The 69,623-nt window shown below is 51.7% G+C and overlaps 2 protein-coding genes across 6 annotated transcripts in view; one reads left to right on the plus strand and one right to left on the minus strand.

The window, feature by feature from the left end:
* The first annotated feature begins 14,266 nt into the window (after positions 1–14,266).
* Positions 14,267–56,629, plus strand: SOX13 (SRY-box transcription factor 13). 5 transcript variants are annotated; one of them, XM_084794774.1, is made up of 14 exons: positions 14,267–14,807; positions 46,717–46,918; positions 48,146–48,257; positions 48,349–48,435; positions 49,210–49,382; positions 49,825–49,893; positions 50,262–50,376; positions 51,639–51,721; positions 51,875–52,037; positions 52,638–52,747; positions 52,892–52,988; positions 53,327–53,470; positions 54,240–54,456; positions 55,015–56,629. In XM_084794774.1, the coding sequence occupies exons 2-14, from the start codon at positions 46,718–46,720 to the stop codon at positions 55,289–55,291; spliced, it is 1,848 nt and encodes a 615-aa protein (XP_084650900.1). In that variant the 5' UTR covers positions 14,267–14,807; position 46,717; the 3' UTR covers positions 55,292–56,629. The 5 variants fall into 5 exon arrangements, 4 of the variants coding, with proteins under 4 accessions (XP_084650900.1, XP_084650901.1, XP_084650898.1 ...); XM_084794775.1 differs by lacking the exon at positions 14,267–14,807 and adding an exon at positions 15,008–15,026; XR_014781619.1 differs by lacking the exon at positions 14,267–14,807 and adding an exon at positions 26,886–27,241 and having other exon boundaries at positions 54,240–54,511; positions 55,015–55,140.
* Positions 56,630–58,866: 2,237 nt separating this feature from the next.
* The window catches only part of ETNK2 (ethanolamine kinase 2), a 19,607-nt gene continuing 8,850 nt past the window's right edge, over positions 58,867–69,623 (minus strand). Inside the window, exons 4-8 of the mRNA XM_084794798.1 lie at positions 67,907–68,049; positions 66,448–66,531; positions 63,527–63,672; positions 61,964–62,037; positions 58,867–59,881 (exon numbers count right to left, since the gene is read on the minus strand). Of these exons, the coding sequence (XP_084650924.1) occupies positions 59,809–59,881; positions 61,964–62,037; positions 63,527–63,672; positions 66,448–66,531; positions 67,907–68,049 (520 nt within the window). The 3' untranslated portion in view covers positions 58,867–59,808. The remainder of the gene's footprint in view (positions 59,882–61,963; positions 62,038–63,526; positions 63,673–66,447; positions 66,532–67,906; positions 68,050–69,623) is intronic.

Below are 69,623 nucleotides of genomic sequence, written 5' to 3' on the forward strand. Positions count from 1 at the left end.
TTAGCTAACTGAAGCTGGTCTTGAACTCCTAATCCTTCTTCCTCTACTTCCCAAGGAGATTATAGGCATGTGTTACGCCCAGAATCCGTGTAGCAGTTCTATTGTGTTGCACTACAAACACGCCTCGTATCATCCTGAGGGAATCTTACCCTTTAGTGTCCTGTATCACAGTCCGGGGCTCACAGGCAGGAGAGGCCTGCTTTGAGGCCAGAGAAGCACTGAGAGTCTCTGCAGAGCCAGCTGGGAAAGCAGAGGGCAGGCAGCCTCTGCATCTTCCCCCTGTGGCAAGTGGGCTAGCCTTGAAGCTTCTCCCAAGGGCTGTGTTTCCATCTTCCACATTTAATAAGCTGAGAGAATTGAAAACAGTTAAAAAAAATGGAAGATAATACAATGGACAATAAAAAGATAAACTAAAATGAAATTTTTAAAAAGATGGTTAAAAACAGTTAAAGGAGAGAGGGGACAGCAGGCAATAAAGTAGGGACTAAAAATAAGCCAAATAGACTCAAAAGAAATTAAAAGATAGAACAAAGGCACGATAAGGCAAGGGTTAGAAATAAGAGACAGTGATAAAAGAGATAATATAATAACAATAAATCTAGAAGATAAGATGAGATAAAAGGAAATAATATGAAACGGCCAGAAGAAAGACAAAACAGATTAAAAATGACAGAGATAAGTAAAATCATTAAAGCCCGAATAATAAAAGGCTAAAGAGAAGAAAACAATAAAATGCATTCAAAGGCTAGCCAAGGCAGCCAAAGCTCCAGCTGGTATGGGTGGACACATCTATTACCTGAGTACTTGGGAGACAGAAGCAGGAAGATTAGGAGTTCATGGTCATCCTCAGTAACACATCGAGTCCCTGGCTAAACTGGCCACTGGAGATGCTGTCTCCAAAAAAATAAAGAAAAAAATGTATATGTATTCATGTATGTGTGTGTGTGTGTGTGCATATATGTATTAAAAGCCTGGGCTACAGGAGAGAGGAACAGGGTAATAGACTAATTTCCTTTCAAGTTAACATAATTCAGCATTGCAAGTACATAGCCCAGGCTCCCATCCACAAAGCCTGAGTCAAGGCAGCCCACTTACACACACACCCTAGCCCCTGAGCATCTGTAGCAATTGCCAAGGCTCCCAATTGCCAAGGCTCCCTGAACAAGACACCACGGAGCAAGCGAGAAGCTTGTGCATCAGAAATTAGTCGACCTCCCACCTCTGGAGTGGAAATCATGGCCAAGGGGAGTGTGGGGCTGTTTCCTTCCAAGGCTCTGAAGGAGGGTCTGTCACTGACCTCTATCACTCGCAGACAGTCCTATGACTTTGCATGTTATCAGCCCCCTACATGGCTCTTGGTTACATAAAGACACCAGTCAAACTGATGTTGGGCTTGCTCTAATGGCCACATTTTAACTAAATTGCTCCTGTAAAAACCCTGTTTCTGCTTGGCACAGTGGTATAATCTCAGTACTGGAGGCAGAGGCAGGCGGAATCTCTGTGAGTTCAAGGCCAACCAAGGCTACATAGTGAGACTCTGTGTCAAAAAACTATCCCCAAATATAGCAGCACCATCCCAAAGAGACCTGGGAGGTTGTCATTCAGAGTGGTGAAGCAGAAAGCTTGCGTCTCCTTAGACTCAAGAGGTCTTTTTTTCCTACCTTTATTATGATTTTTTTTTCTTTTGGTTTTTCAAGACTGGGTCTCTCTATGTAGCCTTGGCTGTCCTGGACTCACTTTGTAGACCAGGCTAGCCTCGAACTCACAGCGATCCATCTGCCTCTGCCTCCCAAGTGCTGGGATTAAAGGCATGTGCCACCACGCTCAGCTCTTTTTTTAAATTATTTTTATTTTTTATCTTTTTGAGTCAGTGTCTCACTGGTTAGCTCTGGCTGTCCTGGAACTTTCTATGTAGTCCAGGCTGGCCTTGAACTCACAGAGATCAGTCTACCCCTGCTTCCTGAATTCTGAGATTAAAGGTATGTGCCATGGTACATGGCACAATCTTAAGTTTCTAAGGCAACTGACTTTCAGTCCTGATTTTAGCTTTTGACACATATTCATCATGTTACCTGGGCCCACATGGCAGAGAAGCTGCCTCAGAAGCACAGGCAGGTATGGCATCCCACCCCATCTCCCTGATGCTAAAACTGCAGAGAGCAGCAAAGGTGCTGGCCACAGTCTTCCTACTGTGTGTGTCCATGAGGCCAGGGCTGGTGGACCTGGGTTGTTAAGAAACTTCTCCTCTGAACAGAAACACTTCACAAAACCCAACGTGCCTTCTGAGGAGATAGAATCTCCATGGTTTGAGGGATCACATTTCAGTCTCCTCTGCCAGTGTGGCCTGATCACCATGGGTCATTAGATCACATCACTCTTAAGAATGGGTTTTCTTAGCTGGGCATGGTGGCGCACGCCTGTAATCCCAGCATTCTGGGAGGTAGAAGCAGGCGAATCTCTGTGAGTTCAAGGCCAGCCTGGTCCACAGAGCAAGTTCAGGACAGCCAAGGCTTTATTTGTTAGTTAATTAGTTTGTTTCTCTTGCAGGTGTGTCGGTCTGTCTGGGATTCTGGAACAAAGTTTCCAGACTATATAATTTATAAACAACAAAAATTCTTGAGTTTGAGGCCAGCCTGGTTTACAGAGCAAGTTCCAGGATAACCAAGGCTACACAGAGAAACCCTGTCTCAAAAGGATGGGAAGGAAGTCCAACACCCAGGTGGCAGCAAAGTAAGAATCAAGTAAGAGTTTGTTCCTGAAAGATAGCATCTTCTGGGGGGCTGGAGAGATGGCTCAGAGGTTAAGAACACTGACTGCGATCCAGGCATGGTGGTGCATACCTTTAATCCCAGCACTCGGGAGGCAGAGGCAGGCAGATCACTGTGAGTTCGAGGCCAGCCTGGTCTACAAAGCAAGTCCAGGATAGCCAAGGCTACACAGAGAAACCCTGGTTTGAAAAACAAAAACAAAACAAAACAAAAAGAACACTGACTGCTCTTCCAGAGGTCCTGAGTTCAATTCCCAGCAACCACACGGTGGCTCACAACCATCTGTAACATGATCTGATGCCCTCTTCTGGCCTGCAGGTGAACATGCAGACAGAGCACTGTATACATAAAAATAAATAAATCTTAAAAAAAAAAAAAAAAAGGCTTAGCCCTCACAATACAGCTCCCAAAGTCCCTCCTTGGCATTCGGCTGGGGGTAGGGTGAAGGGGGGTGGGGGTGGGGTGGCAGAAACATTCACGCTAGAGCACATCAACATGTAAGCAGAAGTGAAAATTCTTTTTGTCTTGGAGAGGAAGCACAGGATCATGAAAGAGGTCAGGCAAATATGGTACGGTTCAATCACCTCAGGAGCTGAGGAAACAAATTTCCTGGGGGCCAACTTGGGAGTGGGTGGCTCACAGCAGTATGCCTGGCACTCTAGAAGTGGAAGCAGGAAGATCACAAGTTTGAGATCAGGCTGGACTCCATATTGAGTCAATCAACGGAGGAAAAGACTTGCCCCAAAGTAGGGTCCCAGTTGAACCCCTCACTCAGACTAAGTAGGCCAACAGAAGTCAGGCCCCAGGCTGCTCCCTGCAGAGTTGGCTTTGCCACTGGGAATCCTTAGCCTGCGACTTAACACTCTGCTGTCACCATTTAAAGTTCCTCATTCTTTTTATTTATTTTTATTTTTATTTTATATGCATTGGTGTTATGCCTGCATGTATGTCTGTATGTCTGTCAGCTCTTGAGAGTTACAGACAGTTGTGAGCTGCCATGTGGTTGCTGGGAATTGAACCTGGGTCCTTTGGAAGAGGAGTCAGTGCTCTTAAACCGCTGAACCATCTTTCCAGCCCCTTCATAATTCTTGATCCAGGGACTCTACAGTGGTCCCCTCTACTGACTGCCTCATCCTAGGACCAAGTCTACCACCAGCCAGGGCCATCAAGCTGGCTTTGATCAGGCACTATCTATCCAGGGCAGATTTGGCTACAGCTATTAGGAGAAAGTAAGCCCTTCCGAGGGAGGGCTGGAATGCCTTTGATTTGGCCTTCCTTAATGCCCCAGGGGACTCTTAGGGACACAGCCTTGGAATGACTCCTCAAACCTTTCCTCTTGAGACTTGCCAGTCCTAGGCCTGTTCCAGTCAGGATCTCCCTGGTCGCCCTGGCAGGAACCCAACGTGGTGTGAGAAGGGAGGGAAGAAAGGAAAGTGAAAGGACCAGCCTCTCTGGATGGCCCCTACTCCTCCTCCTCCTCCTCCTCCCTTGCCAGCCTGCCCCCCCCCGCGTTGTCATGGAGACCAGAACAAAGCCTCCCTTTCGCCTCTTTTCTGGATTGTTAATTGTCTTTACTCCATGGTGCCTTTGTTAATTGTTGCCAGTCCCTCCCAGGATGGGGATCTAGGTTTCCTCCAGACAGGAAAGAGGCTTTTAAAAAAAGTTAGGTGATGGGGGTGGGGCACTCTGAGCTTAGCTGGGGTGGAAGTGAAGGGCCCCTGAGGCCGGCCTGAGGGGGCATTTCCTACACTGCTCAGGCTGCTGGGAGTCTGGGAAGGCTTTCTTCACCTTCTCCCCTCCTCTTTCAGCCAGCTGCCTTTTTCAGGTGGGTAGGAAGAGATGGGAAGGAATAAAGGAGAAAGGCAGTTCCAGCATCATGTGTGTGCAATAGGTGTTTGTGGGTGTCCTCTCAGGGGCAGATGGCCCTCCCGAGTGGGGCAGTAAGACACATACAGCTTGCTTATTACCTGGGCAAGAAACTCAGGCACAGGGGCTGGAGAGATGGCCCAGCGGTGAAGAGCATTTGCTGCTCCTAGGGAGGACCTAAGTTCAATTCCCAGCACCCATGCTCACAAACATTGTAAGTCCAGTCCCAGCGAATCTGCACCCCCTTTTCTGACCTCTGTGGGCACCAGGCATACCTGCGGTACACATTCATGCAGGCAAAACACTCACTGAAAGAAAACACAGATGACACATGCCTTTAATCCCAGCATTTGGGAGGCAGGGGCAGGTGGATCGCTGTGAGTTCCAGGCCAGCCAGGTGTACAAAATGAGTCCAAGGCTACACAGAGAAACCTAGTCTCAAAAAATAAAATAAAATAAAATAAAAAGGAAAGAAGAAAATTGTACAGAGTTGGGGAAGGGGTGGATAATAAGTAAAAGAAAACACATATACACAGGCCAGGCCCTAGAGTAAGGATGAGCAGCCCTCAGTTCCTCATGGCAGCTAAGGTGTGAGGGATAGATTTTAGGAGAGAGTGAGAGTGACTGAGAGAGAGAGAGAAAGGAGAGGGAGGGAGGGAGGGAGAGAGAAGAGAGGGAGAGAGAGAGAGAGAGAAGAAAAAGGGAGAGAGGGAGAAGGAGAGAGGGTGAGAGGGAGAGAGAGAGAGAAAATCCCAAGCATGTTGTGTGTATTTGTGTATTTGTTGGGTCTTCCTCTTGGAAGACAGAGCTGTCTGCCACATGGAAAGCAGTGAACTGCTTGCTTTCCTAGTGTCTGGGGTACCAGCAACACTCAGCTGGTTTATGTGGCTCAAACCCTAAGTGTTACCCAATGCAGCCCATTTTGCCCACCATACATGTGCCAATCACGGAGACACTAAGCTTTGCAAAAGGAGTTTATTTGTGAGGAGGGAGGAGCTTCCGAGTGTCAACTACGCTCCCTGGGAATAGGGTTTGGGGCATGTATGGGGTCTGAGATATGGAGACACGACTGAAGTGGTATTCTTAGCATGGCCTCCTGAGGTCAAAAGGTCAACTCTTTGTCACCAATATACAGGCTCAAGTGAAGGGTAGTGGCAGCCCATCCTTGGAGAGTACCTTCGACTTCCATCTCCAGTATTCGTTGGGTCAGAATTAAGAAGACCTGACTGATATCATCAGATAAACCCCACTAGGTGGGCCTGCCCAGTCTAACCCAACCTGCGTGATGGCTCCATCTAAGCCTCACACAGAAGAGGACCAGACAGGGGCTGGAAGCTGGCAGGGCAAAACCAGACAAAACCCCATCCTTCCTCCCTTTTCTGTTTCAGCACTTTCTCAGGAAACAGCCCCTGACTGAGGAAAGCAATTCAGGCCACCTCCTGAAAGGTTTAACCCTTTCATGGCTTCCAGCAGAAGCATTTGCTTGTGATATCACATAAGGTAAAGAGAACATCGGTAGGGAACCTTGCATACCTGGGTGGTCCAGCTCCCCCAGCATTTAGCAGCTAGCTGCATGGAAAGCTCATTGGAAATTGGAGTGGTCATCCACGCCTGTAATCCTAGAATTTGGGAGGCAGAGGCTGGGGTGTTAACAGTGGTTGGTAGGGTCTGAATCGAATGTTTCCAGTACCTTGTCATCTTATTCAAATAACTGAAATAAAGGTGAATGCTTGCTTCAACAGCACATACGGTAAAATTGGAGTAGAAAAAAAAAAAGGCAAACACAAATTACAAAGTAATAAGGAAAACATTCAAAAGCAAAACCATAGTACCGACAGCTGAGCTATGGCTGTCACTTGGGTCACCAGAGTAAGAGACTACCATAGGGCTTGAAGTTATTGCCTAGGGCTTGTTTTAGGGGGCTCTTAAGCAAAAGCAGGGGCTTAGTTGCTAAGCAGCATAGTAAGGCAGGTCTCTATTTTGATTGATAGCATATGCCTGTTCCCACAATGTCCTTTTATGGTTGGTTGGTTTTGTTTTTTGTTTTTTGAAACAGGGTTTCTCTATGTAGCCCTGGCTGTCCTTGAGTCGCTTGGTAGACCAGGCTGGCCTGGAACTCACAGTGATCCAGCTGCCTCTGCTTCCTGCGTGCTAGGATTAAAGGCATATGTTACCATGCCCAGACTGAATACCTAATTTTTAAAAATCATCTTATACCTATTTTGCACAGGGAGGTCTAAGATGTTGAACAGGTGATTCTCCTTAAAAGTTCACTAATTGCTAATGGTTTGCCTTGTGCATACACCCAAAACTAGTTCAGGCCAGATCAGCCAGCCCCTAACTACCAACACCTGGATAATCCGGGACTACATTGCAATGGAAACAGTACCTTAAAGTGATGAGCCAGCCTGCCCCATCTTAGGTTTGAAAGCCATCTTAAAGACAAACTGGGTTCCTTCTTGTTTATGATGAAATCTGTTTCTCAAGGATTGCACTGTGCTCCTCCTGTGATCTTAACCATAAATGGTTCTGCACTGCCTGTTCCAGGAAACAACCATGCCTTTGTTTCAAAAAGTTGTTATGACCATTTTACAACTCTGTTTTTGTTTCAAAAGGTTATCATAGCCACCTGTTGTTATGACTACCTTGCTATAACCATCTTGTCATATTCTGTCTATTTGCCTGCCAAGCCCCCCCCCCCCCATTTATAAGCCCCTTACCCCTAAGCTATAAAAACCATTGTCTTCCTTCCATACAACGCTGACTTGAACCCAGCCTAAGAGGGAGGCAGCCCGGGTACATGAATAAAAACTCTTAATTTGGCCGTGACGATTTGGGTCAGTGGTCTTTCTCCTTGAATCTTTGGGATTAACACGAGGAGGGTTCTAAGTGGTTGTCAAGAGCAGAGGAGCATGTCATTGTTCAGAGTGTTGCTCAATGCGGGTTGTTAAGTACATTATCAGGAAAGGGCACTTGTGTATCGTACATGCAGGTAGGGACCCAAGGTTGCCAAGTGAACTGTTAGAACAGGGGTGTGGTACAGCACAAGCCAAGTGGAGTTCTAGGCTACTAATCTGTGTATGCTTTATACTTGGCTGTCTTAAAATGATTAGGAGTTTCAAGGTCATTTTTAGTTATGGAGAGAGTTTGAGGCTAATCTGGGCCACAAAAACAAACAAAAAACAACAACGAAAACACCACCACTACCACCACCAACTACAACAACAAAAAAACCTGTCTGGAAAACCAAACCAAATCAACCAAACACAAATACATCAGAAGATAGCTTGTTGTGTGACTCACAACTGTAAGTCTAGCTCTTGAGAGGCTGAGGCAGGACAACCTCAAGTGTAAGGCTAACCTGGGCTACACAGTAAGTTCCAGATCAGCCTAAACTATAGTAAGACACCCTATCTCATGATCCCCCTGCCTCTGCCTCCTTCAGGAAATCCTAATGTCAGCAGTCGGGAGTTCGAGGCCAGCCTGGTCTACAAAATGAGTCTAGGACAGCCAAGGCTACACAGAGAAACCCTGTCTTGAAAACAAAAACAAAAAACAAAAAAAAGACACCCTATCTCAGAAACTTGAAGGCTCGATTTTCTTTTCTTTTTTTTAAAATTTATTTTATTTATTGCATATGAGTACTTTATCTGCAGAAGAGGGTATCAGATCACATTATAGATGGTTATGAACCACCATGTGGTTGCTGGGAATTGAACTCAGGACCTCTGGAAGAGCAGGCGGTGCTCTTAACCACTGAGCCATCTCTCCAGTCCAGGCTCAATTTTCTTCTTCTTCTTTTTTTTTTTTTTTTTTTTTTTTTTTGGTTTTTCGAGACAGAGTCTCTCTGTGTAGCCTTGGCTGGCCTGAACTCACTTTGTAGACCAGGCTGGCCTCGAACTCACAGCGATCCGCCTGCCTCTGCCTCCCAAGTGCTGGGATTAAAGGCGTGTGCCACCACCGCCCGGCCAGGCTCAATTTTCTTAACAACTATATTTTGTTATGAACTTATTAAACGAGCCTAACTCATTTACAACCTGACTAACCCAAACAATAGGAAAAGGAGATTAAAGAACACAATAATGAAACCTTAAGGATATCCGTCCCGAGGAACAATTCTCCTGGCATAGTCAGCAGGATCTCAGCAAACCTGCAATTCAACCAAGGTTGCTGCTGGAACCAGCGGAAAGCCTTGAAGCCTTCCCTGGAGCAGTTCTCTCTAGGAGCATCTCTAGAAGTGCAGCGATGAACAGCCAAAGTGATCCTAAGTATCTCTCTCTGTCCTCTTAGTTTCGGTGGGTGTATATATATGTATGTATGTATGTATGTATGTATGTATGTATGTGTATATACATACTCAGAGTCTCTACTAGGATGTTTTCAGCTGGCAATATCTAAGCTCCCCCATGAAGTGGTTCGACTTCTAAAGGGATAAAGATCCTGCTCTCTCACTAGTCTGATCCCAATCCCACACTTGGGATCAACACAAAAACATGTTTATCTCTCCTACAGAAACTTTTTTGTTTTGTTTTGTTTTCAAGACCAGGTCTCTCTGTGTAGCCTTGGCTGTCCTGGACTTACTTTGCAGACCAGGCTGGCCTTGAACTCATAAAATCTGCTGGCTCCTTATCTCAGAAACTTAAACAAAGGAACAAAGAAAAAAAATGCAACAACAATAACAACAAAAACAAAACACATATACACCAAAAACAACACAGCAGAGAAGTATTCCCCAAAGCCAACCTAAATCATCTCTTGAGCAATTAAATTATTATTATTGTTGTTGTTATTAATTTATTTATTTACTGGTTTTTCTTTCTTTTTTTTTTTCTTTTTGGTCTTTTTGAGACAGGGTTTCTCTGTGTAGACTTGGCTGTCCTGGACTCACTCTGTAGACCAGGCTGGCCTCGAACTCACAGCGATCTGCCTGCCTCTGCCTCCCGAGTACTGGGATTAAAGGCGTGCGCCACCATGCCCGGCTGTTTACTGGTTTTTCAAGACAGGGTTTCTGTATGTAGCCTTGGCTGTCTTGGACTCGCTCTGTCTCAGAAACTTTTTTTTTTTTTGTATTTTGTTTTGTTTCCTCCAAGACAGGGTTTCTCTGTATAGCCTTGGCTGTCCTGGACTTGCTTTGTAGACTACTCTGGCCTGGAAATCCCAGTGATCTGCCCTGCCTCTGCCTCCCAAGTGCTGGAATCAAAGGCATAGGCCACCACACTTGGCCCCAGTTGTTATTTTTTTAAAGGGTTGTTTATCTTATTTATGTGTAATGGAGGATGTGCCTATGTGTGTGCAGGTGCCCACAGGGGCCAGAGGGAATGTCAGATCCCAGGCAGCCACTGGATGTGGGTCTGAATGCTGGTCCTCTGCTTAGAGTAGTAAACACTTTTAGCTGCTAAGGCATCTTTCCAGACTGGATATTTATTTACTTTAAAGTTTTATTTTTCTTATTTTATATGTATGACTGTTTTGCTAGAAGACAGTGCCAGATCTCTTGGAACTGGAGTTGTAGATGGTTGTGAACCACCATGTGGGTGGTGGGCATGGTACCCAGGTCCATTGCAAGAGCAGCCAGTGCTCTTAACTGCTGAACCATCTCTCCATCCCCTTTGGATAATTATTTTTTGAGCGTTTACTGCACACTCTTGAAATTGAGGCACAAGGCAGACGAGATACTCCAATTCACAGAGCTTACCAAAGGGGAGCAAGAAAAGACAAAAGAGACAAAGTAAGTGCCCGCTGGGGTTGACGGCACAAGCACACATACCAGATGTGAGGCTTTGTTTGTATCAGATGATGCTCTGAATAAAGTTTGGGGAAGCACTCTCTGGTGAAAGGAAATTTCTAGTAGTCTGTCTTTTAGTAATTTTTCCATATGGCCCTCTGGTTGAGATAAGGCAAAATGTGTGACACACCTGTTAGGATTAGAAGACACAGTGAGAGCTGGTTGTGGTGGCAAATACCCTTGACGTCTTCCTTCAGCGGCTGTAGGCAGAAGGTTTTCTGTAAGTTTGAAACCAGCCTGATCTATATAGCAAACTCCAGGACTCCATAGAGAGACCCTGTCTCAAATACATAAACAAACAAACAAACAAATAATAAATAGGACACAATGACGGAGAATCATGAAATACAAACAAGTTGATAAGTGGTTGGTTTTCTCAGTTAAACAAACTATTATCTGGAGAATGTGGCTGTTTATACAGACTATTTCTAGGTCAACTATTTTCAAAAAGTTCCTGAAACAAATAATGAAGTTATTTACTGGTTTTCAGTGTTATACTTCTGGAACAAATATCAGAGTCATGTGGAGGTAAGCAGGTGGCCTCAGAGACAGTGAGACTGCTGGCCTAGCCTGGCTAGGATGGGAAGGGTAAATAGATGGGCTGGCTTATATTTTTGGAGATAGAACAACATTGTTCACTAAATTGACTAGATGGGAAGATGGTGGTTAGGTTATTGCATTGGACCACTGAGTTAGCAGTGGTACCCTTAGTTGGGATGGAAAAAAAACAGAACAGGCCTGGGTTGTAGTGTGGGTGTGTGTAAGTATGCTGGGTGAACCAATTGGCCTAGGAGAAGGAGTCTGTACCCCTAGTGACTCTGGATGAGGCAAAAGAGTCACGAGTTCAAGGCCAGCCTGGGTAAGTTATTGTGACTCTGCCTCAAAATTAAAAACAAAACCAAAAAGCTGGGCGTGGTGGCACACGCCTTTAGTCCTAGCATTCCGGAGGCAGAGGTGGGTGGGTCGTTGTGAGTTCAAGGTCAGCCCAGTCTACAAAGCGAGTCCAGGACAGCCAAGGCTACACAGAGAAACCCTGTCTCGAAACAACCACAACAACACAAACAAAAATAAAAAAGGGAGGAGCTGAGACCATAGCTTAAGGAAGAGCAACTTTTGCTTGTATAGCATATGAGGGCTCCTAAATAGTTTAGTCACAAGTGGTGGTGGAGGGTTAGGGCATTGGTTGGGTCGTTGGTACATAGTAGTCTTGGGAACAAGCAAAAGAAAGTTGTCCTAAATACTGCCATTTTGTTTTCAGGCTCCATTTTAATCATAGGGTGAATCTAAGTTCAAGTTCCCAGGCTATAGGGGACTGGGGACTTCCCAATAGCTGACCAGCCTCTTTTACTCATCTTTTGTTCCCCAAAACATAATGACTGCTCCTAACCACAGCTTCCGTTACTCCTCTTTTGTTCTCCAGTGTACAATGGCTGCTCCTGACCATGGCTTCTGTTATTCATCCTTTGTTGCACAAAACATAATGACTGTCCCTAACCACAAAAGAACAAATGCATTTGATTGGCTGGACTGTAAGACCTGCCTCTATATTGGTGGACATAGATGAAGCCCATAAGGAAAGCCCCTATCTCTAAATTCTGATCGGCAGGAACTGCAAGTTGGCACAGATGTTTGTGGTTTTCAAGGTTAAAAGCTCTGTAACACTCTGGCTCCGGGTTCCCCGGTTCAGCTCCTGAGTCTGTTCTGCGGCTCTGATCGATCAGTAGCAGCTTGGTAACAATACATTTTTGTCATCTGCATTGACCTGGGGTTTGAGTTGTGTTGGATCTAAGCAGACCCCACAACAGTAACCAACATTAGGAGAACAGATAAAATTTCATCTCAGGAGCCTGGAGACGTGGCTCAGTTTGTAGAGGGGTAGCCTAGCGTGCCCAAGGATCCTAGCTTCCATCCCTGGCACCACACAAACCCTGGAATGTTGTGCACGCCTATAATCCCAGCATTTGGGAGGCTGAGGCAGGAGGATCAGAAATTCAAGTTCAGCTTATAGAGTTTGGGGATAGCCTGGGCTACATGAGCCATTGACTCAAATTAATTTTGTTTTCATCTTAGGAAAGAAGGAAGATAGGCAGGGGAGTGGGGCGCAGGAGAGGGTCTCAGAACACGCGCCCGGGGACAGAGCAGGGAAAGGACGCGAGCAAGGGCGGCCGAGGAAGGACGAGCTGTGAGTCTGGAGGGCATTCAGGAGCGTAGGGTGCAGAGCGAGTATTACAAGGCCAAAAGGTGCCAACTTGAACGAGCCAGTGTCTTTCGTCAGTTTCCTCCTTCCACGTACTGTCTGTAACTTGAACTTCATTTTTTTCCCCCCACCTCCAGAATGGTGATGACAGTATCAGTGTCACAGAATCAGAGTAAGATGCCACCAGGTATTGTATGGGGACACCAGTCTAAGACGCAGCAGGCAGACACTCCAGAGCTTAATTTGGTGGCAGGGAGAGGAGAGGGCTGTGACAAATGAACTGCTGGGCAGGAAGCGTTGGAGACAGAAACAGATGTCTCTCAGCTCTCTGTTGTTTTCAGAGGTGGTAGGGCCTTTGATGTGTTTTAAATTTATTATTATTATTATTATTATTATTATTATTGTTATTATTATTATTATTATTATTATTATTATTATTATTATTATTTTCGACAGGGTTTCTGAGACCCAAAAGACAAGAGACAATCAAAACAGTTGTCATCCAGGCGGTTACGTGGGGAATGACAAAATGTAGTCCCTAGAAGGCTCTGTGAGCTTGCTGGCTGGCCGCATCTCACAACGGCCATACAGTCCGCAATTGGCATTCCTTCAACGGGCCCGCTCCCACAGGTCCCCAAGACCCACATCAGGCGCTGGCCTCTCTGAGGAGACTCTGAGTCCAGTCTCCATAGCTTAGTGTTCTTGGTAGACCCTATGGCTCTAGCACTTTCTAGAATTGTAGTGTTCCCTCACAACACGGGAATCCAGGCAGAGCTGCCACACTGTCGTTCGTCTTGGTGGTTCCTGGCACCTGCTTGGGTCAGGTCTGGTGTAGCCATTCAGTAAAAGGCCTGAACGTGGAGAACCCATCCTTCAAACACGCCTTCCTCCTTAACAGGGCAGGAGAAAAACGAAGGCGAGAATCTGAAAAGGATGGGACTAGGGCGTGGTTGGAGACATTAGGAAGCTGTCTCTCCATGATCAGACCAGGTTAAAAGCAGGTCTCTCCTCCGCTGTCCCTGTCCCTCGCCCCCCCCCCCCCCCGCAGGCGGATTTAAAATTGAGACCCTCCTGTCTCAGCTTCCTAAGTATTAATGTTATAGGCAAAAGCCACCCCCAGCTTTAAGGGCTGCTCTCAAGTACAGTTAAAAAACAAACGAACAAACAAACAAACAAAAACCGCAGTCTAAAACTGGGCCAGGCCAGGTAGAGCACGCCTTTAATCCTAGCACACCGGAGGCAGAGGCAAACAGGTTTCTGTGAGTTCGAGGCCAGCCTGATTTACCACTCAGAAGAAAAATAAGGTTCAACCCAGGCTCTCTCACAGGGAGCTGTGAGTTGGACAAATAGCTTCTTAGGGCTTGTTCAAAGGAATAAGGATTCCCTTAGCAACTCTCAAACCCGGGTCGACGGAGTGGGCCGAATTCAGCTTCTTTCTACTATTTTCTCTCCACTGGCCTTGCTCTGAAGAACCTCCACTCTCCCTTTCTCAGCACAGGTCCCCAGCTGTTGAGGCCTGGCTGGACCAGCTGCTGAGAGGAGGAGGAGGAGGAGGAGGAGGAAACTCTCTCTGTCCCTCCCTCTTCCATCTCCCCACCTCCCTCCTCCCCCGCCCGCTCGCGCCCTCCCTCCCTCTTTCTCCTCCGAGGCTGTCGAGTGGCTTTCGCAGAAGCGAGCGGCGAGCGCCCTGCTCCAGTCCCGGCTGGGAACTGAAGTGTAGCGCGGCTCCGGCAACCGGAGCTCAGGAGCGGCCGGCGGGGTCGAAGGCCGGGGAGGGCGCGCTCAGCTTCGGAGGCCCTGGCTTTGGATCGAACGGGCTCGGAATTGTGCGGAGGGGGAGAGCGCACGGCTGGCGCAGCGGCCGGGAGACCGGGAGCGGGACCGCGGAAGGCAGCGCGGCTGTGGCCAGCCGGGGGCAGAGGGCACAGTGCCGAGCGGCCTGGCTCGCCGGAGGGCGCCGCCCGGCCCGGCCTCAACTCGGCACCCGCGACCGTGGCCATCGGAGCCCGGCGGGCCGCGAGTCCTGAGTGTCTCCAGCCCACGGCTGGGGGGGGGGGGCGTGCCACCCCGGCCCGCTGCCCGCCGGGTTGCGGGGCATGTGAGCGGGAAGGCCAGGCTGCTGGCCGCCGGGACGCACTGAGCCGAAGCCGGATCGCGGGACTGCGACCCCGGGCCAGCGCCTGACCGATTAGTAAGTGCGCCCCTCCGCGCCGCGCGCCCCTCTCCCCAGCCTTGGGAAGTTTGACACGCGCGCCCCCGCGTTCCTAGGGACACGCTGGCTCTCTTCCGCGCGCGACTTTACATCTTAGGCAAAGTTTTGCCAGGCGGAGCCGATCCTACCGGACCCCAAAACAACGCCGACCGGTGGCGCCGCTCTGACCTGGAGAACAGTGGCCGCAGGCCGTTGGAGGTAGCGTGCGCGAGCCCGGTTTCGGGGGTCCTCAACGTTCCCGCCCTCTGCGACCCGCAGGCTCTAGGTCTTTCTCCTCAGCCTGATCAACGCGCCCAGTTTAAGCATTCCCAGCCGAGCTTAGGTGTCCCGTGCGCGCTCCACGTGGGGCTCCGGTACCAGCGATACGGTGCGTGGGCCGCTGGGGTCCAGCGCGCACCCTTCCCATGGCTCCGGTTCATTCCCTGCGGACGAACCGAGCTCCGCCTCCCGTTTTCCAGCCGTTGCTGCCCTCGTCCTCCCTCCACGCTAGCCTGCTCCTTGCCCCCTCTTCCTCCCACGGTGGAGTGTTGGAGGGGCGCCTTTCACCCTCCTTTTCACGGCAGAAATAAATTGAGCACAGGGCTGGTGGGATGAGGCAGGGGGTGGTCCCGTAGTCCCAGCGGTTCGCCATTGTTTTCCCACCCCACGTTCGGTACGTAAACACACACTCACGCGAGTGTGTTTGTGTGTGCGTGCGCGTGTGGGCACGCGCCGGCTGCGGCTGCTCAGAATCCCCAAGAGCTCTCTAGGGTCGCCGACAGAATCTCCCCGCAGTCAGCCTACTCGTCCTGGCAGGAGGTGCCCGATTACTTGGAGCTGAGGGAAGAGGGACGAGAGCGTGGGAGTTGCCCCAGAGTCCTTGGCGGGGCCGGGAGTCCGGTCTGGGCTGGATATGAATTTTGAACTTCAGCCCTGGACCTTTCCGGGAGGACCCCGGGCGCTCGAGCAGCGGCTCCCGCTTGGGAGGGTCCCCAGCAGCTGGCGCTCTTGGCACCGATCTCTGTGACAAGGCTTAGAGGAAACCGAGGAGTTTTCCTGGGAAGTTTGCTTTAGCTCTGTGGGAATTTCCGGGCCGGGCGCCTCCGCTCTGGCATTGGCGGAGGGGGTCTGACCTAAGGCAGTTAGAGATGCTGCCGCTCGGAGCTGGGTTTCTAGAGACCCTTTTTCCAACCACTTGATGCAGTAGGAAGTTCCTCTCTGGGTGCTGGATTCAGCACTCTTGGATCTTGTTCCTCACTGAGAGGAGCCGCGTCAACCTGGCCATTTTCTATCATCGTCAGTACTTTCCCCAATTAAAAAAAAAAAAAGGACGGATATGTGCATCTATCTTTTAAACTGGCCTATGTGATGGTTTGAAGGATACTGTTCGGAAATCTTAAGCCTGCACAGATAACCTAGTAGTTAGAACCAGAAAGCTAGAGCTGTACACCGGTACCATCGCCGGTGGAGCCACGATCGGCAGTTCAACACAATCCCCCTGTAAAAGGAGGTTACATTCTGGCAATATCTAACTCGTGGGGGTGGTGTTAAGGATGAAAAGTCTTAATGGAATATCAGACGCAGCGCAGCACACAGTAAGTGCTCAGGAGTTGTTAGCTGTTGGGGTCGGGGTATAGCTTAGTAGTAGAGCTCTAGCTTAAAGTGAAGGAAATTCTGGGTACTATATTCATTCAGTGTGTGCGTCCCGGAAGTTAGCCGTTGATTATGATGATTAATTATTTGTTTATTATTAGTTTGTGTATTGATTCAGGGTCTCTGCATGGCCCTGGATGCCCTGGTACTTACTCGTTGTGTAGACCAGGCTTGAACTCATATTGTCCAGCCTCTGCCTTCTGAATGCTGGAATTAAAGCCATGCACTAACATGCCCAGGTAGCTGTTGTCATTATTGTAATAACAGTATTGTGGAGGCCGGGGCCTACTTTATGCTGGGGAAGCTACTACTCTGGCCACATCTCCAACTTGGGCAATATAATTTAAATGGCCTAGTACAGAGCCCAGAAGAACTCCAAAGGGTTGTGTCCATTTAATCAGTTTTGGTAATTATCACTTCTGGGGAGGAAGTGACTGCACACTCCTACCTCTTCTTGATTTTGATCCTTCAGATCAAACTTACTTTCTTGCTACTCATCTGCTTTGACCTTCTTGGTTACATTTTCTTCCTTCTTTCCTTTCCCTCCTTTCACGGTTTTTGAGCAAGGCACTTCACTCTCTCTCCTTCCCTCATTCTTAAAACTTAATCTTGGCACCGTGTAGCTAGCATTCTCCCTGGGAACAGCCCCGGGAAGGAACCGTCTTCAGAAGGGCGTCCCCTGGACAGCCTGGTCTGTGCTGCAGACTCGGGATCGGATGTGCATTTGTGTCTCAGGGACTGGATGGATTTCCACTGAGAGGATCCCAGGTGTCTGGGGCTCTAGGGAAGTCAGATGGGACCTGTTCCCCAGGTAGTGTCTGTTTCCTGTTGTTGGAGCTCACTTGAGAACCAGCTAGCCTGGCTGCCAGGGCATACTGCATCTGGGACTTAGATAAATGAGGGACAGCGGGAGGTGGGGGGCAAAGATGTCACCTCCAACCTCCCAGTGGCAGTTGGAGGGGGTTTCTGGGAGTGTAGGGTAGGCACAAGTTTTCGGCTTTATTGTTGCACAGCACAGAGAGCAGCCCTCTCTTCCTCCTCTGACCCTCTGACCCTCACCAGGCATGCGGGGGAGGGTGGCCAGTGTGGGAAAACTTGGTGTTCGGAAGGACTTACAAGGAGGCAGTTTGCAGATGAAAACCGCCAGTGCAGAAGGCATCTGCTTCATCCATTCCTTAACAGAAACTTGCGGAAGGAATGTGCCGTTTTCCTGCCAGGCCTGTGCTAGGTAGGCAGTGTGATGCTAGGCAGACACACAGGTGGGCTGCCTATCTGTAGAGAGGCTGGCTGCTTCCCAACCGGTGTCCGGTGAAGACAGTACCCTGTGTGGGGAAACGGTGCATAGGGTGGTGGGAGAGCTGGGAAGCTAGTGAAGCCACCGTGGGAAGAACTCAGCTCAGTGAAGGCTTGAAGGCAGAAGGAGCCAGCTGCACACAGCTGGGAAGAGAGGGCATTCTCGCCTGAGGCACCCACACATGCTTGCCCGCGTCCAGGTCAGAACCAAGTATACAGCTTTGTGGTTGGTAAAGAGAGCCTGGAGGATCAGGAGGGTCAGAGCCTGGCTTGAGGCACCTGGAGGAGTGACAGGACGGGGGTGGGGTGGGGTGGGGTGTATTTTATTGTCAGCTCCACAAGAAGCCACTGGAGAATAGAGTGAAATGACTGATTTATGATTTTTTTAAAAGATGATTTGATACTTGTGAAACTCTGATCCTTATTGCCCCAGAACAGGAAATGATGGCTGAGGGAGGAAAGACTGGGTTTTGCTGTAAATTTCTCTTTTGTAGATTTAGTACATGCGTGTACATACCAACTATGTCCCAAGCCCCAAAATACATTTAACAGGATATCTTAGAACCTGGAAAAAGTAAAAAACAAAAACAAACAAACAAAAAACCCCTGATATATGTACACACACTGATACATGTTAACTACAGCCTGGTAAAGATAATTAGGGGTTTTAGGTTTTTTTGTTTAAATTTTTAAAATTACACTTATTTACTTTGTGTAAGAACCTGTGGGCCACTGCATTCATGAGGAGACCATGCATTGATGGCCCTTGCTTAAAAAAAAAATCCATATGTCCAGGTGGAGACTCACTTGTGGGGAGGGAAGCGTGGAACAGGTATGGTTCAGGAGAAACCAGAGGGGAGGGGAGGGTGACCTCGGGTGGGCTCACCTGCGTAGTGCTAACTCCGTCATAGAGTGTGATCCAGGAGTGCCAGGACCAGGAAGGGGGAAGAGGCTTTCCCAATCTCAGGTCCACCGTCCTTCATCTCAGGCCTTACTTCCAGATGAGGAAGAGGCCAAGCATGGTCTTTTTTTTTTCCTCTTCTAAGACAGGGTTTCTTTGTGTAGCTTTGGCTGTCGATTTGTAGGCCAGGCTGACCTCAAACTCACAGCAATCCACCTGCCTCTGCCTCCCCAGTGCTGGGATTAAAGGCGTGTGCCACCACGCCTGGCTCCCAGCATGGTCTTTTTTTTTTTTTTTTTTGCTGGAAAACTTAACAGATTTGAGAACTGCGTGCCGGATGAGAGGGACTTAGGCAGAGCAGATGTCCTGTTTCTGGTCTTTGAGGTGAGACAGTGGCCCCAAGAAGACCTGCTTCTGAGAGCCGCTGAGGGTCCTGGGCTGTGAGGTTGCCAGGTAGGTGTTGGTAGCTGCACCTACCCGCCCTGGGGACCCACGGTTCTTGCCTTTGAGGGGCTGACGCTGCCTCATGTGCGCCAGCATTTTCTCAGGAGGTTTGGGGTGGCCTTTCTTGGGCTTCCATGGGTAAGTTTGCAGGAAGGGGCTGCCATGGTAAGAGGATTCCACAGCGCCTGTCCTCCACTCCTACCCTCAGGACATTGATAGGTGAAGCTCAGTGTTTGAAAAGGCCTCTGTGTGGTGGTGGTCAGGGGGAGGGCTGGCCCCTTGAGTGGGAGCTACTTTCCTGTTTGCTTATGTCAACTAGGGTGGTGGCCAAAAATGCCTGTCATCAGGTGGAGAACTAGCACCTACAGTCTCCCTGATACAAAGACAGAAGGCATGCTCTGAATGGGGGATTCTCTTGTTCAGTGACCTTCTTGTGGCGGGCTCCTTCCTTAGCCTTGGGGAAGACTTGGGTAGGAGATTCATCGTTTCCTGTTTGGGCAAGGTCACCTCCACCCTTCGCCGCTGTCTCTGGAGGGGATGTGTATCAACCATGTGCATCACGATGAAGATGCATCCTCCTAGGTGTGCCTGTTGAATGCCATGGAGGCAGGAGACCCTGCGCCTGCACCTGCTCCTCCAGGGGAATTCTGCGGGACCCAAGCTTGGCAGGAGACTCCCCCCCCCCCCCCATGCTGCTTTAAGAAGACTGCTTGTTTTTATGGCTTGATGTTTCGGGGTTGGCTTAGAGGCCCGCTAGGACTGTCAGGCTGTGATATTGTCAAGAGAGACTCTAAACCCCAGAGAAGTAGCTAGAGGGTTGGTCATTAGACCTTATAGGCTGTGAGGGGAGGAAGTGGCTGGTTTCCATCCCAGAGCTGTGCAGTGTGTGGCCTGGTACCCACCAGTGCACCCGGGACCAGACCAGCTAAAAGAGGAACCCCAGATACTGAGGGGGCAAGGGTACAAGACTAGGGGCCAGAATTCCAGCTGCTGCTTTTTCCTAAGTTACATTCTCTAGGTCTCTAGGAAGCTGTCAATTCTGGAATTCGGTTCCACAGATAGGAACCCACATCCCACCCCTACTCCCACTGGCCTTAGCAGGAAGCCAGGTAAACTGTCCCTGGGGATGAGGTAGGGCTCGGGGAGTCCAGGAGGAGCATTAGTTTCTACCCCCTACGCTGTTACCCCCGGGGCTTCATGGGGACAGGTCCTAGGTAAGGTTTCAATGTTCTGGCTTGAAAGAAAGAAAGGGAAAGAGCCGCCTAGGCGCTTCGCTGGTGCCTGGCCCCTGGTGTTTGGGTCTGGAATCCCCGCCAGGCTTGGCTCCCTGGGGACCCGCCCTAAGGCGGCCAGCCTGTCCTCCCAGCACCCCGCCTCCAGCCTGCGGAACCGCCGGGCGGAGAACCGGTTCCTGTGGGCCGCCCCGCCCCTCGGAAGGACAAGGGGTTGGCGCCTGCGCGGCAGTTGTGGCTGAGGCAGGTGCCTTGGGGTCCAGGTGTGACTAATGGACAGAGTAGCTGACGTGGGGGCCCCCTTTGCCCCAGTAGGCCTTTGCCTACAGCTTTTGACTTCTTTTTTAAAGTTGTGGTTCATTGATTTTTTTCCCCCCCTGCAGACTTTCTGTGCTGGGGAAGGACCCCAGTGCCTTGTTTGACTATGCTAGGCATAGCACTGAGCCACACACTCAGTCGTTTCTAGTCTCTAAAAGTAGTATCAGCGGTGTGGTTACTTTTGTTACCAGAATGAGAAATCAGATTTAAGATATAGCTAGATTTGCGGTGAGACAGAGAAAGGAATGGATGTTTCCATGAGAGACCTCAAGGAGGTGGGTGCTGAAAGGGGCTTCCTGCCAGGGGGGGTGACCTTCACAGGAAACACGGGACCTATGGAAGCTGGGCCAGACCGTTTTTGTAACACTCAACAGCACTGGCTGAGGCGCAGTCAGAACTCCCCAGTCCAACGCTGGCCTTGGTGCAGTGAAACTAAACCAGAGGGGTCTGGGCCTCCTTGAAGGTTTCTGTGGGCGAGCCGCCCCTCCCAGCTCTGCTGAAGGCGTCTGAAGTCATTCACCCAACCCAGGGAGGCCTAGGTGCTCAGCCTGTGTCTTGAGAGAGGGTGGGGTAGGGTGGGGAAGGAAGGAAGGAAGGAGGAAAGACTGGCAGGAAGTCCGCGTGCAGGTACAGTGGGACAGGACTAGGAAGTGTTGAAAGCAGAGGGAGTGGCCTGCCATTCCTTGGCTCAAGGGGCTCCCCCCACACCGTTTTTTTAAGAGGAGGGAGGGGGGAGTTGTGTGTGTACCCTGGAGGCCCTGGTCCCTGGAGCCAAGTGGGGTATCTGAGAGCAGCAGGGAGAGACCTTGAGCACATTAGAGCAAGGTCTCCAGGGGGAAAGCAAAGAGTGACTGGGAGAGAAAGAAAGAACCAGAACAGAGCCCTTGGTGAAGCAAGGCAGAGGGAGGTCCGAATTGGGGTTTCAGCTGTCTGCTGGGTGGTCAGCAGGCACCTTCTTGCTCCTGTTTTCTGAGGACTCCGTTTTCACAGTCACGGAGCCTCAGCTTCTGTCTCCTACTAAGGGGAGGGTGGTGAGGGCAGGAATTGGGCCCTATAAGGGACAGCCTTGTAGAGCCCAGCTGGTCCCCAGCAGGGGTTACTAGGAAGGTGAGAGGCCTTTTCTATAAGGCTCAGTGTGTTCCCTAGCCAGTAACACTCTTCCCTTGCCCCTCCCCCTCCCCCCCCCCCCCATAGGGAGCAGGGAACAGAGGGAAGGGCTCTGTGTCATAGCTTGCTTTGGGAGTAGGAACTAGCAGGAATGCTTTCTCTTTGGTATGTGAGAGACAAGGGGTAAACTGACTGCTGACTGCCAGAGGACTGCTGTAGTGAGCCACCAGCTCAAGGTGAGTGCTGCTTGGAGTTTCTCAGTGCGTGGCCTGCAGGGCTGTATGTACACTTGACCCTGTTGCAATTGCCTGCCCCGGGGACCTGTTGAGAGACTAGGAGTTAGGCTCCCTGGTAGGCAGACAGATAAGGAGAGGGGCCCCACCAAGATAGTAAAGATAAGCCTGGCGGTGGTGCATGCCTTTAATCCCAGCACATGGGAGGCAGAGGGAGAAGGATCTCTGTGAGTTCGAGGCCAGCCTAGTGTACAGAAAGAGTTCCAGGACAGCTAGAACCGTTACACAGAGAAACCCTGTCTTGAAAAACAAAAACAAAACAAAACAAAAAGTAAAGACGGTGAAGTTCCAGTATGACCATCTTCTTTCACCCTCTTGATCCAGAGTCAAAAAGCCTGGCAGCTTGAAACAGGCCTTGTAGGCTTTTGTCTTCCACCAGCGGGACCCTGCTGATGGACTGGCCCAGCATATGACAAGGCTGCATCAGGACACATCATACAATTGTTTGCAAACTGACGTGACTTTTCATATTGTACCTCCCGGGTGTGTGTGTGTGTGTGTGTGTGTGTGTGTGTGTGTGTACATGTTCAGGAGTCAAGTCTTTCTGTCATGTTGGATCAGGATTGGTCTCAGGTCATCAGGCTTAGCAGCAGGAAGCACCGTTTTCTGCTGGGCCACCACTTGCCACCTGTCTTTCCTATCCTACTAGGTTTGTCTGGTCTTGGATCAGGGTTCCTCAATGTGACACCCCAAGCTGGAGCGTGACTTTGGTTTTCCGAGATAGGGTTTCTCTGTGCGACAACCCCTCGTTTTCCTGGAACTGGATTTGTAGACCTGGCTGGCCTGGAGCTCACAGCAATCCTCCTGCCTCTGCTTCTGGAGTGCTGGGATGATAGGCATGCACCACCACTGCCTGGCCTGATTCTGGCTGTCTCTTTAACTCTTTCCTTGGCTTTGGTGTGAAATTGTGGAGAACCAGAGTTTCGAGGGGAGGGCTTGTGTTCAAGTGTGGCGCATTCTGCAGCCTCAAGAGGGACTGTGGACTTCTGACTACGTGGGCACAGGAGTAAGAGGCAAGGTTGATTGGCCAGGAGTACTTGGATGGGGTGCCAACACAATGAAAGGAGCATGGCAAGTGAGAGGGGTCTTCCTTGCCCCTGTGGCTTCAGCACATGGGATCCTGGCTTTCCTGTCTTCACCCGTCATCAGAACTCGCCTATCCATGTCCTTCATCGGGGGATGCTCTGGCATCTAAAGAGCTGACTGTCTGGCCAGATATAACCAGTCTAGACACATGGGGGCACATAGGGGTGGCGGCAGCTTCACGAGTAACGCCGGTAACACCCTAAGGTAAGGCGTTAACCCGGAAGCCAGCTGGGGCCTCGTTATTCCAAAGATTAATGAGGGGACGGAGGCTGGGTAGGGCTGGCTGTTACTACAGGGGCTGGAGGGAGCTGCCTTCCTTTCTAGCAGAGCTTGGGCCGTGTGGTACCAGTCGACTGGGTGGCTGGTCCAGTCTATCCCAGGCAGCACAGGGTCGGTGTTGCTAGCCAAGCTGGTGTGAAGTGCTTGTGCTGTTTGCCCACCCTTTGCTGCCCTTCCCAAACCCAACAACAGTGTCGGCGAGGGTGATTGTGTTTGACTGGAGCCTCTGGGCTGCCAGGACCAGGCAGGTGCTGGCAGGGACTCTGGAGCCCCATGCAGGGGTCAGGCCACCAGTGCCAGCACTGCAGGATAAACAAGGCTGCTCACAGGCTCGGGGAAGGAGGGAGGCCACAGAAGGCAGGAGAGAACAGGTGTCTCAGGAGCTGCTGACACAAAGGGCCTCTTGTTTCATCCTCCTGCCTCGGGGCAGTCCACTTCCTCCCTCCCTCCCTCCGGCCTGCCCAGAGTCCAGTAACCAGGTCAGATGAGGTGCTGTCCCTCAGCCTGTGTTTATGTTTGCTTAGGACAGAGACTGCAGGTACACCCCAGGAAGAAGGGGACCAGCTTCTCATAATCCCATAGCCCAGAGGTCTCTATGGGTCTGAGTTTCCCCTGTTGAGGCACTGAGCCCATAAGGAGTAGGTGAGAAGATTGAGACAGGGTAGTGAGTGTCAGGAGTGGGAGATCCCAAGGAATCCGTGGGGGCGGGGGTAGGGGGGAAGGAGGGTCTTGGGTTTTAAGTAGCTAAAATGTGATGACACCTCCTCCCCTCCTTAATCACTCATGAGAGATCTTTACAGCTTGCTCTGTTCTAGGGGCTGGGGAGACAGTGCCAAAAGTCGGGAAGACTAAGTCTTCCTTCCTCATCTGTAAAATAGGGGTGAACCAGGTAATTGCAACCCAGTTAAGCATTAGAGAGCTGGGATGCCCAAGGTGTGTCTGTGGGATGAGCTTGTGGACAACTTACAGGGATAGGGACAGGTGGTAAAGGGGGGGGAGGGCATTTCAAAGGGGTCTTGAGTGAAGTGCAGGCGTTTGCTGCTCAGGAATGCAGGCATGTGCAGAGGTGAGTTCATGATGTATGGAGTGCAGTGTTGGGAGGGTGACGGTTGAAGGGTGGCCTGGACCCTCCTGAAGGCGTGTGAAGAGTTAGGTTCGGCCCCTCCAGCTCAGGTACCAGTTTCTGTCCTCGCAGCATCCTTCATCCTCCAGCTCCATTATAGAGGGGCGGGGTAGCCTAGTGAAAACACCCCGGGAGTGAGAGTCAGGCTGTTTTAGACTTCTAGGATTTGAGTGTTGATTTTCAGCTGTTTACCTAGGTTTGTAGTTACTGTTTTTAATTTGTTTGGTGGGTTTTCCCCTTTTTTAATTTTTTTTATTTTTTAAGTACCATCTTTCTTATCTACAACATGGGAGTGTGGGGGCATGGAGAGTGTTATCTCCCACACAGTTTGTGTGAGGACGGTGAGGGAGTGTGGCCAGGTGTACAGTACCTGGTGGGTGAGGGTGCTCCCTAAGGTATGTGCTGCGCAAACCTCTCATGTCTGTAACAAGGAAACAATGGGCTGTGCCTTTTCTTTGGCTTTCTAGAGCTGGAGGCCAGGGTGTCCGTTGCCTGAACGCATGGGTGAGGCTGGGAGGTCTAGGACTCTTTTGGCGTTGTTGAGGACTCTGCCACCTCCTTGTGCAGGGCTGAAAGGAGAGTCCTGCTCTCATGAGTGGGCATCAGGAGGCATCAGGCTCTGCTTGGCGCTGCCTTTCTTACTGGGGAGGAGGCCTCTGGTATCTCCCCTGATAGTTGTATGTGTTGGGGGTGGAGTACAGCACTATGGTCACCCTGGCGTGTGTGGGCATGCACAGCTCAGGCCTGTCAGCTTGTCTCTCGGAGGTTTTCTTTCAAAGGCTGATGGTGAGAAGGCCTGGGAATATATATAGAACCTTCTGGGCTCCAGGGGCTCCACCCCAGTGAGAAGCACACACACAGCAGCCCCCAACAGACGCAGGCAGATACCTAAAGGTGCCCATCCGTGGGGGGGAGGGGCAGACCATCCGCCATCCCTTCTGTCTGTGTGAAAGGGCCTTTGGGTCTCCTAACAGCCACACACTGCCCATCCCAGACATCTTGAAGGCCATGTGCTAGGCAGGGGCCACTGCTCAGGTCCTTGCCTTTGTCACTTGTCCCTGTGGCTATGTCCACTGTGACCATAGTCCTTTTTTCTGCCTCCCCTGAGTCATGTTTCTTAGGTGTCCACAAGGTGGACAGAGACCAAAGAGATGGAGTTGCTTTGAGGGTGAATGCTGGGAGGTAGGGCTGGGACACTGCTCTGGGTTCACATGGCCAAGTGGTGAAGATGGCTGCGCAGGAACCCTGAACACTGCCCCAACAATCGAGAGAAGGGGAAGGAGCCGTAGGGACCCCTGGTCTTTCCCCCAGGGCCTTGTCAGTATTTAACGTAGCCCAGCCAAGTGCTCAGAACGTAGAGTTACAGCCCACATCCAAACACTCGGGTTTGTCTATCAAGATGGGTGCTTCTTCTGGCTTTTTTGTCATGTCTGTGTCTTTCACTCTTGCTCTCCCCGCCTTCCTCACTATGGAGGGCAAGTGCCTATTGTCTCCACCTGCTAATGGCCACCTCTGTGCTGGGGTCACGGCTGTACACAACAGGTATTCAATAAACAGGACCTAAAGCAGAATGGCAAGCCAGGGGTGGTGGCGCATGCCTTTAATCCCAGCAGAGGCAGGAGGATCGTTGTGAGTTCCAGGCCAGCCTGATCTGCAGAGTGAGTCTAGGACAGACCAGGCTACACCGAAAGACCCTGTCTCAAAACAAAACAAAACAAAACAAAACAAAACAAAACAAAACGAAAGAGCAGAGTGGCAAGGAGCAAACTTACAGGTTCCTGTGGCCTGGCTTGTGCCTATGAAGAAAGGCTTTCTGATGAGTGAGGGGTACAGGGGAGGCTGCCAGAGGCAGAGGTGAGCCTGCAGGAACCGGTTTCTCTGGAAGTGACTGGCCTAAGGGAGCCATCTCTTCCCCTGGCTTCATGAGGACTAGTAGTGTTGGGCTCTGAGAGGAGCAGAGAGGAAGAGGCCTATGGTTTTGTTTTTCAGACTGAGTCTGCTAATAGCAATTTATTGCATCCGGGTCTCCAGCCAAGCACATTCTGTTCTCCAGTGCCGGGGGAGGGGGAAGACACTTGGACATGGCAAGGCTAGACAGGAAGGAGGAAGGGATCAGCAGTTGTGATTGACGATGGTGTCTTGGGCGATGGAGGAGGCGCCAGTTTCGCCACACACGCGCTAGCTTGAGCCTGGCCCGTATGAGGAGATAGATGCACGGGGGGCTGGGGAGCTGGGTGGGCAGCTCCTGTCCTGCACCGTTGCCTGAGGGGCCTTGCACTTGAGCTTTCTGTTTGTCAGACGGGAGTTTGGGCTGTGATGCTGAGCGGGCCTGTGGTGATTCTCTGGAGAGACCCCTATAAGGAGAAGGAGGACAGTCATGTAAGAGAGCTCCAGAAGAGGGGGAGCAGGCAAGATGGCCACCCCTGTGGAAAGAATGGTGCATGAGCAAAACGCCCCCTTTTTTGCGATGTGCTGAGCTGGCGGAATTTCACTTGGTGGCTGCAAGATCGGGCTGCAGATACAGGTCTGTGGGCACCTGGGGCTGTGTGTGTGTGCGCGCAGACTGTCATGTGGGGGTCCAGGATGGAGAAAGCAGGGCTGACGCTCGGGGTACCCCTTCCTCCCAGATGCTCCCTCTGCTTCCCAGGATACATAACTGAACCCCACTCCTGGAGGCAAGTCCCCTACCTCTCTCCGTCTCTCAGGTAAGCAAACTTTATCCTTTCCTCATTTCCCTGTCGTCTTCCCAAACATTCGGCATTGACTAAAGGCTGCCCTCTCACTTTCTTTCAATGTCACTCGAGAAGCCACACATGGTGGGGAACCTCGCTCGGGGTGGTAGAACCCGAGTGCCAGGGCTGCTCAGGGCTGCCTCCCAAGCATGGTGCCGCTTGATGGTCGCAGAAGGTCGCGTTCGCTTTTTGGTGAGCACACTGTGTGTGTCAGGCAGAGGAGCCTGGGCATGCGTCTTACCTGTGAGGTTTGGCCAGTTATTGTCCTTCGGGACAACTGGTGGCCTCTTCACTCTGAGGCCAGTCGCCTGTTCTCTCTCTTCTCTGGACTGACCATCGTCCTTCTGAGAGCTCCAGGCTCCAGTAGCATCCCCAGTGTTTTTCACATCAGCATATGTTGGATGCCGTAGGGCTAGGTACTATGTAAAGCAGCCCAGAGACTCAGGAGGGAGCCCTGCTGGGTCAGAAGGAGCAGAGGGCAGGAACATAAACTGCAGTTAGATGGAGCCCACCCAGCTCAGCCAAACCTTAGTCGGAGGCCACAATGCTGGGACTTTGTTGACAATGGGGAAACAGAGGGCGTTTGAGAGAACTTTCAGAATGGGTGGCTGGTTCATTCAGGCTGAAGTGCCTCTTATTGTCCCCATGAAAACTCCCAGCAGTCTCTGTTCTTTTCCTTTCCGTTTGAAGCCATTGTTGCTGCCTTCCCGTCGTGATGAATGGCTGGTGACCGAGGGACCTTGCCTTTGCTTGCCAAGGCTGGTAGTGGCTCTAGGCTTGTGGGCTCAGGCTAGCAGCTTGGGAGCCATGTTGCTCTTAACTACCTGCCCTCCAACCCTTGGTGCCCATGGCTTTTTGGGTGTCACCACCTTGCCTAAGACGCCTGCCAAAGTGCGGGCTTTCTGATGACTGGGCAGATAGAATAGTTCTACGTGCCCTTTGTAGAAGGCAATGATTTGGTTGGTGGCCAGGGTAACCCAGACGACTTCTGAGCTGTGTGGTTGAGGATAACCATGCTCTCCTGATCCTACCGTCTCCACCTCTCCAGTGCTTTCCTAACGGGTGTGTGTTACCGTGCCCTGCCTGGTTTGAGGTATATTTTGAAGTGAATGACATTCCCATAAACTTTAACAAGACCTCATTCTGTGGGAAGGACTGAGCGAGGCAGCAGAAGACACTGCCACGCTCCATTCTCTCTGAAGACTGCTCTGTGGGACCTGACAAGGTTGGGGATCTTTTCCCATCCCAGCGTTCACGGATAGGGAGGTTGAGTGAGAGGCCTGAACTGTGATTTCTGACAGATACCGGAATCGAACACATATATATTCATTCATTCCCCCCCCTACCTCTCTGTGTGTGTGTGTGTGTGTGTGTGTGTGTGTGTCTGTCTGTCTGTCTGTCTGTCTGTCTATCTCTCTGTCTCTATCTCTCTCAATTCAAGGATAAACTTATTAGATTTTAAAAGAAAAACCGGCCGGGCGTGGTGGCGCACACCTTTAATCCCAGCACTCGGGAGGCAGAGGCAGGCGGATCGCTGTAAATTCAAGGCCAGCCTGGTCTACAAAGCGAGCCCAGGACAGCCAAGGCTACACAGAGAAACCCTGTCTCAAAAAAACAAAAAAACAAAACAAAACAAAAAGAAAAACCTCTGGGCAAGTAAGCTGTGAATCTCAGCATATGCTTAGAGGGGGAGAGTGGAGAAGAAAAGGGGGAGAAATGTCATTTTATTTGAGTTAAGCCATCATGGAGGTCAGCTAGCCACATGGCGGACAAGCAAGCACAGAGCAGGGAGGGCAGTTGCAGAGAAGGAAAAGAAAGGACCCCAAGGGACCAGAGAAAGTGTGCTTACAGCAGAGACAGAAGAAAAGGAAATTGTTAACACTTTTTTTTGAGTGATTTGGAAAAGCAGGTTGACTTAGGAAGCTGCCAGCCTGGAAGCTGTTTTCTTACAGCAGAGTTTTCTCACAGTAGGAAAAGGAATACTAAAAGAATAAAAGATAAAAGGATCCAGTGACGTGATCTGTGGCGATTGTGGGGGCATCTGGCCCCTGAGGCTTGTCCTGGGCCGGGATAGAACCACCCTCCTGGGCCCTGACAGGACACCACCCCCACCCTGATCACACTCTCTGGAAGATCCGGTAAAAGAAGCTCCCTCTCCAGGGCATGGTGGGCACAGACCTTGGCATCTGGAATGCCTGTTTCAGCTTCCCACAGCCCTCTTCCTTTGGATGCAGAGCGCAGCTGCACCGTACACCTTGGTCAAGCTACCCCGTGCCTCGGTGCTTCTTTCAAGTGCTGGCCACCAGTGCGCAGAGGGTTCACAAACAGGCTTATGTGAACAGTGCCTTGGTTGGGGCCTGGTTTGGACAGCTCTCCTCCAGGTGTTTGCTGCTGTTACTGGCTGCTGTGGCCACTGAGCTATCAGGGACCATTTCACCCAGAGAAACTGAGATGAGAGCTCCTAGCCTAGGCATCCTCCAGCTGGGTTGGCGCATCGACCCTGAAAGAATAAACGTACAGGGTAGGTGTGACGAAAAAAAATGACAGCTCGTATCAGAGGACATTGCCTTTTCTGTCTCCTCCAAACTAGAGGTGGTAGTTCTCACCAGGTAAAACCAATGGGGACACACACACACACACATACACATACATACACATACACACTCACACTCACTGGATGCTGGGCCATGCATTTTAGTAATCTATAGTAGTCAACAGCCTTTAGCTGACCTGTGGACCCTGCTGCTGGACGCTGCAGAAGACAAGCAGGGAGTGAAGGCTGCATGGATGGCTATATGGGTCTGCTTTTTCCTCAGAACCATGGCGGCAGGGAGAAGTCTTGCTGGACCACTGTCCCCGCTACAGGCAATTTCCACAGATGGCAAAGGCTCATGTATAAATGACCCCCAAGCAGAGGTCCTGGTCTGTGGTTTGAGATTTGGAGTCAAGCTGACTCTAGGTTGCACCCCGCTCCCACCTCTTAGTTTCAATTTCCTTGTCTGTGAAATGTGTCCGGCTCACAGCCCAGCCCTGTGAAAGAGTCCAGGGATGACCAAGCCAAGCAGAGGCACGACACTGAGGATGGCTGTGAATTGGAACAGACACAAAATCATAAACTTACTTAGGACAACGCGGATATTGCTGCTTGCAGTTCTTGTGTTCGTTTCTGTAAATTGGTTGTGTGGTTCTGTAGCGTGGTCTCTGTAGATGACAAGACAATGTTAAAATGGTTTGAGATCACCCAGTAGATGGCTGCCTGTTATGGCCGCTGAGTCCTTTCTCCACGTGGCCTGCTCCGGGCTACACCCTCATGGTGGAAGTTAGGGCCTTAGCATGCTATCTCCCCCTGCCCCTTCCCCTCCCCACCTTTGCATCAAAGGCCTGAGCCCCTCGCCTATAATTTAATCACTGGGAGAATAATTGGCTCAGTGCGCCAGACCCCTCCGTGAACTAAAGGTGTCCAGATGACTGAGTGCATGGGGCTGTGCAAACCATTCAGTGCATCAAGTGCTTGGACAGAAAATAAGTGTGCTGCGCTCCCCTCCCCCATCTCAGGCAGTTCCCTGACTCCTTGTACAGAGGGGGAAAGCTGAGGCTCGAAAAGACCTTTAAGAAGCTTGGCCAGAACTGCACCGGGATGGGGCTCACATCTGGGCAGGCGCTCTCTAGTGAGCTCACTCTACCCTTCTAGACCCTTCTGCAGGTCTTTTCCCCATCCATGCAGACAGGTCTGTTAAGGTGGGCAGTCTCAAGCCAGGAGGAAGAGGGTTAAATTCTTCCTAAGTGCAGAGCCTGGAGCTTCCAGTGACCCCGTCATTGACCCCCCTGCCCTCCCCTGGGTCAGGCCTGCAGACGGTGGGGGTAGGGAAGCTGCCGGTGTTTCAGTGGTCTGAGATGCCCCAGGCTCCTCGTCTTTCTCTTTCATCAGACAGAGATACATGGAGATGCTGGTGGCTTTCCAGTCGGCATAGGAAGTCCCTAGGGTCCTTGGAGCCTGCACTCTTACAGTGCATTCTCACAGTACAGGCCACTCTGTGGACATAGCAGACTCTTTGATGTGTTCTTAGTCAGCAGAGAATGAGGGTTTTTGTCAGTTAAGTACTAGACTAAAAAAAAAAAAAATCAGAAAATGAAACATCAGATGGGTCCCAGTGGGACTTTGGGACCAGTTTGTAATTTGTTGGAGAACGAAGATGCCCAGATGGCTGACAGAGGCCAGTGTCTATGACCTCACGTGGATTATTTCCTCGAGATCATCAGGACAGCAGTGGTCCTGTCCTCCCTAGTGGCTCCTCCGTCCAGGGCAGCTGCTGTGACACTTCACTGCCCTGTGTCCTCTGTAGACAGCAGGGCACCCAGAAGTGACCTTATTTCACAGCCCAGCATGTACAGCAAGTCTGCAACAGAGCTGTTCCGGAAACCAGCTAGCTCCAAACGGTCACCCTAGGGGGAACCTGTGAAGGAGGGGTTTCTGGGAGAGGTAGCTTTGAGGGAAGACTAAATATCTTCCTCTGTCCCCTGCTTCCCACCTCCCAGCTGGAGGATCTAAGTACGCCTGGAGTCTGCGTTGCAGGTGGAAGCCTTTAATCTTTCTTAGAGACAGTAAGGGGAAAGAGACCTTGATGGCAGAGCTGGGCGCACGCTGTCTGGCTCTGGCCGTTTCTAGACTCTTCAATTAGTGACTTTAATTATGGCCTCCTGAGCAGCCGTGCTACCCCTCTGATGCCCCATCAGAGGCCAGTCACCAGTCTCGGGTGCTGTAAAGCTCTTGTCTCAGCCTACATGTGGAATAAATGTGTGTGTGTTTATTGAAGGCTTCTTACTGGTGTGTGTGTGTGTGTGTGTGTGTGTGTGTGTTACTAGGTATGGAACCCAGGGCCTCGGCACATGCTCGGCTAGCACTTTACCACGAACTACAGCTCTAGACTTTGCCTCTTGATTAAAAAGAGGAGTTTGGGGGTGGTGGTGGTGAAGTGAGCCAAGGTGGCGGCACACACCTATAATCTCAGCGCCTGAGAAGCTGAAGCAGGAGCATTACCATGTTTTGAGTTTAGTCAGTCAGGGCTACAGATCAAGGCCCTGCTCAACGAAGCAAACAAATCATGTTAAAATACACATAGCATCAGTTTTACCGAAAAACCCATGGTAAAATGTAGCTCAAGGGTGTTCGCCGTCTTTGCGTTGTTTGACAATGATCATTTAACTCCGCCATCTCTCCTATGAAGGGGTTCTCACCCCTAAACTGTCCACCCGTGGAATTCTCTAGTACACTTCTCTCTGTCCTTTTGGTCTCTGCAATCTTTTTTGAGACACAGTTTCTCCTGTAGTCCTGGCTGTCCTGGACTCGCTCTGTAGACCTGGCTGGCCTTGAACTCACAGAGATCCGCCCGCATCTGCCTCCCCAGTGCTGGGGTTAAAGGCGTTGCAGCACTGTGCCCGGCCCGGTGTCTGCACTCTAAGCCCCTCAAAGGTGAAAACATGCAACAATTGTCCCTTGTGTCTGGCTTTTTTCACTTAGCGTGTTTCATGGCTCATTCGAGCTGTGATGTGTCATTTCCTTCCTTTTTAAGGCAGAGAGTCCGTAGCATCTATAAACTGCGTACTGTTGCTTTGTTTTGTCTTTGGGTTGTCATAGTGTTGCTCTAGGAGTAGAGCCAGTTTTCAGTTCTCAGGGGTTGTATATACCTGGAAGGGATCTGTAGATCAGATGGGAATTCTGTGTCCAATCATTTGAGGAGCCACCACGCGGTTTTCCAAAACGGCCTCATTTTATATTCCACATCCTAGTTGATGCTAATTTCCATCTTTAAAAGAAAAAAGAAAAGCCATCTGAGGGGCTGAGGAGATGGTTCAGTGGGTAAGAGCTCTCCCTGCACCAGCACGAGGACCTGATTTCAAATTCCCGGGGCCCTTATAAAAAGCCATGTATTACCACACATGTCTGTAACCATCAGCTCTGGGTCGGTGGACAGTGTGGAGACAGGGTTCCTGGTGCTTGCTGTCTGCCAGCCTATTTCTAGAGTCAGTGAGAGATCCTTGTCTCACGGGAAGAAAAGACTGGTAGAGCAGGAGGACATGAGATGTCTTCTTCTGGAAGTGAAACCCTGTGAAACACAGATGTACCTCTTTTTTTTTTTTCTAGAAGCTTCCTGGCTCAGCTCATGGCCTCCATCCTCCATCTCGAGCCTCCTTGCTATGTTGTTATTAAGAGGAAGCAGATGAGGTCCACTGTAGGTGTTGATTTCCCACCTGTCACAGCAGTAGAACAACCAATACCAGCAGAATGCTGGGGGTTGGGACTGGGGGTAGGGTATGACTTGTGGGAGGTGTGAGAGTGTATTGGGGTATGGGGTAGAAGCTGTGCAGCCATTAAAAATGGCTGCCTGAGGAGCTCCCAAGGCCTGGTGAATGCTGAGAAAATGGTCTGCCGCTGGGGCTGCATTCCCAACCGTTGGGTTTTGGAGATAGGGTCTTCAGGGTTAGCTCAGGCTGGCCTTGAACTTACTGTGTAGCCTAGGTTGGCTTTGAGCTCCTCTTGCCCCAGTCTCACGGGCGTTGGGATTACAGGCACTTGCCAGTACACGGAAGCTCAAAGAATAGTATTTATTAGCACAGAGATTCCCTTGGTAGCCGTTCCATGGGAGAAGGAGGATAAGAACTTTATTCCAGGCTCAGTGATGAGAACCAGGATTGGATGTGCCAGATGATCATTGGGATGTGAGCCAAGCATCTTCAGAATTTCTGTCTTTATGTTACTTTACATAAAGCTTTTATAGTTTTCTACAGGGTGTACACATTCTTTTTATAGTTAAAAAAAAAAGTAAGAAAGAGTGACCACATCCATTCATGAAGCATCTACTCAATGCTGTGGAGACTTTAGGGAGGGGAGCGACAGCACGGAGATAGGTGACACGGAAGAGAGGTTGGAAAACAAAGCAGTGACCTGTGTAAGGGGCCTGAGCGGCCCTATGAGCCTCATGTGCCAGGAAGGTATTGTGGGTCTAACTGGGGCTTTGAGTCCCTTGTCCCTGCAAGAGCTGTGGGCAGGCCACAGTGAGCTCTGTACCTGTGCTGACCTGGGCTCTAGGATTGAGTGATGCTGTGGCCTGGGAACTTTGCCTGCCAGGCTTGCTGTGTGAGCTTCACCAAGCCTGGAGCAGCCAGCAATGCTCAATCAGGAGTAGGGCTGGCTCAGGCTCCAAGTGAAGGCTCTCCATGGCCAGGCCCTGGGCTCAGCCTCTAAGTCGCCATCGGCTGTGACTTTTGCCTCTTTGTATCTTGTGTCCTCATCAGTAAGAGAGATGATTAATAGTAACTCTTTCACAGCGCTGATGAATGACAGGACAGAGCCGAGGCTGGCACTCCATGTTGTTAGTCAGTTCCTGTTTCCTGGTTCAGACGTGGATGGCAATGCTAGGCTGGCTGCCTGTGCTCAGATCTCCTCGGTGGTTAGCAACAGTGCCTGCCTCAGACAATCCCTCTGGAGCATAAATAGTTTAATAGGAGTAAAACCAATTTGGATAATGCTGGGAGTGAAATAAACACTCTAGAAAAGCTAGTATAGTTGGGGTGGAGGGGCGGGTGGTCCTTAGCCACATACACCGGGGTGATTCAGCCACTCACTGTAGCCTCCATCTGCAAACTTGTCTGATTGCCTAATACTCAATGTATTTAAATGTTTTTGGATGTCACCACTACAAGTTTTTCGTCTTGGTGTACTGTCTCAGAGACTGTGAAAATGAAAAAAAGAAATGTCAGTTTCGTGGCTGGCCCTTGGTAGGTAATGGGAGTGGAAATACGGCCTCTGCAGAGAAAATGGACGAAATGCTGTTCGTTGGTGAATGGACTTTGTGTGAGCGAAAGCTGCTGAGATGGGGCTCTGGGGAACGTGGGGCCGGGGAGATGGAGACTGTTAGCTTTACTTGAGGCATGCATAGAATCCCACCTAGGCTCCTGGCATGGGGAAGAGAGGCAGTAGGGGCGACTAAATAGACTTCAGTGGGTAACTGGTGTGTCAGGGTTGGTGACCGAGTGCCATTGGCCACCTACTTTGTCCTTAGTGTCTACACAAGCTGAGGAAGTAGATGTTTGCAACCCTCTGGAGGAAGCCCTCATGCCTGGCAAGGAAGATGCCCCACGGCCCTTAGATAGGTGGTCCTCACTGACTTGTTGGCATGACAACCTTCCTGGTCACAGTGCCCGTGGCTTGCTTGGTGACCAGCGTCAACTGTCATCTTCATCTTTTCAAGTGTTTACACAGTCTTGATTGCTGACCCATGTCTTCGCTGCTGCAGTGGCTGTTGGCAGCAGAGCGAGAGGGCCTGGGAAAAGAAACGGACCCCTTTCTGCAGCCTGTAGGGACCCTAGATACTGTGTGGAGTTTGCCGATCAGGGAACAGGATGTGGGCTCCTGAACCACAGAGGCTGGTGTTTAAAAGCCTTTAAAGGGTGCCTTCAGAATATATCCTGCCTGAGGCTAAAGCTCTGGGCCAGCAGAGACACGCATTCAACGCCAGAGTGCTAACTCCCACTCTGCCTCCTGCAGACTTGGGCTGAGCGCTTTACATACAGTAATTCCATGACTCTCCAGCCAGCTGCCTGCAAGGAGGTAGTGTGAGCTCCATCACAGCGGGAGACCAAAGTGTAAAGAGAGGCGGTCTCTATTCACCAAGCAGGTTGGGCAGTTCCACGTTTGTGCCCTCCTAATCTATCTGATGGCTGTGGCAACAGTCCTCAGAGTCAACTGCTTAGGAACTTTGTCTATATTATGTCATTTGCTACTCAAAACACTGTGTGTGTGTGTGTGTGTGTGTGTGTGTGTGTGTGTGTGTGTGTGTCCGTGTCCATATTGTCACATTTACAGTTAAAGGAAGTAGCAGGCTTAAAGAGGTAATAAATTGGCTAGTTAGAAGCCAGGTCTAATCTGAAAGCCTCCTTCCTGGGGACCATCTTTCATCATACGAAGAAGGCACCATGCTGGCATCAAAAGGAGGGAAGCAACCAGCAGTCCTATCCATCTATGATGCCTGTGAACCACCACCACCACCACCACCAGCATAGCACAATAGCCTTCCGGGTGTACTAGTGACGCACATACCTTGGTGGTAACCAGCAGCTCTTTAATGGGACTTCAGATGGCTCAACAAGAGTGAAATCATGCCTGGTACTTAGAAATCTAGATGACTACTCAGAGCTAGAGGTAAAGTAGGGAAGGAAGATACCAAGTGAACAAGACCTTTTAGACACAACAGGAGTAAGCCAGAAGGGCTCCCAGTGCTGAGAGGGCAAGTGGGCACAGCCCCGTCCCTAACCCAGAAGCTACGACCTCCAGCTGATAACCACTTGCAAAGAAAAAAAATTAGGTCTCTTCAATGGAGTCCCACTGGGAGTGTACACCACACCCAAGGGCAGGCCCTATACTCAGTAGTAGACAGCCCACACAAAATGAACTTAGTGGTGTGTGTGTGTGTGTGTGTGTGTGTGTGTGTGTGTATAAAAGCTTTGTTTGTTTTGTGAAGTTGTTATCATTGTTGAAGTCATCTTGAGTAAATAATGTGTGAGGTGGAGGATGGAGACCTGTGTGGCAAAGGCAGACTCACAATCTTTGCTTGTCTGACATCTCAGGGTGGCGGTGCTGGTTCAGGGAGCAAAGTCATTATTTGCCTTTTCAAAGTCCATTCCCATGGGAGCGCTCAACGGTGGCCACATTTGTTCCCTTTTGTCATTTCATTTTTCTTGCGGTGGGTGTGGCACTGGAACCTAGAGCCTCACACTTCCCAGGCCAGTGCTCCAGCAGTGAGCACCAGAGGTGGGGGATGGGGACCAGAGTGTAAAACTCCATCCTGTTCCATCCTTGCTGCCTGAGGGGCTGCCATCCCTGACCCAGATTGCTGTCGTATGAAAAGAAACGATCACTTTGGAGAGTGCCAAGGTTTTAGGAGTCATGTGCCTGGAGACCGGTGAGGACCAGTTACGTACCTCACAATTCCCGGGAAGGCCCAGGGAGCCCTTCTTGCTTCTCTTACTCCCTCCGTCCCCCACCATCTATGTGGCCAGATTCTTGACGGGTACATCACCCTTGTAACCACAAAGCAGGCCTTAGATTCTCTGTACACAAGAAGAAGCAGAAGAGTTTTTGTTTTCTTTTAAAAGAGGATCTCACGTAGCCCAGGCTAGCCTGGAACTTCTGATCCGTCAGCTCCTCTTTCAGAGTGCTGAGATTTCATGCCTGACTGAAACTAAAGCTTTGAGAAATAGTCTCTTCTACAAGTTCCCAAAGCTGCCTTGGTTTCTTTTGACCACTTTTTCCTTAGCCAGAACTCAAGTCAAGAACTGACCTTGTGAGCCTGGTGTGGTGGCGCACGCCTTTAATCCCAGCACTTGGGAGGCAGAGGGCAGGTGGATCGCTGTGAGTTCGAGGCCAGCCTGGTCTACAAAGTAAGTCCGGGACAGCCAAGGCTACACAAAGAAACCCTGTCTCAACACAAAACAAAACAAACAAACAAGAAATAGGCAAAGAACTGACCATGACCTTGTGAACTGCGCTGAACAGAGTGGTCTTTGTTGGGCTAAAACAAGGGTAGTGGGAGAATGATGCATGCAAGATGCAGGCTTGGCACTGATGGCCATCCCAACTCTGCTAGATGGGATGCCCCAGCCTCCAGCTTCTGTGGTGTTCTTCTGAGAGACAGTGGAGTACCTACCCCACAGTGCTTGTGGCCAAGTAATTCCCATACTGTGTAGCCTCTTGCATTTTGCTTCTCCTTCCTTTGGTTAATACCCAGGCCCGGTCCTGGTGAGGTTTTGACAGGGTGGGCCGGTCCCTGCTGCAACAGCTTAGAATTCTTCCCTTCTCGAGTGACAAGGACGGCCTAGTTGACTCCTTGGTTCCTTTGGGATGGAGCGTGTCTGGAGATGCTCCCTAGAGAAGACTTCCTGGGGACACATCACAGTGTGAACTCACTCCCCCCACCTCTTCCCCCCCCCCCCTTCTATGTTGACAAGAAGTCTTCTAGCCTGGGAGACCATGTGGAGGAAGTGAAGACATCTGAGCCACTGTCTCTGCCAGGCCACTTCTTTGCACTGTACTCTTGGGAGCTCATGTCTCCAAGTGCCAGGGAAGAAAGCTCAAAGCTGAGGTGGGTTCTCACTGGGGGGTGGCCACCACCTCTCCCAGCCTTCCAGCAGGAGCTAGAATCCCACTAAGCACCCATCTGCCCTGGTGGACAGGTAAAAGATTCCTCCTGTCAGGCCTGAGGCTGGAGTGTAGGCTGTTCTTAGCCAGCTGAGACTTAGACCTGCCACCAGGCTGCAAGGGGCAAGAGAACTATCAGGAAAGCGTTGTCCTCAGCCTGCAGCCAGCCCAGCTCCCAGCTCTAAGTAAACACAGAGATAGGATCGGGTGGAGCCAGGAAGGGTGGCAGGGTGCCGCCTGTGGGAAGAATGGCAGGATGTGGCACGGGGCACCATTCTGGGCACCCACGCCTTGGGACTATTGTTCAGGGCAGCCCGAGGCTCTCAATTCTCTGGGGTTTGAGAGGAAGTGACATTCCCTCTGGAACCGGGGCCTGCCCCACCCCGTGTTCCTTAACGTGGATCTCTTTTCTCTGGCGATGCCGTTGGCATCAGCCACTCTGACAAGTTGGGGGAAGGGGCAGCAGTGGACGTTTGCTGTGCAGAGTGACCCTCCTCAGAGGGTCTGCCTGGCTATTTATTGCATTGGTCTCCCCTGCGCCCCAGGTCTGAGTCACAGTCATCCTATGATAACTGGCATCTCTCTCTACATCTAGAAATGTGGGGGGACCGGGAGCGCTGTGGTTACGGAAGGACAAGGGCCCCACAGTGAAGTCTTTCCCTTGATTCCCCTTTGGCGGGGTCTGCCGTTGAGTGATTAGTAGAGGAAGTGAGTGGTGGTTTGTTTGGCATAGAAAGGGGCTGGCAGAGGGTGGGCGTAGGGGCCCGGGAAACCTGCTTGTGGGGGAGAACAGGGGTCCTACGTTGTGTACCGGCAGCCCTCTTCCCACAGGTCATCCTTGGAGGGGCTTCTCTGTGCCTTTATAACAGACAGTTTAGAAATTCAAGGGAGAAGATGGCTGGAGCTCCCTCCTCCTTGGGGACCGCACCCTTTAAGGATGCTTAGTTAAGAGCAGGACGTGGTGGCGCACGCCTGTAATCTCAGCCCTCAGGAGGCGGAGGCAGGCCGATTTCTGTGAGTTCGAGGCCGACCTGGTCTACAAAGCAAGTGCAGGATAGCCAAGGCTACACAGAGAAATCCTGTCTCAACAACCCCCCCCCCAAAAAAGAAGATGCTTAGTGAGATAAACTGAGGAGGAAGGAGTGTAAAAGACTTATGGGCTCGGCTCACTAGGAGAGTAGGGAGAAAACAGCTCAGCCTCCTGGTTGTTGGAAGGTCCCTGACTGGCTCAGAAGTAGGGCTCTCCCAAAGAGCGCACCCACAAGATGTCTCTAGCCCTCAGTGTCTCCACTCACTTAAAAGAGAAGCTGTGATTCTGGGCAAGAGGGAGGAGGGACCAGCTAACATAGGAGAACTTCCACTGAGTTGGGCGCCCGTGGGCTGCCTCAGGTTTATGGCTCCTGACTAGGACTTGGGGCTGCAGGATTGGGTAGAACCGGGGGAGCTGGCGATTGTCTCCTGTGCACTGACTGCTTTGGGCTTCTGAGCATCAGAAGGAAATCCCCTGTGCTTTGCAAGGAAGGAGTGAAGGAAGTTGATGGCACCCTCAGACCCTGGAAGAAGGCCCTTAAAGGAGGCCCCTGGGGGGGGGGTCTTTTAAAACCAAAGAAAGGGGGAACATTTATCAGTCAGGGGAGAAAGAAAAGGGAAAAGGAGCTTGTGTGGGTGTCCCTTCACACGCGGGAAGGGCGGGGAGCAGCATACGTCTCCCCATGTTCCAGGCACTGTGCTAGGGTCTGGGGCTACAATGATGGGTGTAAAGGGGTCTATTTCCACATTGTCTTGGTTGCGTTCCCAAGCTACTGAGTGAGTTAGAAGCATCGGGCAATCGAAGACATCGTCAGCTGTGATGAGCCCTTTGTAGACCAAGTTCAGGGTGCCCTGAGAAGGTCAGACAGGCACATTGGATAGGTTTACCATCTTCATCTTAGGTTCTCTTATTTCCATTGTACTTTTAAAAATTCAATGAAATATGAAATATAAAATATGCACAGGGAGGCAAACTGGGGTAGTATCCTAACAGTACTGAGGAGGAAACCGGTCCAGGGAGAGAGGTTAAGTTAATTGGTGGCGCAGTAGTTGCTATTCAGAGTGCAAGCGCAGATATACCCAGGTCTGTGAGACTCAGAGATTTTTCTGCCATCCACCAGACTGAGCATCCTGAGCCATTCATATACAGGTACGGCATGCTCACCCTGCATTATTCCATCCCTACAGCCTACTGTGAGGTAACTGCCCAGTCTGCAGGAGAGAAGACAGGAGGTCCGCCGGGATCAGGCAAAAATCACAAGTCTAAAGCTTGATTCCTAGGGCCAGGTTGTGTCTCTCCTTAAGTCAGCTCAGAGCTGACCGGACCGGCCACCGGCCCTGGCCCTGCCTCTGACGAGCCAGGTGCCTGTGAGCACTGAGGTACCTTGACATAGGCAACAGGATCTGGTAGGGTTACCTTGAAGGCACCAGGCTAAGGTGGCTAGGCTCACAACTCCAAGCCAGCCTGATGGCACACTGGGAGCCATTTCCTTAGCTTACCTGTGCTGTGCTGGGAGTCCTAAGATGCCACTGTCCTAATACCAGTATGGACTGAAGGCGCTGGGTGAGTTTGGGTGGAAAAGGGCCTCGAGGCCCAGCGGTCGGAGGTGGTCTGAGGAGCACAGGGAACTCACGTACATGGTGTTGCGTCTCCCAGTAAATACGTGTATAATAAGTAAGTAGATAAAAATGTTGGCTGGGCTGTTCAGTGGTAGAGGGCACACTAGCCTGGTGAGGCCCTGGGTGCAGGCCCCTTTGCAAGCCAAACAAAGAAAATTATAAGAAGAATCAGGTAGATTCTTGAGTAGGGAGACAGGTGGGTCTTGAGTTCAGTCTGGCCTACACAGTTAAGCCCTGTCTCAGAGAAAGGAAAGAGAGAGGAAAAAAAAAAAAGGTGAAATGAATCTTAAGAATGTTTTGACTAGAGCTAGGAAAATGGCTCAGAGATTAAGGGTTGGTGCCACTCCAGCAAAGGACAAGCAACCAGGTGGCTTAAAACCACCCACAGCTCCAGCTCCAGGGGCATCTGATGCCTCTGGCCTCCAGCATGTGCACACACACATAATTAAAAATAAAATAGATCTTTAAAAGGGGAGGTGGTGGATAGAGAGTGTTTTCATCTAACCTAATCCATCTGGTTATGAATGAGCGAGTGAGCCTGTGCCTAAGTTTTGGGACCCTAGGTGGGTTTGATGTGGCACATTCCCACCAAGTCTGGCTGCATCCCCCCCCAGGGAGGGCTCTGTAGCCAAACGTAGCCAAGGGGGCTGGTTCTGGGCAATCAGGCCAGGCAGTGGACTCTTCTGCCTCCCCCTCCGGGGGGTGGATGATGGTTCCCCCATGGCCAATGGGGCAGCATTTGGCCTCGGGGGGGGGGGCCTCATCTCATCTGCTCTCAGGCTGCGGTGGCCATAACTACTTGGACTGAGGTAGGAATTGGAAGCCCTGAGGCTGGGCCTAATGAAAAAGAAAGGCTCTTGGGACCCAAGTCTGGCCAGAGGAGGCGACCTGGTGGCAGCCAGCGGGTGTGGGATGAGGTGGCTGAGAGGGATCAGAAGCCCACAGGCCTTCATTGTGCCCCTGTCACACTTCCTCTGGCTTTATTGCTTTTGTCCAACACCCTATTGTCTGGTTTCCTTTTGTCCCAGCTTTCAGCACCGCTGCCTTTTATTTTCCAGCCAGCCTGGTTGTTTTCATTTCTTTTGTCTGAAGTTCCTGAGAGGAAGGTTTTATTTTCAGCGGTTTGATTAATTCACAGCTTGAGCCCCGGTTTGTTTGTTATGTAATTGCTGCCCTCAGCTCCAGGATAATACCCCCACCCCCCACTCCTGCCCCCTGCAGGGCCTGCCTTCTAGCCCCTCCCCAGCCGGATGGGCTGAGCTGCCTGCTTTCTCTGCAGGTTCTCCAGGCACCCTCTGGGCTAAACTGGGCTGGGGGCTCTTTTCTCTTCATCCAGGTGAGGCGGGGGGACCAATTAGGGTCAACTAGCCTTCTCTCGCCCTGCTGCTCTATCCTTGTGTTCCTGAGGCGCCTCGAGCTCAGAAAGTAGGTGGGGGAGTCTGCTGTGGTCTGATCTAGTAGGAATGTGTTTGTCTTAGTCCATTAGAATAGTCTGTAGCCATCCTTAAATCACCGTATGTATTGTGTTGTATACAAAGCTGTATGATTCTGTCCCTAGCACCAGAGCGGTTGTGTAACCTATAGGCTGCGGTGTATTCTGTGCTAGACAGACGTCAAGTACAAATGCACTGGTCCCCTTATTTTCAGTCTCGCTTAACATGGTTTCAGGTTTCCACTGTTGCTATGATTAATAAAAAGAAAATAAGATGATAAGATAATAAGATGCCAGGCAACAGATTTTATGTTGTGGAGTTTATTAAATGAGCATGGGTGGGGGGTGGGGAAGAAAGGGAGGAGGGGTACCCCAGAGAGAGGCAGAGACAGGAAGAGTGAGAAGAGAGAGGAAGAGTAAGATGGGTAAGAGAAAGGGAGGGAGGGAGGGGGAGAGAGAGAGAGAGAGAGAGAGAGAGAGAGAGAAGAGAAGAGGTAAGGGGTTTGTCCTTTTATATGGCCCTGGGCAGGGCCACGCCCCCGTGGCAGATAAGCAGTGACATCACAAATAGGCTGACTGAAGCAGAAGCTAAGAACTGATCTGAAAGTATTAGATGGAAAACCTTAGAAGTGAATGATTCATAAAATTTTCTGTTTGTTTTGCTTTGCTTTGCTTTAAATGTGTTTATTGTGTGTGTGAGAGGGAGAGGGAGGTATTTGTGTCCAGCATGAATGGAAGTCAGATGGCAATTCTGGAGTGGTTCTTACCTTCCACACTTTTGTAGGTTCCAGGAATCAGGCTCTGGCAGCCAGGCTTGCACCGTTGGGCAGCAAGTGCCTTTACCTGCCGAGGCGTCTGCTGGCCTCGTTTTGGTGTTTTTGAGACAGAGTTTCATTGGGCCCGGGCTGTGCCTTAACCTGCTGTATAGCCAAGGATGACTTCGAGCTTGTGACCTTCCTAATTCTACCTCCTGAGCTCTGGGACCACAAGTGTGCACCGCCACACCCAGTTTGTTGTTGTTGTTGTTGTTGTTGCTTTGGTTTAGGTCTGTAGACCTGGCTGTCCTGGAACTGAGTCTGTAGACCAGGCTGGCATCAAACTCAGAGATCTGCCTGCCTTTGTCTCCCAAGTAATGTAATTAAAGGCATGTACCATGCTCTTCGGTTTGTTTGTTTGTTTGTTTTGGTACACTCAGTTTTATATGGTTCTGGGGATGGAATCCAAAACGTCAGACATGCTAGACAAGCTCTCTCTGCCGTGAGTTACACTCCATGGCTGTATGTTTATAAGTAGCACGCTATTTGCAGTGGCAGAAGGAACTCTTTGACTTCCTGGCCTATGGCTCATCCTTTTTCCAATGTCTCTACAGAGCCTGTGGGTCGCTTGGTGGCATCTCCTCCAGTCAGCCTGCTGCAGCATTTGTGTTCAGTCTACTCCTAGTTGATGCAACAGGGTCCCCACCCTGCAAGTGCAGTGACGCTGGAATCCAAGTGCTTGATTGGAAGGGTGACAGTTGAGGCTGGAGATATGGCTCATTGATGAAGAGCACCTGCCCGCTCCTCTTGCAGAGGACCCTGGTTTGGTTCCCAGCACCCACGTGGTGGCTCACAACAACCCGTGACTCCACTTCAGGGGAATCTCATGCCTTCCCTGCCCTCCGTGTACAGAGACAGTTCACTCAGGCACACATACATGCACATAAAATAAAAAGTGAAAGTTCTCCATAGAGGGAAATTTATTTGCTAAAGTTGATAAAAAAAAAACCTAGTGAGAAGACATGGACCATGGAATCGTGCAGAAAGGGAAAAGGTTTTGTGTCATTTTTGTTGCAACTCAAAGCTGCAAATGCAATAGCTTTGGTGTGGGACCATGGCTTGGTTAAGCTGGAGAGTGGGATGGCAACAGGAACCCGCTGGGGGTATGTCCCATAAGGTGGCACCACTGTGGCACACTGCCTCTTCTGTTCAAGGGTCTGTTACCGCATCTGATGGGATGCCCTACACCCGCCCTGAAAACTGAATCCCTGTGCATGTAAGTGTGTGTTTTCTACCGTTGCAGAAGCTGGGAAGACAGACACCTTCCAGCTGTGTTACCCCACAGCAGGAGTACATGGGAATTGGCTCATTTTTCCAATAACACCCTCCCCCCCCAGTGATGACATTAATCCATTTGTGAAGGCAGATAGCTCCTGACACAGTCACTTCTAATGGAGGACCCACTTCCCAAGGCTTTTGCAAGAGGCCAGACCTTTGTATGCTACTAGAGCCCCGAGCCCACTGAGTGCTTTCCTGGGCACTGGGGACTGAGTGCTTGCCTGGCACTGGGGACAGTGGGCAACTGCTGCTCTGGGCTCCTGACTGACTTGACCCTGGAGACTACTCTGCAGAGTTCTGCACATGCTCACCCTCTAGTGGTGCTGGGCGGTCCTATGGCGAGAGAGGAGGCAGCTTCACAGGAGAGTCTACCAAGCATATAGCAAATGGGGTATGGTGGCACAGGCCCATGGTCCCAGCACTTGAGTTCAAGCCTATCCTCGGCTACAGAGTGAGTTCAGTACCAGCCTGGGCTCTCATGAGACCCTATCTTGGAAAACAAACAACTGTAAAAACCCAAGGGATGGCGGGGGGACTGGTGAGATGGCTCCACGGTTAAAAGTCCTTGTGCAGAGGACCTGGATTCAGTTTCTAGCACCCACATGGTAGCTCACAATCATCTATAACATCAGTTCAAAGGGATCCAGTGCCCTGTTCTGGGCTCTGAGTGCACCTGGCATAAATATGGTACATGTGTATATACATATATGTATACACACACACAGAGTCAAAATACTCATACACATAAAAATAAGTTAAAGGTTAAAAATGTAGTTTTGGAGGAAAAATACAGCCAAGGGGCTGACAAGACAGCTTAGCTGCCCTTGCAGGGGACTAGAGATCTCTTCCCAGTACCCACATCTGGTGGCCCATGACCACCATCTTCTCCATCTTCAGGAGATCTGATGCCCTCCTGTGGCCTCTCTTGGCATGCACATGCATGGAATTAAAATTTAAGAGTAAATATCTTTTTTAAAAAATCCTCCTGCAATCCCCAAACCTGGCACTACAAGTATCAGTGCCAGCAGGGACAGATCCCACTGAGGACCCCAGCTTGAGAGCAGAACGTATTTCTCTGAATGCTGTTCATTTGTGTTTTACAACGTGCATTGGATACGTGACTTACAGACACGTGTAAATATAAGAAACATTTCTCTTTGACTTGTCCCTACAGTGAGAAGAATAAGGAACTGGCTGTAGCTTCATGGTAGAACAGATGCTTAGCTTGCGTGGGGTCCTAGGCTTGATCCTCAAGGCTTCTAAAAAGAATAAACGTCGTGTACTGAGGAGTTGGTTCTTGTCTCTTTTTGTTGTTGTTGTTGTTGTTCAGATTGGGAACTAAGGCAAGTTATAACATCTGTGAGAGGGTTCCTGCCAATTCTAGCCAACTTGGTCATTGCACTGGAAGTTCAAGTCCAAAGGGGTTTTTTTTTGGGGGGGGTGAGTGTTGGGGACAGATCTCACTGTGTAGCTCTGGCTGTCCTGGAACTCTCTATGTAGACCAGGCTGGCCTCAAACTCACAGAGATCTGCCTGCCTCTGCTTCTGCCTCTGCCTCTCAAGTGCTAGGATTAAAGGCATCCGCCACCACTGACCAGCCTACAAATTCAGACTCTTACAGTGCTGATTCTAGATTTTAAGCCAAACTAACTAGTTCCAGTTCGTTTGTTTACACACATACAATGTTTAGTTCTCTTGGGCAGCCAGTTAATCCTCTCTGGCTGTCTTCCGGTGAGCCCATTAGCTCACTAGAAACAACACTGCAAGAAGCCGGGAGTGGGCTGGGGGTGCAACACAGCTGTGTTCACCTAGCATGTGCAAGGTCCTGGCACTGGAAAAGAAAAAGGAGCCGGTAAATGTCAGAGGCCGGATCCCTAGATGGATTTTAAAAATTAAAAAATAAGAAATCAGGTTCTAAAGTAGGCTTATGTTTCTGGCAGCTGTAACTTTGAGGGGTGCCAGAAGGTGCTTGGGTTGGGGAAACAAAAGATGGAGGGCACCTCCTGGGGGGCAAGGTGGGCTTATTTATAACTGGGCCATGGACCTCATTCATTCGGTGTCCTATGTCCCTCTTCCTGCAGGATGTCCATGCGGAGCCCCGTCTCTGTGCAGCCGGCCCCGGACAGTGCTAGCACCATGGTGAACTGCACCGTCAAGTCTGAAGAAAAGAAGGACCCTTGCCACGAGGCCCCCCAAGGCACAGCCACTGCAGTGGAGCCCCCCCAGTCTGGAGCCCCAGCCCTGGCTCCCAAGGATGCCGCCAATGCACAAGCTCCTCCTCAGGTACCTAGTACTTTCTAGGGACCCCCACCCTCACCCCAGGGTCACTGGCCCCACTTTGCCTTCATGGCTTCACACCTGATGCCAATCCACCCTTTCTACAAGGCCTGCATACAGCAATGGTCTCTGCAAGGGCAGGATGGGGCCCAGGTGAGCAGAGGGGAGGAGCCACCCTGGTCAGGGCCAGAAGCTGAGTCACCTGTCAGAGCAGGACAGGGGCTGGCTTCTTCCTTCCTTCCCTACCTGAATGACTGTTTCTTAGAGGGGACAGTCCTTGTACCTGATGACTAGGTGGGGAGACAGTCACCCCAAGTCGGTCTTTAAGATGGGGTAAAATTGCTCCTCACACACTGTAATTCCCTTAAGACTGGAGCTAGGGCTGGAGACATGACTTGGCGGGTAAGGGCGGCTGCACAAGCCTGAGGATGGAAGCTTGTTCTAGAACCTTTGTCAAAGCCGAGAAAGTGTGGCCGCTGCCTGGAGGCAGAGAATGGGAGTTCTGGGATCAGCGAGAGGCCTGCTTAGTAAATAAAATGACAGGTGCTTGTCACGTATGGGCCTACACAGACACACACGCACACACATACATGCACACATGCACATACACACACATGTGCTCACAATCACATGGGAACACATGCACACAGTCACAGACAGAGGAGAGGGGACTGGAATATGTGGCAGGGATTCTGCAGGTCTCCTGTTTCCATACAGGAAATTTAATTTGATGTAAGGAGGAACTCAGTTTGGAAGAGTGGGGACGGCCAGGGAACACATCCTGGAGGAATGGGGCTTAGGCACGCAAAACAGTCCAGGACCCTCCATTCAGGATGAGTCTTCCCTTCCCAATTAAACCTTTCTTTTCTGTAAGCGTGGTCACAGACAAACACGGACGTACGTTCCCACGATCATTCCAAACCCATCATTGGCCCCTGACTTAGTCCATGGATCCCAGAGACAGTTCTGACTTTTGAGAGAGCTGTCAGGGGCTCTGTGAGATCCAGCCCACCGTGAGGCACCAAGCCAGGTCTGTCTTGTCTCCAAGTTTCAATGTGTGGTCTATCAGGTAGTCTGAGCAGGGCTTGGGAATGGGAGAATGAACTTTATGGGTTGGGCCCATAAAGTCTCAGGGTCCCACAGAAAGGACACTTGTGGTACTTACTCAGCCCCCTCTACTGTGTGCTCCCTTTCTTGGGGAGAGTGGCAGTGATAATTCAGAGTATCTTGCAGGACTGTGCCTCACCAGAGAGCAGTGGGTCCCCAGACCCCAAGAGACCAGCAGCGTCTGAGGCCGCTTCGGGAAGCCAGGAACGGCTGGACTTCAACCGCAGTTTACAGGAAGGTAGGACACCTGTCTGGTCAGAGGTGCGGCCTGGGCTGGTATCTATCTGTCCGGTGGGTCCTCACCCTGTGCCTACCTTGCCACCTTCCAGCTGTGCCAGCCATCGAGAAGCTGTTGTCCAGTGACTGGAAGGAGAGGATTCTGGGAAGAAGCTCTGTGGAAACCAAGGATGTCAAAGGTGTGGGCCCTGGTGCAGAGAGTGGGGGAAGGAGGGCATCTCAGTGTTTTCCCTTCCGGTCTAGTCACGCATTCTGGGTAGATAGTGCAGTGCCCCCATACACCTGTCCTGTGCCTTGGCTTCCACCTGGTTCTGAGAGTTATCACCATGCCGTACCTGGATGTCTCTGTCTGGCACATCCCCACATTGAGGAGGCCTGCCTAGAAGCAGATCCCATGGGATGGATCTTAGGCTCTCATTCGGGACCTTAGGTCTAAAATGTGAGCTCACACTTTCTTCTCACTGTTGGCAGTTGAAGGCTTGCCTTCCAGGACCATACTGAGAGCTGTGGCTTACCAAAGAGTAGTCATTTTCTCAGTGTTGATGAGCACACCCACAGTGGGAGCTTTAAGTTGATGCTTATGCTCTCCTTCCTCCCTTCCACCCCCAGCACCCCCACAACCCCATTTGCCAACTGGGAGCCTGAGCTTCCCATCCTGGGTATAAATGGTCCCTAGTTAAGCCTTAGGAATAAGCTGCCACATCAGACAGCCAGGTTGGGATGTAAGGCAGGGACACTTCCAGGTACTAGACAGACAATATTCCACATTAGCACGGTGAAGTGACTGTAAAATCAACAGATTAAAAAAAAAATCCCCTAAAGTATAAAAGAAGTTGGAGAGTGAGCTGGCAGGGTCCTGGGATGGAGCAGTCTGCCATCAAATGGGTGGCTGGGTAGATAGACAGGCGGACTAACAAAAACTCTCATGGTGGCGGGCATTTCACTGCGAGCAGGGACCCAAGAGAGCCTGGCGGAGAAGGAGCTGCAGCTTCTGGTCATGATCCATCAGCTGTCCGCCCTGCGGGACCAGCTCCTTACGGCCCATTCTGAGCAGAAGAACATGGCTGCCATGCTGTTCGAGAAGCAGCAGCAACAGATGGAGCTGGCACGGCAGCAGCAGGAGCAGGTGCTGGCCGGGGTTGGGGCTTCTGAGCCCTCTGTGGGGAAGGGTGACCACCCATAAGAGGAGACCAGGTTCTGAGAACTGATGCTCTGCTGCTGTGTCCCCTGGTGCTCTGCTCCCCTGGCGCTCTGCTGTGTCCTCCTCTGTCCCCTGGTGCTCTGCTGTGTCCTCCTCTGTCCCCTAGTGCTCTGCTGTGTCCTTCTCTGTCCCTGGTGCTCTGCTCCCCTGGCAATCCACTGTGTCCTCCTCTGTCCCCTGGTGCTCTGCTGTGTCCTCCTCTGTCCCCTGGCGCTCTGCTGTGTCCTCCTCTGTCCCCTGGCACTCTGCTCTGCTCCCCTCCTCTCTCCTTGGCCTCCTGGGGAAGTCAGGGCTAGGCTGGGCCAGGCATGGGAGGAGGTCCAGGGCGGTCCATGACAATCCCCTTGTCCACTCCGTGCCTCACCAGATTGCCAAGCAGCAGCAGCAGCTGATTCAGCAGCAGCACAAGATCAACCTCCTCCAGCAACAGATCCAGGTGAGGATGGGAAGGGCCAGGCCCAGGTGACCTCGGCCCAAGGAGGATCCATCAGGAAAGGGGGCTGCAGAACAACCCCTAACCCCCCCCCCACTTCATAAGGAAGCCATACATTTGCTCCAGTCCCCTCCGATTCTAATGTCCCATTTTTAGGGGGTGACCCAGGATGTCTTAACCCCCGCCCCCACTGAGACTCAAGGACAAGGAGATGGGTTCCCAGATGTGATGTGGGGTCGGATGGAGCCTTTGGAACATTGCCTCTACTCTTATGCCCTGTGTGGACCCACCCCACCCCAGGTCGTGGGCTCAGCCCAGCTGGGCAGCTCTTCGGGTCCCCAGGGACTTACAGTGGGTTTCATTGCCTTCAGCAGGTTAACATGCCTTATGTCATGATCCCAGCCTTTCCCCCAAGTCACCAGCCTTTGCCTGTCACCCCTGACTCCCAGCTGGCTTTGCCTATTCAACCCATTCCATGCAAACCAGGTGAGTGGGGCGGGGGGGGGGGGGGGGAGGGGGGGAGGACCACCACAGAGAAGCCCAGAGCCTCTCTGCATCCATTGGTTTGTTCTGTGGCCTTTCCACAGTTTGGGGTTTGTCCGGTGGGTGAATAAGCTCCTTCTGAACCTGGCTGGGAGGACTCTGTGCGCACTGCAAAGCCACAGAGAGTCTCAGGAGAGGGAAGGCTAGAGAGAAAAGTGGGGTGGGGGTGGGGCTCCCTGAGGAGGTGGCCCTTGATGATTGGGTCCTGGAGAAGGGGTAGGTAGGAAAGTGAGGGAGAAACTGGAACTGGGTGGGATAGGAGGCTCAGGGAAAAGAGGTTGCAAAGACGTGTGAGAGAGACAGGGATGTGGGATGCAGCTGAGGATCGGAGCGTGGGGTCCAGGAGGTAGGTGCGCTGCAACATTTGCGCAGTGAGCGCGTTGCCTCTGGTTGTGAGCGATGAGAATGAAGGCGCCTGATGGTATGATCCCAGTGAGTTCTGGTGACAGTGCCAACAGACAGAGTTGGGACAGGGCAGACATGCTGCCCGTAACTGCCCCAACAGGATGGGTAGCGATGAAGACTCCTCCTGATCTCCCGTCCCTGTTCCACAAGCCCATGGCTTAGAGTACAACAAGCTCCCAGCCACAGAGCCCACCTTGCTTGCCAGCTGGGTTCATCATCCTCATCAAACCTCATCCCTCACTGCCCCATCTCCACCCTAGCTGGGACAAAGTGCCCTGACACACCTGCTGTGGGCCCTAATGGCTACCCGCCGTGCGGCTAGTGGTTTGTCCGCGGGCTTATCTCTGCTGAACTGTCACACCCCCTTGATTTCTAAGCCTAGTGAGTTAAGGTAGGTAGGAGAGAGAACTGTATAGGGCAAAGATAGGTTGTGGAGTCTAGACCTGGGTTCAAATCCCGGTGCTGCCTGTTGAATGGCTTTGTGGGCAGCCCACTGAGTTTACAAGGGTCTGTCTCCTTACCTGTGGTGATGTGTCGGGAACCCTGACTAACACACCTGCATAATGAGGTTGACGCTTCGAGCGCCTCTCACATGCCACATGCTTTAACATAGGGGATAAGCGCGTGAGGCAGGCGTTCCTCTCAACACAGGAATTTTGCCTCCTACACACAGTAGGTAAAAGACCTTAGTGTGCCTTCTCTTGCATGCACCATGGGGTGGGCGCTGGGAACCTGTTACTCAGGTGCCTGCTGTTCTCTGCTTATCTGGGGCTTGCCCCTTGCTGCTCTTCTTTCCACAGTGGAGTACCCGTTGCAGCTGCTGCACAGCCCCCCTGCCCCTGTGGTGAAGAGGCCTGGGGTGGCCACCCACCACCCCCTGCAGGTACACCCCCCTGGAGCTCCCTCCCTTGCTGAGCCACTGCCCTGTCTGCTTTGGGCATGTGTGTCAGGCTCACTTTCTCCTCCAGTCCAGTTTGTCCTGAGATGGAGGTGAGGTTCCTCCTCCGGTGTCTCTCACTCTCTGTCTTTCTGTCAGGAGCCGCCCCAACCACTAAACCTCACAGCCAAGCCCAAGGTGCCTGAGCTGCCCAACACCTCCACATCCCCCAGCCTGAAAATGAACAGTGGTGGGCCTCGCCCCTCCAGCCACGGGGCTCCCACAAGGGACCTGCAGTCCAGCCCCCCAAGCCTGCCTCTGGGTAAGGTTTTGTTTGTTGTTGTTGTTGTTTGTTTGTTTGTTTTAATCTGCTCTCTCCTTAGAAGACGGTTGAGTCAGATACCACCTTGGGCACGTCCCTTCCCTTTCTCAGTTCCAGTTTGGGGTTTTAAATCATTCAAAATCGCTCTACCCCAGCCTCTGCTTTCTCAAAGCCGGGGATGAACGAGGCTTGCTCCGAGGCCCCTTCCATGCCCCCATTTGTCCTCCAGGATCAGATTAGACAGCGCAGGGTCAGGCCGTTGAGCTGCAGATGTGGGAGTCTGTTTCATTCCCAGCCCCTTAGCACCACACAGCAGCAGGTCCCCGCAAGGTGTGGTGGGAATAGGCGGGGAGCTGAGGACGCCACCACAAGGAGCTCCTAGGAGTGACGAGGCAGGAAATGTAGGAAGTGTGGGTCGAGCCAGACGTGGTGGCGCACGCCTTTAATCCCAGCACTCGGGAGGCAGAGGCAGGCGGATCGCTATGAGTTTGAGGCCAGCCTGGTCTACAAAGGGAGTCCAGGCCAGCCAAGGCTACACAGAGAAACCCTGGGATAAAGGCCTCAGGTCCTCTGCCCTTCACTTCGCTCCCTCTCCAACAGGCTTCCTTGGTGAAGGGGACGCTGTCACCAAAGCCATCCAGGACGCTCGGCAACTGCTACACAGCCACAGTGGGGCCTTGGAAAACTCCCCCAATACCCCATTCCGAAAGGTATATCCCCTCCCCTCCCCCGTATCCTTCTCTTCCCCCCCCCCCACCCCCTCACACACACACTAGAGGGCAGGAACAGATGATATAAAATGACAAAGTGAAACAGGAGGTTCCAACATTACAAGTTGTCTCTGTCACCTGCAGGACCTCATCAGCCTGGACTCATCCCCAGCCAAGGAACGGTTGGAGGAGAGCTGTGTGCACCCCCTGGAGGAAGCCATGCTGAACTGTGACATGGACGGTGAGGGCTCTGGCCCTGGGTACCACTTAATTCCGCTAGGGCTGTGTCTGTCTCTGACCATCTCTCTCCCTCCTCTCTCGGCCTTTTTAGCATGCCTCTCCATCGGTCCCTGGTCTCTTTTTGGGGAGTCGGGTGGGGGTGGGTATATGCTCTGGCTGGGGGGAGGGGGTGCCTCTGCTTACGGCTGGCCTTTGCTTTCCTCCTTGTCTTTCTACTTCCTGCCTGGCTAGTCCTGAGCTGTGTGAGCTTCTTCAGTGCCTCCTAGTGGCCATGCAAGGGATGTCTGCCATCCCCAGAGCAGTTGCCCGCCTCACCCTACCTACCTACCTGTTCTCCAGGCTCCCGCCATTTCTCTGAGTCTCGGAACAGCAGCCACATCAAGAGACCCATGAACGCCTTCATGGTGTGGGCCAAGGATGAGCGGAGGAAAATTCTCCAAGCCTTCCCGGACATGCATAATTCCAGCATCAGCAAAATCCTTGGTAAGGTCAGGGGGCGGGCCCTCCATAGCTCCTGGGACCGAGTCCAGGGGACATCCTTTACTAGGACCTGGGTCCCAGGAGCCAGGCTTGCCTTATTCAATCCTGGTAGAACCTCACAGTTGAGATGTGCTGAGCAGCTGGATCCTAGGACCTTGTACCAGAGGAGGACTCTTCTGCTTGCTCCTCCCCTCGCGACTTCATGTGTTCTTTACCGCCCCCATGTCCCCAGTGCCTCCTAGCTTGTGCTACGGCAGTAAAGGGAGATCAGTATCCTGGACCATCAGTACTAAGGCTTTGTGTCTGAGACTGAGGAGTAGCAGCGCAGGGTTTCCTGTCTGGAATACCAGGGTTCCGTTTCAGCTTTGCCACGCTGGCCATGTCGCCTAGACCCTGGCACATGCTGGGCAGGTGCTCTACCACTGAGCTGTACCTCAGGCTGACACCAAATACTGAGTGGCCTGGAGTGGCTGCTCTTTTGTGAATGCCCTCAGCACAGAGACCTCAGGGGTGGCTGAATTGTTTGGCGTGAGGGTGGCACTGACTACCTGTTGCTGCTGGCTTCACCCATCTTCTTGCCTAGCATCCAGGGAACATCCATCCACACTAGCCCAGGCCCTTACTGGATGCTTATGCCTGTATCACTTGCTGAACCCAATTGAGGACCAGGATCCTATCAGGCCTTCTATCTAGGGCCCGGGACTTGGGGGTGGAGGGGGGGGTGAGCACCACTGAGAGTCTGGCCCTGAGTCCTTGCCTGGGGTTCGATCAGGCTCTCGCTGGAAGTCCATGAGCAACCAGGAGAAGCAGCCGTACTATGAGGAGCAGGCCCGTCTGAGCCGGCAGCACCTGGAGAAATACCCGGACTACAAGTACAAGCCAAGACCTAAGCGTACCTGCGTTGTGGAGGGCCGCCGGCTGCGTGTGGGCGAGTACAAGGCCCTGATGAGGACACGGCGCCAGGGTGCTCGCCAGAGCTACGCCATCCCGTGAGCAGGCCCTCCCTGGTGGCCAGAGGCAGCTGTGGCTGCTGTGAGAGACTGGGTTCGTGTGTGGCAGCTGGTCTTTGCGTGGGGGCGGGCGGGCGGGGCTTGTGTGGCTGCCAGCTGGGCATCTGCGTGAAGGGTTGCGTGTCTTCTGCCTGTGCTTGATTCCTCCTGGAGAATGTGTGTGTGAATGGGGGCACCCGCTGCCTGAGAAACGCTAGCAAATTCAGATGCACTGCAGGTACTCATCCCATAGGGAGGTTCGTTATTTAACTACGGCAAACAATATTAGCAGAATGCTATAGACAATGACACTACAGTGAAATAGTATTCATGTGCCACCTTCCAAGAATACACCCACGGCTCTGGATTTTCCAGCTATAGCTGACAATGAATTTGGCCATCAGGAAGCCAGGGTATGCTGGGGCCAGGGTATGCTGGTTACCCAGCCAGGACTGGGGTTGGCATGCTGACTTGTGAGGCCTGGAGAACGGCTAGCGAGGCGGGGCTGGGAGGGCTCCTGGGTACCATCTGTAATTGCATCTTTTCTCCGCCTCTCAGCCCGCAGGCTAGCCAGGCACAGGTGAGCTCCTCAGATATCCTGTTCCCTCGGGCAGCAGGCATGCCCCTGCCCCAACCACTGGTCGAACACTATGACCCCCAGGGCCTGGACCCCAACATGCCCGTCATCATCAATACCTGCAGCCTCCGGGAGGAAGGGGAGGGCACAGATGACAGGCACTCAGTGGCTGATGGAGAGATGTACCGGTACAGCGAGGACGAGGACTCAGAGGGTGAAGAGAAGAGTGATGGGGAATTGGTGGTACTCACGGACTGATGCCCAGCTTGCTGGGCCTGGCCTGTCACCACTCCAGGGGGAAAGACCTTGTTCCCAGCCTGACAGGCACAGCCTGTCCTGGAACTACGTTGGTACTTGGACTTGGCAGGTGTGCCAGGTGATGGATGACGCTGCGCACTTGTAGATACACTCCCAAGATGGGCATCCTCCTCTTCACCCACACCTTCTGAGAGGAACTAATGGCCTGGCTGGGTAGGATCCATGTGGCTGAGATGAGCCAAGCTGGCTGAGATCTGTGGCCCTTGGGGCTAATGGCCAGGGACCATGGAGGTCCCCCACAGGAGGGGGTGGCAGCTATACACCTGCCCCCTTGAGGTCACATTGTTCTGTGGCCAATTTCATCTTGGCCAAAACCAGCCATTGTGAGACAACGTGTCTGCCCCACCAGCTCCCAGGTCACCCTTCTGTCACTTGAATCACTTTGTACTTCGTGCAGAAGGGTCTGGCTGCCCTGTCTTTGTCTTCCAAGTCCATGTGCCTCTGGCTGCCGTGTGTTAGTGTGTGTGTGCGCGCGCGTGCACACGCGCTCACAATTTCATCTCGCCACTCTTGGCAGAAGGTGTTCGCCGAGTGGCTGCTGTGAGCCAGGCATGTTGATGAGCTCTGGGATGTGTCTCTTGATGCTTCTCTGGGGGCCTCTTCTGTGTTTCTTTGTCCCCAAATCGCTACCTCTTCGTCAGTCTGGTGTCTCAGGTTGTGTGTTTCCTCCCCATGTGCATTGCTCTATTCCTCCATCTGTCCCTGCCCCCCACCATACCCACTGTATTCTCTGGGTTTTTGTAGGGCCCAGCCTGCCCCTGGGACTAGTGGTTTCCTCACCCCATGACCCCGTTCCTCCCTCCTGACTTTGCCAGTCAGTTCCCACGGAGCCATTTTTAGCTCCCTGAGAGCGTGCCTTGGCCTCCAAGGGGCTTTGTCCTGAGTCCCAGACATGGGACCCAGAGGACTGATGGCTTCTCCTTTTGTCAGCGACAGCCTTGCAGAGGGGACCCTCTTGGTAGCTGGTCTCTATCCCTTCTTCATGAGCTTGGGGTGGGCTCCCCCCTCCCCATGGGCTTCCCTCTTGATAAGCTTCAAAGACCATCAGCACCTAGCTCCAAAGATCTGGGACAGCCCCAGGCCAGGGAGATGACCCCAAACCCCACATGGCCAGGTGCCCGCTTCCCCCACCTCGTGACCCTGTTGCTCTCCAGACTGTTTCTTTCTATGACTGTAAACATAGATAGTGCTTTATTTTATTACTAAGAAGATAATGATGAATAACTTAACCAGCACATTTGTTTTCTGATGGTATAATAAAGACCGACCATTTCAGAATGCAGGTCCCGTGCTCAGCTGGGCCTGAACACTTGCCCAAGTCTGGCGCCAGCCAGGCTCTGCTGCCCCCTGGTGGCAGCATATGGGAACATGGGGCGGGGGAGGGGGGGAATGTAGAAGAACTGGGCTTTGCCAAGAGAGGCCAAGGACAGGCCTGTGAGTGAGTGACATGCTGGTGCTGAGAGAGGCCCTGCAGCAGCCTGGAAGAGCCACTTACCTACCACTGGCTCAGCTCTCCACTTTGGGTTTCACTGTTCCACTTGAAAGCAAGAGATTTAAAATTGCTCCATGATCCTGACCTTCCCTTCGGGAAAGGGAGCCACATTAAGTCCAGTGAACACTGTGGGCTTATCCATAAGAGGGTGTACACACACACACACACACACACACACAGACTCACACTCACACTCTCACACACTCAGGAATGCCCTTGTGGGCTCCCTGCCATCCATATTAAGGGAGCAGGATCTCTAGGGATGTTCTTCAAGACTCCAATGACCTTAGACTTTGGGGGTTTCAAAGGCATTAGTTCTGACAGTTTAATCGTGGGAGATAGGGCTGGGTGAAAGAACAAAATTCTTCAAAACTAATGGGATTCTACAAGACAAGTCTTGATGGTCTTATTAATACCACGAACATAGTACAGGGGAAGCAAAATTGAAGAGCAAACTCTTGCGAAAGAGATGGGCCAGATTGAGCAAAAGTTGATCTCCTCAGTGAGGGAGGCCATGGGGAGGACCATGAATGCTCCACGCAGGTCTAGCTTGGTCCCAGGTATATCAGTCCCATCCAAACCCCGACTTTAGAAAAAGCCACGTCATCTGGAACAGCCCAGGATCAGCCTGTGCGAATGAAGGGTCGTGGTAGGTATATCCTTAGAGGGATGATTAAAAGGAGCCAGGGTCATCCAGTCCATAAGATGGGGCAAGAGGGAAAAGACCATGTTCAAAGCTGTTGGGTGGCAAAGACAGATGCTCTATGTGTTGTGAGATGAAACCTGAGCTGATAGTGATCGTGTCAAAGATCACTATTTTGGCTACATAGGTGCACATAATACACACAACACCCTCACCCTCCAGCAAAGATGTTCAGAAATACAGGAAACTTCAGAACACAAGAACTAGTGGTGCAGGCCCGGGGTAGGGGTCGGGGAGGTAGTGTCTTAATTTTACATGCTGGTGAGATGGTAGGGTTAGGACCACACACTGCCAAGAACCAGGGGCCAGAGTTGATTCCTGGTCCTGTCCTTCAGAGTTCTGGCTGCCTTTCCTTGGTGTCCTCACATCCTGGTGCCCTGCCCAGCCCTGAGGCAGGGGCCAACAGCAAGAGCTCAGCCCAGGGTTCTGGAAACTTCCTTGGCCTCTGCCTGGCCCTGTTAAGTGGCCACCAGGGGGAGCTGCTTGGCTCAAAATCCCTAACTTCACTCCAAGCTCCCACCTCACTCAAAACTAGATCCCATACTCTTAGGCCCCTTCCTAGTTCCCCCTGTTGCCCCATCGCTGGTTCTCTGCAGCCTGGAGAGGCCTGGCTTAGCTAGCTGCTGTGTGGCCAACTACCCTAAGTCTTCTGGCCAACTAGAACCTCACCCTGCCTGTGAGAAGCAGGCCAGGTGAGATGGACAAAACCAGGGCAGCACGTTCTGGTCACTACCAGGACAGCTAGCTACAAGCTCACCTGGCCCCTGCCCACCTCTCCACAGGCCAATGGTCGGCCCTGGGAAGGTGGCCGTGGTCTGGGGGTCGTGCCTAGGGTGACAGGGGAGAAGTGGGACTTGGGCTTTGTGGTAAAGGAGCACAGGGCCTCTGTTGTCCCATCCACCTCCCATCCACTAAAGCACCTGTCTGCAGGGTGGTGACACGAAGGGCCTAGCGGGCTGCATGTGAAGCCGACTGCACAGAGGTTAACTGCGCTTGGTTTCAGGGTGGCTGAGAAGAATAAGAAGGTGGGCATTGCTATGTAATCCATGGCCACCTGGGTCTACAGGTGACACCGGGACCCCTCCTTCCCAGCTCTGGCACTGTCTGTATGCCCAGGCATGTCTCCCCACCAGGCCCCCCAGTAGCACCCTCGGGGACGGCCTGCTTCCACTGGAGCACCGTGACCTTGAAGGCCTCAGCAAGGATGGCATTAGAGGTGCGCAGGTGGTTGTGCTTTAAGCAGGGATGAACCCCGAAGACAGTAGAAGACCTCCACTTGTGTGCATACCACGCCAAGCTATTGTCCTTTCCACAATGGCATCCCAGAAACAAACATTTTAATGCAGAAAAACATGGTCATTTACAAATGAATCACAGTAGGGGCCTATACCAGACTCCCCAGGGACGGTAAGGGCTGGGCTGGGGATACTGAGCTGGTAACATTTTCAGTATCTAGCCATGCCCAGGCAACTGGGCTGCCCTCAAGATGCCTAGGCCGTGCCCCTTGCCTTCCACTGTGCATTCCCAAATGGGAAGACCTCAGCTGAGTTCAGAGTAGAAGATAGAGCTAGACAGATCCTTAGAAGGGAGAGGGCTGGGGGCTGCTGCTGGCTCTGGTACCTGCCCCACCCCCACCCTCCACCTAAGGGCATGCCTACCCCAGGCCTGCCATTCCCTCTCTTCTGTAGGGACTCAGCAGAAGGACAAGGACGGGAGCTGGGGAAGGGGGTGACTGGGTGGCATCTGGCTTGGAGAAGTTAGCAGCCTCAGATGAGGCAGCTGTCGGGCCCAGCTGGGAGCTCTGCCCCCCAAGATGACAAGCAGAGATGGCTTCCTGCTGGCTTGGGGCTCAGCACCTCTCACCTGAGGCACACATGGCTCAGAGGCTGGGGCACCAGAGGTAGAAAAGAGCCCTTCCCCTCCCCTACTAGGAAGGGTCAAGGACAAACTGAGGCAGCCTAAGCTCCAGCAGACCTGGGCTGACAACAACGGTGTGCTCTCACAGGGACAGTCCTCAGCTATCTGCAGGCACTTCCTCTCCGAGCCTGGCAGGGTGAAGGGGAGCCCCCCGCCCGCCACCCCATCCTCCCCAATGCTGGGTCTCATCAGCCTCTCCAGACAGGAAAATGAGCTCTTCATTGGCATCCCCTGGGGAGCCTTCTCCATGGATGCCACCTTCCCCAAGCGTGCCAACTCCAAGGCAGACGGGTACCCTGGGGAGCAGGTCAGCAGCGGCAGGACACGGAGGAACAAGGAGGCTGGTCACTTTGGCATCTCCAAGGCTAACACCTGAGGCTTCACCTTAAAGTACTGGTTGAATCGGATCACTGCATACCTGCCAGGGAAGAAAACAGATGAGCAGGGAGCCTGGCAGCCTACGGGAGGAGGATTGCCTCCCGGCTCTGGCTCATCCAGGTCTGGGCAAGCTAACTCTTTTGTTTGTTTTGGGACAGGGTGTCTTTGTATAGCCCTGGCTGTCCTGGAACTCACTATGTAGAACATTTTGGTCTTGAACTCAGAAATCCTCCTGCCTCTGCCTCCCAAGTGTTGGGATTAAAGGCGTGCGCCACCACCATCTGGCTAGGGCAAGTCAACTCTTCAAATTTTTCACTATCATTTCTTCTCTTCAGTCAGCGTGTAGCAACCCTGCCCAAGATGCATTTGGTGTTTTGTTTTTATTATTTTGTATTGCTTATATGCCTGTTGTTTCACAGTGGACCTCCAGAACTTTTTATTTTTCAAGCTAAATCTCAACTTTTGCCCCTTTCTGGTCTCCAGCCCAGTGACTGCTCTGCTCTGTCCCTATGCAAATAGTCACCTCTCACAAACAGTCCCAAAGCATCTGTCTTTTTGTGGCTGTTTTGTTTCACCTAGCATAACGTCCTCAGGGTTCGTCTGTATAGCACTTGGCCAGATTCCCTTCCTTTCAAAGCCAGGATGATGCTCATTCACTGGGTGACACTCGGCTGCTACAAGGGTCAATGTTCTAAACATGGGTGTGCAAACTGCTGCGAGTCAGCTCTTATGTTCTTTGGGACATAACACCCACACCATACAAGGGTGGTTCTTCTTCTTCTTCTTCTTCTTCTTCTTCTTCTTCTTCTTCTTCTTCTTCTTCTTCTTCTTCTTCTTCCTCTTCTTCTTCCTCTTCTTCTTCTCTTCCTTGCCTCTTCTCCTTCTTTTTATTTTATTATTATTATTTTATTTATTTTGTTTTTTTGAGACTCACTAAGCAGTGCTGGCTGTCCTGGAACTCGCTCTGTAGACCCAGGCTGGCCTCAAATCTCCCTGCCTCTGCCTCCTGAGTGCTGGGATTAAAGGTGTGCACCACCTCCACCCCAAGTTAGAAGGACCATTCTTTTCCCGAGTGGCTGGGTCACTTTGCACTCCCAGTGGTATCCAAGGGCACCAGCATCCCCACATCCTTGCAGATGTTCTGGATTTTCTGCCTTTGCTGGTTTTATAACACACTCCCTGTGTTCCCCAGCATCTCAGAGCCAGCATAGTGATTCCCTTTAGCTGAGGGTAGAATGGGACAGAATGGAAGGATTGATTCCCTGCCTACAAGGACAAAGGGGCCCCCATTTAATGGGCTCCAAAGCTGTCACGGTAAGCTTTAGTTATGGTCCCTAAGCCTCAGGAAGAGGTGGGTAGGAATGGCTCGAGGAGGAGGCAGTAGGGTCACAACTAATCACCTGCATGATGTGTGCAAGGCTCTTGTACACTGCAGCTCCATGTTTATTTTTAAAAATAGTACTTCTTATTGTGTGAGTGAGTGTGGGGGGGGGGGGTGTGCCACAGTGCACGTGCAAGTCAGAGGACAACTTTGGGATTTGATTTTCTCCCACTTCTAAGTGGGTTCTGGGGACCAAACTCAGGACACCAAGCTGGGCAACAAGTTGTGTTTACCCACTGAGCCATTTCATCAGCCTTCCATCCTTTCACACGGGTTCTCAGGCCTGTCTGTGTCCCAGGCTCTGGCCAGGATGGTACCAGCAGGGTGGGCCCTGGTGCTGGGGAGGACAGTACAGGACGGTGGGTTCTCAACCTTCCTCGTGTTGTGACCCTTTAGTACAGTTCCTCATATTGTGGTGAACCCAACCTTACCGATTCTTTTCATTGCTCATTCATGGCGAATGTCGCCACTGTTGTGGATCATAATGTGAATATTTCTGGAGACAGAGGGCAGCCAAAGGGGTCGCGACCCACAGGTTGAGAAACACTGGCATAGACGGCTCTGTAGAAGCCTTCACTAGGTTTGGTGGGGCTCTCCCGGGAGCCCCTGCTGGGGATGGGTCAGCTACACACCAGAAGGACTCTGGCATTCTGTGGTGACTAGCTTCGGTCATGCGGTGGCCAAGGCTCTCCCTTCTCTCTGCCCCACGCCCCATCTTCCCACGACTCCCCCCATACTCACCTGAGGAAGTCAAAGCTGATGGTGGAGTACTGGTTCTGTATGAGTGCCCAGAGGGCCCAGAAGAAGTGGGAGGCCTGCAAACAGGCCGGAGAGGTCAGCCCTACAAGGCCACACTTGTCACCACCGTCAGCAGGAGAGACACAGTCACCTTGGGTGCCTTACAGAGCTAAACACTGGCCAGTGTGGGAAGAAGTAGAGCCCAAGGCCGCTGGGCAGCATTTGGGGGACTCATTACCCATAGGTTTAAAAAAAAAAAAAAGCTAACAGATCCTATTCTCCCCAGATCTTAGCATTCAGGTGGGCAGAATGGGGGCTCCCAAGGACTTCAAGGGTCTCCCAGCATGCCTCTCTCCACCCCAGGCTCAAAGAGCCAGAAAGCCATGATTCCCAGTTAACCCTGACAGCTACAACACTGTCACCTTCCCAGGCACAGGAGGCACACCCTTAGGGCTTCTCCCATCCCACCCCAAGCCTTGGTCACACAGTTGCTTTGGAAGGTCCCTTCTACTTCCATCCCATGGCTTAGAAGGGGCGTAGGTGAGCAAGCTGGTGTGGGGTTGTTTTTGCTGAAACGTTGAGAAGACGTGTTCTTAGTGCAATGAGGGAAGAAGAGGGTTGAGTTGGGGGCCAGTGTGAACCAGGACAGTCAGTCGATCACAGAAATGACAGATTCTCTAAACTCTGCTATGAATTGTGAAGCCTGGGGTGGCTGGCTTGTCTCCCTGTGTGTTAGTAGTGCCCCCAGGCACACACCAGTGGACACCCGGCATTGAACCATTTTCACTGGGGAAGCAGCCTTCCCTCATGAATGCCACAGCACAGAGCAGGGGAGAGGAGGAGCCTGGAAGGCAAGGCTGGCGGGCTGTGAGTTAGGTAGGGGTTACAAGGAAGGCCATCCTGCAGCACAGAACGCTAAGATTAGCTAGCAGAGAGAAACTGCCCATCCAAAAGGTTTGCTAAGCAAGGAAGCTGAAGTCATTCTTGGAAATATTCTTCTAGAGAGGTGAGTGTCCAGGCTGGCTGGCAGGGGGGAAGCAGGGACATTAGGGGCATACCCAAGATGGCTATTATCAGACCCTGTCTAGGTACAGTACAGTCCTCAACTGGGCTGGCTAGTTTTACATCAACTTGACACAAGCTAGAGTCGTTTTGGAAGAGGGGATCTAAATTGAGAAAATACCTCCACCAGATTGGCCTGTAGGTAAGCCTGTAGGACATTTTCATGACTGATTTGGGAGGGCCCAGTCCACTGTGGGCAGTGCTACTCCCTAGGCTGGTGGACCTGGGCGGCATAAGAAAGCAGGCTGAGCAAGCTATGGGGAGCAAGCCAGTAAGCAGCACTCCTCCTCGCCTGTACATCAGTTCCTGCCTCCAGGTTCCTGCCCTAAGTTCCTACCCCTGACTTTCCTGGACGATGGACTTTACGCTGTAAGGCAAAAAATAAACCCTTCTCTGCCCCAGGTGCTTTTGATCACGGTGTCTCATCACAGCATTAGAAGCCCTAACTAAGAACAACTGACCCTGGGCTCTGGGTGGGAGGCTGTGGCAGGTCCAAGCACTCACCAGAGCAAATTTGTTGACTTGCGCATAAAGCCGCTCCACCTCCTTGGGGGTCGCAGCTGTCCCCTTCTGTGCCTCAAGATAGTACCGCAGCCACTGCAGCTGGATCTCCCGAGCTGGATACCGGGAGTAATCAACCTCGTTCACACCTAGGAAGCAGATGAGACATATTACTGGCAAAGCTCCTCTCAGGTTTGAGCCCTGGAGTCTCCTACGTGCAGCTGTGGGCTGGCCTGAGGGGGAATCGCACGAGGATAACTCAGTTGGTGGAGGGGGGGTCCTCTACCCAGCGGGTACCACTTGCCTAGGGCTGAGGAAAGAGGCTGGCTGAGGTACTGCCCTGCAAGTGGCGGGAATTTCAAGGCACCATATGCCTATCCCTCTCTAAAGCGGTGCCTCACAGAAGGTCTCAGACTTGGGACCCCTTGATCTCAGCCGGCTCTTTTCACCTCAGGGGCCTAATTCCATCACCTTTCAGACAAGGAATTGGACTTAGTTGCCAACGTTAAATACCGCTGCTTGCACCGGCATTTCCCAGGGAACTGCCCCACCTCCTCTGCTCCCCATGCCAGACAGCTCCTTTTGTACCCTTGCCTGTCCTCAAGAGGCTTTCCAGCTCCTCCGGGCATGTGCTTTGCACAGGGGAGGCCACAGGAAAGACGTCGTTGATTTAAGATGGGAGCAGAGCTGAGCCACCATCTCCAGGGTCTCTCCTTTCCCTTCTGGCACCCTTTCCATGTGTCCCTTCTGCCCCCTCGAGAAACAGAGTTTCTGAGTTTCAAGTGTGTGGGTAGGAAAGAATCTCCCCTTGCTGATGAGAAGGCCCAGGGCACAGAGCCAGTTAGAGGCGGGGCTGGGCTGGACCTGTATCTTCCTACTGCCCGGAGCCTGTTTGCCAGCTCCTAAAGGATACAGTCCACCCCCCTTTGGAGAAGCTCCAGCTGAACTTTGCTCAGCGCGCTGGATAAGGACTTACGCCTCTGCGGAGGCCTCCCAGCAGCTGAGCACTGCCACACGTGTGCTCTGCAGGCAGACCTCTGCTTCAGCTCACAGCAGCTCAGCTGGGGCCCATCCCCCTCCCTCTGATCGCCCTAAAGTGCTGGACCCCTGGGTGCAAGCAACTGCACAGACCAGGTCCCCCTACTGTTCTAAAAGAGATGGGATTGGTCAACCCAGGATGGGTTGAGGACGTTGGGGGAGCAACCAAGCAATGGCTCCACAATTGGTCAAGACACCTCAAGTTTCCTAAGCCTTAGAGGTCAGCCATGTCACTCTGCCAAGCTCACATATCCAAGGCCATCATGGAGCTGTCTCTCCAAGGTCCTATCAAATTGTTTGTTTTTAGATTTATTTATTTTATGTCTATGCTGGCCAGAAGAGGGCACCAGGCCTCATTACAGATGGTTGTAAACCACCATATGGTTGCTGGGAATTGAACTCAGGACCTCTGGAAGAGCAGACAGTGCTCTTAACTGCTGAGCCATCTCTCCAGCCTCCTATCAAACTGTCTTTAACAAGCCCTCAAGCTGGAAAACATTGCCTGGTTGTCCTTCCATGGATCTAGATTGCCATACCTTTATGGTAGAGCTGCCAAGGCTGGGAGAGAGGGGAGAGATATTTCTTTTTGGGTCGGGGGGGGGGGGGGGGAGGGGGGGTGGTGGTGGCAGTAGACAGGGTTTCTCTATATAGTCCTGGCTGTTCTGGAACTCACTATATAGACCAGGCGGGCTTCAAGCTCACAAAAGATCTGCCTGCCTTGTTCTGCTTCTTGAGCATGGGGATTAAAGGTATGCACCACCACACCCAGTCTCGTGTGTGTGTGTGTGTGTGTGTGTGTGTACTCAATAGTGTGACACCCAGCCTTGTGTGTGTGTCAACAGTGTGACACCCAGCCTTGTGTATGTGTGTGTCTCAACTCAACAGTGTGACCCCCAGCCTTGTGTGTGTGTCTCAACTCCACGGTGTGATGTAGGCATTACATCATCTCCATTTCACAGTCACGGAGGGCCGTGACCCCAATCCCATCACCAGTGACAACAAAATCAGGATTGAAACTCTGGAACTCAAGTTGCAGAAGCACTTTTAACTAGCTCTGCCTAGATTATTCGCCTCATGATACACTAAGAAAACAACTGCTTAAAGCTTATTTAGTCACATACCTGCATTCAGGGTCTTCATGAGCAATTAATTGTACACGTTGTACTGGGCATAAAGTAGTGCTAGCCAAGTTGGTGGTGAGCTGTGCCTGTCCTGAGCAAGGGGCAGCCTTTTCTTTTCTTATACTGGATGTTGAATTCATGGCCCTATACATCCTAGACAAATGCTCTACCATTGAGATCTATCCATAACTATCTTTAATTTTAAGATGGGAGTCTCACTAAGTTGCCCAGGTTGGCCTTGAACCAGGAGCCTACTGCCTCAGCCTCCCAAGTAGCTGAGATTACAAGACATTGCTACTGCGCCTGGCTTGGAAAGGGGTCAGGCTGAGTAACCCCCAGGACCCTACAGTGAATGCATTTTCCTTATTTGTACCAAACTGCCACGCAGGCTGGCAGAGGTCAGCTCTGTGGAGGGAGTTCTTTTCTGTGAGATATGTTTGTCTTTAATAGGCTGTAGCCAGGCACACGACTGTAATCCTAGCACTCAGGGAGGCAGAGGCAGAGGCAAGTGGATCGCTGTGACTTTGAGGCCAGCTGGGTCTACAAAGCAAGTCCAGGACAGCCAAGGCTACACAGAGAAACCCTGTCTCAAAACAGACCGACAGACAGACATACATACACACACACACACACAAATAAGTAACAAATAAATAAGAGCTGGTTGTGCCACCTCCCATCAAGTTTAGAGTCACCTGTGGTCCTCCACATAGACTTGGCACCCCACCATAAGGAGGGCAGTGAGGTCATAAGAGTAATTCTCCCTACCTGCAAACTCATTGAAATGGTTGCCAATGTCAAAAGCCTGGTAGTTGTACCCTGCATATTCATAGTCGATGAACCGCACTTGGCCTGTGAGGAAGAGGAGAGGTGGTGAGAACTGATCCCAGATCTGGAAATGGGGTGAGGTTAGACTTCCAGACCTCCAAGACATACCCGCTGCGGCAACCTCCCCAATATCCAAGGCAACCTTTTATCTGCACTCCGATCTGTCCACCCGCCTTCCCCATAGCTCCAGCGCCCCACCTCCTGCTCAGCTGGGTCCTTGGATTCCTCATCTAAAGGTATCTGTCTACAGCGTAGCTCAGGGTCAGGAGAAAAGCAATTGCCTCCTGCCCACCATGTCTGTGAGTCCCACAACCACGGATTCAACTAACTATAGACTGAGAATCTTTACATTTTGATCTGAGGGCTAGAGACTCCGCTCAGTGGTTAGGAGCACAGGCTACTCTTGCCGAGGACCTGAGGTTTGAAGCCTAGCACCCACCATGTGGCTCACAACCAACCATAACTACAGGTCCGTGGGATCCAACATCCTCTTCTGGCTTTTGTGGGCACTGCATGCATGTGGCACACAGGCATACATGTGGGCAAAATAATCATACATATAAAATACTAATTAAAAAACTCATAATGCAGCTGGGCATGGTGGTGCACACTTGTAATCCCAGCACTTGAGAAAGCAGAGGCAGGCAGATCTCTGTGAGTTCCAGGCAAGCCTGGTCTACAAAGTGAGTCCAGGACAGCCAAAGCTACACAGAGAAACCCTGCCTCAAAAAAACAAATGAACAAAACATTTTTTAAAAATTCATATGTACTAAATATCTATAACTTTTGCCCTTTGTCATTCCTAAGACAACATGGCTTAATACCTATTTAGCTCATATTCCTACTGTATTGGGTATGGTAGGTAGCCAGAAGGTTCCAGAGGATGCTCTGTGGAGGTCATATGCAAGTGCTGTACTCTTTTATTTACTTTCACTTGTTTTCAGGGTCCTAGGGACAGGATTCTGGCTCTAACACACGGATACCCTCGCTGCCGAGGAGGAGGAGGAGGAGGAGAAGACGTGTGTGCACATGTGTGTTGACACACTCGGAGGTCCCCAATCAATCTGCAGTGTGTAATGAGGGGACACCTGGGTTACCAGGGGAGGCTGCATTCTCAGAAACACTCCCCTGGCCCTCTCAAGGCTTGGGGGAGCCATGACATCCTCAGAAGGCCACCAAATTATCAGGATGCACGGCTTGGGTGTCTTAATGCAGAAGACCTTCCCAGCCACGATCCTGAGTTCTTACGATCTGTTTGTCTCAGTGGGACTTTCCTGTTCTCTTTTCGTCTTCTTTCTCACAGATCAAAATCAACATAAGGTGCGCCCATGTCGTCTATGAATAGGGACCGACCAACTGGCTCGTGACCTCTGCGTCAGGGGGGCTTGAGGGGCTGTACCTTTGGCACTGTCGTAGATGATATTCTTACAGAGCAGGTCGTTGTGACAGAACACCACAGGGGAATCCAGCTGGGACAGGTGTTCCTTCAGCCAAGCCAGCTCCTGTTCCAATACCTCCACCTTAGGGACATCTGCAGAAAGGCTGGACAGTAGGGGGACAATGTTTCAGGGAGGGGAGGGCTGACTCAGAAAGGCAGGCCCTAAACTCTGGCCAAACCATTCCTTTGCTATAGAGACCTCAAACAAAAGGCTGGCCCAGCAAAGTCCCTGCTTTTTCATCACACATGAGTGTGTCCTGGCCTTCCGGTCCCCATGGTTACACTGAGAAGTGGCTTAAAACCTGGTCATCAAAGTAGCTGGCAGGACATAAAAGTCACTAGCTAAATGGCATCCCTGCTACTTTGTGAGACAGACAGGGTGAGGAAGGGGGACCCAGGAGGAGACAGGAGAGGTGACAACAAGTGTCAGCAGCCATGGCTCCAGAGGAAGAGAGAATGGGGCCCATGGGATCAATGGTGAGAAACAGAAGAGACCTGGCCTAGGGGGCTGGGAACCCCCTAAGAGAGGTTGTGTTCCTCTAAGATGAGACTCCCCAGTAACAGAACCCCAGGAGAGGCTGGAGAAATGGCAGAGGGGTGCCCTGATGTGGTAGCTGACGATGTCCTAGACTGCCATCTCACAGACCTAGTAGGAAGACAGGCTGTGCACTGTCAGAGAAACAGCAGCACACACACACCCCCAACACACCCTGTGTGAGAGATCTGTTTTGCCACTCCCAGCAACTAATTCCTGTCACCTTGAGCTATGAGTGCTTCCTGTCCCTGGCTCCCGCTAGACCAGCTTAAAGGCTGAGCAAAGCTGCACGAGGCTACTTCCATCCCACCCCTATCCCCACCTGCCGTGTCGCTCGGAAGTAGTGTTGTCTGCCAAGCATGCTAGGGGACGGACCCACCATGGATCAATCAGTGCGGATGTTGGGTGCGGACACCCTGTACTCCGGTGCTCTGAACTTTGACCCTTTGGGTACACAAGTCTGTGTGCACTGAAAAAGCCAAACAGCGGAGTCTTTCAAAATTCAGAACTATCCACGAGAGGTGGGTGCTGGGCCTGCCCTCCACTCCTGCTTCTCTGGCCAGGACAGCAAAGGTTCACAGGGGAAGATGACAAGGAGATGGGCCCTGGTTCACCCTCCCTACCAGACAGAACTAAGATGTCCCCATGTCCTCTGCAGAAAAGGAAAGCCAAAGCTAGAGGGATCCTAGGGCTCCCATCTGCCACACCTGGGAAATGGAGGCTCCAGAAAAGAAAGAAGTCTTACTATCCCAGATGCCTAACAGCTTGAGCACACCACACCCAACACCTCAGCCCACCTGAGGTCCTCATCACAGGGCTGTGCCCCCCCCCCACCGTTGGTCTGTTCCCTCAGTCTCTGAGAAGGCATCAGTGAGCCAGGCAGCCCCCAGACAGAGAGGACGGCCAAGCCCCATCTGCAGCCATTTATTTGCCCTTCCTGAACAGCTACTTTTAAGACTCCCTTCTTCAGCCAGGGGCGTGGTGGCGCATGCCTTTAATCCTACTCGGGAGGCAGAGGCAGGCAGATCATTGTGAGTTCAAGGCCAGCCTGGTCTACAAAGCAAGTCTAGGACAGCCAAGGCTATACAGAGAAACCTTGTTTCGAGAAAAAAAAAAAAAAGACTCCCCTCTTATGCCTGGGCT

The sequence above is a fragment of the Acomys minous genome, assembly GCF_964271855.1.
Source record: "Acomys minous genome assembly, chromosome: 1".
Lineage (NCBI taxonomy): Eukaryota > Metazoa > Chordata > Mammalia > Rodentia > Muridae > Acomys > Acomys minous.

Excerpts from the sequence above, each read along its gene's own strand:
- SOX13 (XM_084794772.1), top strand. The coding sequence starts at position 27,105 with ATGTGGGGGTCCAGGATGGAGAAAGCAGGGCTGACGCTCGGGGTACCC. Across the intron at positions 48,258-48,348 it reads CAACCGCAGTTTACAGGAAG|CTGTGCCAGCCATCGAGAAG; the intron begins GTAGGACACCTG and ends GCCACCTTCCAG. Across the intron at positions 54,457-55,014 it reads CGCCAGAGCTACGCCATCCC|CCCGCAGGCTAGCCAGGCAC; the intron begins GTGAGCAGGCCC and ends TCCGCCTCTCAG.